The sequence below is a fragment of the Orcinus orca genome, chromosome 2 (genome assembly GCF_937001465.1).
Source record: "Orcinus orca chromosome 2, mOrcOrc1.1, whole genome shotgun sequence".
NCBI classification, from domain to species: Eukaryota; Metazoa; Chordata; class Mammalia; order Artiodactyla; family Delphinidae; genus Orcinus; species Orcinus orca.
The window spans coordinates 93,522,189-93,593,607 of record NC_064560.1 but is presented as its reverse complement, the minus strand read 5'-3'; the positions used below and the strand labels follow the sequence as shown (position 1 = coordinate 93,593,607).

The 71,419-nt window shown below is 45.5% G+C and overlaps 1 protein-coding gene and 2 non-coding genes across 13 annotated transcripts; 2 read left to right on the top strand and 1 right to left on the bottom strand.

Annotated features, from left to right (window-relative positions):
• Positions 1-16,319: 16,319 nt before the first annotated feature.
• On the bottom strand, positions 16,320-65,426 carry PARP16 (poly(ADP-ribose) polymerase family member 16). 11 transcript variants are annotated; one of them, XM_033437158.2, is made up of 7 exons: positions 65,303-65,426; positions 47,167-47,445; positions 35,467-35,604; positions 32,966-33,172; positions 30,037-30,208; positions 28,494-28,635; positions 16,320-19,962 (listed from the first exon to the last, which is right to left on the bottom strand). In XM_033437158.2, exons 2-7 carry the CDS (start codon positions 47,338-47,340, stop codon positions 19,773-19,775), a joined length of 1,023 nt encoding a protein of 340 aa, XP_033293049.1. In that variant the 5' UTR covers positions 47,341-47,445; positions 65,303-65,426; the 3' UTR covers positions 16,320-19,772. The 11 variants fall into 11 exon arrangements, with proteins under 11 accessions (XP_033293049.1, XP_049561867.1, XP_049561869.1 ...); XM_049705910.1 differs by lacking the exon at positions 65,303-65,426 and adding an exon at positions 47,938-47,981; XM_049705912.1 differs by lacking the exon at positions 65,303-65,426 and adding an exon at positions 47,684-47,931.
• On the top strand, positions 59,598-59,712 carry LOC117203184 (U5 spliceosomal RNA). Its single transcript, XR_004485845.1, has one exon. It is a non-coding gene; the product is annotated as a U5 spliceosomal RNA (small nuclear RNA).
• A 301-nt stretch (positions 65,427-65,727) lies between the features above and the next one.
• Positions 65,728-65,843, top strand: LOC117203183 (U5 spliceosomal RNA). Its single transcript, XR_004485844.1, has one exon. It is a non-coding gene; the product is annotated as a U5 spliceosomal RNA (small nuclear RNA).
• Positions 65,844-71,419: the final 5,576 nt, after the last annotated feature.

Here is a 71,419-nt window from a genome sequence, read left to right as displayed (position 1 = left end):
TGCCTGAGAGCCACTGTCGGGGTGGAGGGAGAGCACTCTGAAAAGGCAGGTGAGGGGTCCTGCAGGTGCGCCATGACTTTCCGAGCCGGCCCTGCCCACAGACAGACGCCTCTGAGCCACGGGCCCGTCCCGGCCACAGGCCGGGGCCCGGCAAACCTGCCCCGGTGTCCCCGCTGCTGGGCGGCCAGGTCCTCCCTAGGGGGACCCAGCCTCCCCTCCCCAGACACAGGCCCTGACCCTGGAGAGTGAGGCTAGGGGTGGAGGGCACCCTGCTCCCGTCACCTGTCACTGCGGAGAAGGGCCGCGGCCACGGGAGAATGAAGCGAGCAGAGAGCCAGGTGCCTGCTGGGAGAGGCGGGAAGACCCTTGGGGGCCTTGGCGGGGAGAGCCATCTGCTTTCCTCATCCTGAGGAGAGGAGATCTGCAGAAGGTCCCACAGCCCAGAAGAGGAAAACAGCTGGAGAGCCGGGCGCCTGGGGAGGGGGTGGCGGAGTGGAGAACAGCTTGCTTCTCCCGGGGGCGCCTTCACCCCCAGAGCCGGCCTTGGACACAGGCAGGAGGACAGCTTCTCTCCGGGGCAGCGCAGCCCCTGCCTGGGGGCTTCAGCCAGAGTCCAGTTTCCCCAGCGGAGACCGGAGCCCTCGGCCTCCCCGGACCCCAGGTTCTCAAAGGGGCAGCGATCAGGCGGGGGGTTAGAGAGCTAGAGCCCCCGTGGGCGACTTCGGCCATGGGAAGAAGAGGCTGGACACCCTGTTCTGGGGTTGACTCACAGCCGGGGTCCCAGGCTCCTGGCCAGAGGGAGGGAAGGAGAGGGAGGGAGGTACAGGAGCGTGGTACGAGGGCCCAGCACAAAAGTCAGGAAGGAGGAGGGGACAGCTTAGTTACCAGACTGGGGCCACCAGAGGGGCCTCAGGGAGTGCTCTCCTGCCCAGGTTTGTTTTCCAGCTGAAGGCACATTAAGTGTGGGCACAGGGAGGCTCTAGGATGCTTGGGCTGGGCTGTGGCCTCTAGCGCAGCATCAACAGCCTCAGCAAGGCCATGGGGAACAGGGCACTACCGAGCTGGAAAAAACTTTAATCCCAAACAAGCCTGCCCCCAGCTCCTGGCATCTACGGTGGAAAATGCAGAGGCTTCGAAGCCAGAAAAACTGGTTTAAGCCCTGTCTCCACCACAAATTACCGGTATTCATTCATTCATCCCACAAATATTTTTAGTTTCTACTGTGTACCAGGCCCTGAAATAGGTGCTGGGGGTACACAAAAGAATGACGCACAGTTCTTAACTTTGAGGAACTTACCCCATAGATAGGGAGATGAACCCGTAAACATAGCCCCATAAAACTAGATCACTGCATGTGTCGTGTGGACCACCTGTCTTGGGATCCCTCTGGGGCATCCTCCCAAGAGTGACTCTCGGGGAAGTCTTCCTGGAGGAGGTGGTGTCAGAGCTGAGTATAAAAATGAATGGCCATTGGACTAAAAGGAAGAGGAAGGGCACTCTGGGCAGAGAAGATAGCATTAGTAAAACCCGTATGGTGTGCTGGGGACAATGAAGAGTCAGGAGATGCTGGAACATGCAGCATGCGGCAGTGTCTCTATCAAGGTTCTTAGTTGAGGGAATTCCCCTGGCGCTCCAGTGGTTAGGACTCCGCACTCCCACTACCAAGGGCCCAGGTTCAATCCCTGGTCGGGGAACTAAAAATCCCGCAAGCTGTGTGGTGTGGAAAAAAAAAATGTTTTTTTAGTTGAGAGCAACAGAAACTCTCAACTAAGAATCTGACAGAAAAGAAATCCACTAAAGCGATGTTGGATCCCACGCTCCTGAAAGCCTCAATTCAGAAACTCTCACCTAAGAATCTGACAGAAAAGAAATCCACTAAAGGGATGTTGGATCCCACACTCCTGAAAGCCTCAATTCAGAAACTCAAAGCTAAGCTCCTCAAACCCACCCAGAGACAAAGAAAAGTTAGCTATGGAGGGGCCCCAAAGATCATTTTATCCAGAGTTCTTAATCTTGGGTCCATGGATGACTTTGGGGGAGCAAAAAGGCGTAACATTTTGAATGTGTGTATGTGTACTTTTCTGGGGACAAGGTCCATAACTTTCATCAGATTCTTAAAGTAATCCATGCTATAGGTCAGGTTCTCCCAGAAGCAAATTCTGAGATGAAGATTCAGTAAAGATGATTTAGTAAAGAAATGTTCCCAGGAGAAACCAGTTAGGGAGAAGGGGAAGCACAGGATAATAGGGGAAGAGAAAGAAGCCAGGAAAGAGTGCAATTTTGTGTGAAAACCCCTCCTGGCTGGCAATGAAGTAAGGAATACTCAGGCCAGAAAGAAACGAAAGCTAGAATTGAGAGGGCAGTGGATTCTAAGCAATGAAATCAGCTTCTACCCTGAAGACACTGTTTGAACTTAGTGACCCTGAGCCTCAGTGTTTCAGCCTCATGGAAATGGGACATTTAGAAGAAGTCCATGCTTAAAACAATCACTAGCTGGGGGGCCTGAGACTACTTCGATGACAAGAGACTAATGGTGACTCTCCCCTTGGGGCTAGGCCTGGGACTGCTTTCCCTAAAGTAGGTACCTGAATAAGGTCAGGGGCTGTTAGGCAAAAGGAAGGGGGAATAGCCATTGAGTAGCCAAGCAGCAGGGCCTGCTTCACTGAGGGAAGAACTCAAGTGTATGAACTTGACCCAGAGGAAACACCTTAGTGCTTAGGGCAAGCAGGGCGAGTGGGAGGATGAAGAATTTGAACTCACTTCTGAGTCTGCATTCAGATTCAACACCTAATTTGGCCCACTGGACTCGTCTGAGTCCTACCAAGGGAAATAGTGTAAAGAAAAAAATGTAGGATTTCAAGGAGCAAACAAATCTGCTTTGGGAACTCATAAAGCAAAGAGAAGCATTTTCCCCTCCACAGGGCTCTTTGCCTCAACCAAAGCAGGAAAACGTAGGGCCACGGACATGCCCTACTGAATCAGGCTATTTGTGAGTCAATAGGAGCAATGGCCTGTGGACTCTCAGAAATACGTGGGTGGACCAGACGGTCTCCTCGCCTACCTCAGCAGGTAGATGCAAAGAATGTGTGAAATTTGGTGCTTATTGTTTCATTTTTAGTCATGTAGGTCCATTTGTATCCTAAGGCTATTGAGGCCTGGGGAGCCCAGGTTCTAACAAGAATGAAAAATATCTCTTGGACTTGGTAATTAGTAGATTCTTGGTAGTTTTAAAAAGAGAAGTTTCAGTGGGGTGATGGGGGATGAAGCCAGCTTACAAAGAATGAGGAAGTGGACACACAGTTAATTACTCTTTGGAGAAACTTGGATGTGGAGAGGAGCAAAATGGTTACATGGTGGCCGGAAAGGGGAGGAGAGGATCCTTTTTAGAATGGAAGAGACTTGAGCAAGTTGTTAGGCTAAGGAGAAAGAGCAAAGAGAATGAGGTCTTATAGATATGGGGGCGAGTAAAGCTGATGGAGCAAGATCCCAGAATTAGTGGGGAGACTGGGATCCAGGAACTGGGAGAATTCGTAGAGATGGGCATCTTTCTCCAGCAGGGCTCAGCAAGCTAGCCAGTCTCAGGAGCACAGAAGGTGGGCTCCAGGCATGAAACAAGGATGGGCTGAGCCCAAGAGGATAGGGATGCAAGGGAATCAGGGATATTGAGGAGGGAGGGATTCAAATGACCCTCCAGAGGTTCAGGCTGGGAAAGAAAGAAGAGTGATGAGAGGGGCTAAAAAGACTGGACCAGAGGTCTCCAGGAAATTAAAGTCCAAGAGGAGATATAAGGGGATTAAGGTTGTCCACAAGTAGGAAGGTCAAAGGCTGTGTAAGGCAGTAGGATTTGACATTTAAGATTTCTGAGGAAGAGCATCTTACCCAAGTTATTTAACTTCTCCATGTCTCTCAGCCTCCCAATTTATAAAATGGGACTAAAATTCTCACTCATAAAAGTACTAAAAGCATTTTTTCTTTCTGGCAAAGCATATAATTGTGGGATCTGGGACATCCAGGCACTCAGTGTTTGTGCAAGGATGAAGGAACATCTGTCACTTCCGCTCTATGGACCCCACTTTCCTAATTCTCACTGATTGTTTGCTTGATCTATCAGTTACTGAGAGAGGTGTGTTAACATCTCCCACTGCATTGTGAATTTGTTTTTATTTTGCTTTCCTTGATTTTTCTTTTTGCTTTATTTTGAAGTTATGTTATTAAGTGCATATAAATGTAAGATTATTCCATCTTACTGATGAATTGGACTTTTTAATCATTATGAAGTGACCCTTTTGTCTCTCATAATGCTTTTTTTGTCAAAGTCTATTTTGACTAAAATTAATATAGATATGTCAATCTTCCTTTGCTTAGTATTTGGCAGATTTTTTTTCATCCTTTTTACTTTCAATCTTTCTGTATTATGTTTTAGATACGCCTCTATGAACAGCTGATAGGTGGATTCATTTGCTTTGTCTAGTTTGGCAATCTTTTTCTTCTAACTGAAGCATTTAGTCCATGTACATTTATTGAAATACTGATACATACACACACATACATTTATATATATGTTTATGTGTGTACGTATAGGTACTTTACCTTATTAATTTGTATTTTTCCTGCCTTTTCTCGATTTCTTTTTCTATTCTTTCTTGTTTTCTTGATTAGTTTTTCTTATTCCATTTTTCTCCTTTACTAGTTTGCAAATTATACTTTTTTTTTTTGCTACTCTTAGGGGTTATACTGGAAACTTTAATATGCTTATTTTGCCTGTCTGAAGTTAACCAGTATCTTCTATTTTTTCTTAAATAAAGCAAGGACGTTAGAACTAATTCTAATCACCCCTCTTTTAGCTTATATATTACTTTCATGTATTTGAATTTTATCTTTTTTTAAGCTTACAAGACATTGTTAGTATTGTTTATACAATCTTTGGTTTTACTCATATAGATACCACTTTCTTTGCTCTGCAATCCTTCTTGTCTTTAATTCCTTCCATTTGGAATCACTTTCTTTCTGCCTGCTGGTGGCAAATATGTTTTTGTTCATCTCATCATGTCATTATTTTTTCTTATTCTCAAAATATCTTTTCACTAGTTTTAGAATTCTTGGTTGACAGTCATTTTTTCTCAGCACATTGAAAATATAATTCTACTATCTTCCAGCTATTAAGAAATCAGCTGTTTTAGTCTAATTGTCACTACTTTGAACATAATCTGACCTTAAGACTTTCTCTGTCTTTGGTAATCTGCTTCACTATGATATGACTACTTGTGGATTTCTTTTTATTTATTCTTTTGAGGATTTCAAGATTCTTGACTGCATGAATTGATGGATTTCTGGATGAGTCTCAGCCACTAACTATTCAAATATTACTTCTGTCCCATAATCTCTCTCCTCTCCTTCTGAAACCTCTGATTATATGTATTTTGGACCATCTCACTCTATCCTCCATGTCTTTTAACTATTCTTTCATATATTCCATCTTTTTATTTTTCTGTGCTGCCTTTTAGAGAATTTCTTCAGGTCTATATTCCACTTATAATTTTATTGTGTCTGATATATTCAATTGTATCTAATCTTCTATTAAATACAACCATTAAATTTGTAGATTTACTTACAATATCTTAAATTTCTAGAGGGACATTCTATTTCTTGTTCAAATATACTTGGTCCTTCTTCAGAGTATCTTGTTCCCTGTTCAAGTTTTTAAGTTTCTCTTCTACTCTTTCAGCATTTTAAACATAGTTATTTTATACTATTTGATAATTCCAATATCTTAAGTCAGCGTAGACTTGTTTCCATCATCTGTTGTTCCCTTGCGTGTTTCCTGATCTTCAACTAGGAGCTACTATTTCTTTGGAGATTTCTCTGTGGGAATTCTTGAGGCCTGGGGTGAAGGTGGGTTTTTCCAAGAGGGTTTGCGTTTGATTTGCCAGATGCTTATGGTGTTAACCAGATTGGGCCCAATTTAAGTTAAATGCTGGACTGAAATTTTTCAGACCACCTAAGTAGTGTGAATTTGGGCTTCAAATGACATAGGTATGGCTTATATTGTGAATTTGCAGGGGCTATTTTATTTTCTCCTGAGAAAAGGGAAATTAAGATGGGCATTTTTCTTTTCAGTCTGTTGGGATGTGGTGGTGCTTCTATCTGGTTCATTCATTCACTGAAGTCCCAATCTTATGTGAGGAAGGTCTTATCAGACTTCCAACCTTAGAGGAGGCTTGAGTTTCTTGCAGTAGTGTGCTGGAACTGGCTCCTACCAGCTCAGAAGAACCAATATTTAGGAATTTCGCAGTTCCTAGTACCATTGAGAGCTTGAAATTGGCTATGGTGAGAGTATTTACACTGTGGAAATCAGCAAACACTAAAAACAGGGTACTTTGTTTTGTTGGAGAGCCAGTTACTAATATAACACTGGTTTCTCTCATATCACCCCAGCCCATACGACCAAGTTCAAGTTTACTGAGTTAAAAAATAAAAATGATAAAGTTTCAGTTGTTCAAGATGAAAAAGTTCTAGGAATCTGCTGTACAACATTGTGCTTATAGTTAACAATACTGTACTGTACAGTTAAAAATTTGCTGAGGGTAGATCTCACTATATATATATATATATATATATATATATGGAGAGAGAGAGAGAGAGAGAGAGAGAAAGGGTGGGTGGGGGAGGGAGGGAGGGAGAGAGATCTCCACAATATAAACAAACAAATAAAATAGCTCAACTTACCTCTTTGGATTCTTGAGTTTTTTGGCCTGAGTATTCCTCACTTTCTTGCCAGCTCATCAGTGCATTAAAAAAAGTTGGGTTTTTTTTCTTTTATCCAGAATTGTTTGCAGAATGAAGCTTATTTACGGTACCTCGTCCACCTTTTTACGAGAAAATGAAGCGTTCTCAGTTTCTTAACCAGAAATTGAGATCGTTGTGCTAAATCAGTAGCTCTTAACACCTTGGAGACACAGGCTTTTAAAAATTTTGATAAAAATTAGAGCCTAGAGACCCTTTCCCCAGGAAAATACACACACAGAGGAAATGTGTTTTTGCTCCCCTGAAACCATGCATGGGCCCAAGATTAAGAATGCCCAATGACATGAATGCTCTCTGAGGTTCTTGCCAGAGCTAATTTTTGATGGCCCCGCCATGTTCTCAGCCTTGAGCAGAGTTTCTGCGAGTCTCCTCTTGGCTAAGTACAGGGAGTACAGACTTCTGGACTGGGGCTTCCAGGATCTCCAGGGCCTCTTGGGGAAGGAAAAACTGAGAGCTGTCGACCAAAACTTACACCGAGCTAAAGCACAGGCAATATTCCTTCAACCAGACCTCTCCACATTTACTCATTCAATGAGTACTTATTGGACCCTGTTCTAATCTACTGCTATGTAACATATCATCCCCAAACTTAGTGACATAATAATAACAACAATCATTTACTTTTTCATCTCTCACCGTTCTAGGAGTAACTGGGCTCAGCTAGGGTTGCAGGGGCTCTCAGGTGGTTGCAGTGAGATGGCAGCTGAGGCTGGAATCACCTCAAAGCCTCCCTCAGCACATGTCTGCCAGTTGATACTGGCTGTTGGCTAAGTTCTCAGTGGGGTTTTTAACTGAAACACCTACATGTGCCCTCTCTATGTGGCCTAGGCATACTCACAGCATGGCAGCTTGTTCTGAAACGGAGCATTCAAAAAGAAATCAGGCCAGGAGGAAACCATATTACCTTTTATAGCCTAGCCTTAGATGTCATACTGCATTGCTTCTGCCACATTCTGTTAACTAGATGCAAGTCATTAGACCAGCCCATATTTAAAGGGAGGTCAATTAGACTCTATCCCTTGCTGGGAAGGGTGTCAAAAAATTTGCAGACATGTTTTAAAACCACCACACACTCCTTCTGTGTGCCAAGCAGTGGACAAGGCACTTGTGATAGAGTGGTGAGTTATACAAACCCTCCCTTATGATCTAAACACTAATAAAATAATATTACAAATATGTACATAACTGTAAACTTTGACAGTGCTATGGAAGATGAGTACAAGGAGCCATGAGAAATTGTATTACACATTAGTAAGACCTGGACCAGGGGCCCAAGGATGAATTCCCTGAAGAAGAGACATCTGGGTTGAGATCTGAAGCATTAGTGGATGCGAACTTCATGAAGTGATTTGGAGAAGAGGAAACCATAGGCCATGGCCCTACGACAGGAGGCAAGGTGACCGAGAGGCAGCCAGCGTGTCTGGAGGCAGATAGCAGGGGAGGAAGGTGTGAGACAAGGCTGCAGAGGCGGGCTGGGGCCAGACCCCTGGACTTTGTAGGCAGGTAAGAATACTTGTCTTTGGCCTAAAGCTGCAGGAAACTGTTGAAGGGTCACTCACTGGAGCGTGATATCAACAGATTTGTAATCTAACAGTCACGTTGGCTCCCGCGTGGATGGCCCCTGCCAGATGCTGAGTCAGGTCTGGAAGGGTTGGGAAATTCTTTTTTTTTTTTTTAATTAATTTATTCATTTTAATTTTTTTTTTTTGGTTGCGTTGGGTCTTTGTTGCTGCGCATGGGCTTTTCTCTAGTTGCAGCGAGCAGGGGCTACTCCTCATTGCAGTGCGTGGGCTTCTCATTGGGTGGCTTCTCTTGTTGTGGAGCATGGGCTCTAGGCATGCAGGCTTCCGTAGTTGTGGCACTCAGGCTCAGTAGTTGTGGCTCGCAGTCTCTAGAGCGCAGGCTCAGTAGTTGTGGTGCACAGGCTTAGTTGCTCCACAGCATGTGGGATCTTTACGGACCAGTGCTCAAACCCATGTCCCCTGCATTGGCAGGCGGATTCTTAACCCCTGTGCCACCAGGGAAGCCCAGGTTGGGAAATTCTTGTGTGCAGTACTTCCCCTCTCCATGACACACTCCCACACACATGATCAAGCTAACAGCAGCCTCAGTCCTAAATCTCTAGCTTAGGCTTCTGCGCCCTATACTTGACTTCCTTGGTCCCTCTTCCAGGCACAGGAAGTTCTGCCATCTTGCATTACTCAATTAGTCACTCCTTTAGTCTGTCAGCCTGTTGGTACAGTGGGTTGAATAATGGCTCCCAAAAGATATGTCCACCTGCTAATCCCCAGAACCTAAGAATGTCACTTATTTGGGGGGGAAAAAAAAGATCCTTATGAATATAGTTAAGTTAAAGATCTCAAGATGAGGAGATCTTCCTTTTTTTTTCAATTTGTGGTTGTGCTGGGTCTTAGTTGCGGCAGGCAGGCTCCTTAGTTGCGGCATACATGTGGGATCTAGTTCCCTGACCAGGGATCGAACCCGGGTCCCCTGCATTGGGAGCACGGAGTCTTAACCACTGTGCCACCAGGGAAGTCCCCTGGGGAGATCATCCTTGATTTTCTGGGTGGATGCTAAATCCTATGACAAACGTCCTTAGAAGAGTGAGGCAGAGGGAGATTTGAAGTGGACAAGAGAGGAGAAAGTAAGTGACCACAGAGACAGAGATTGGAGTGATGAGGCCTCAGGTCAGGGAATGCCAACAGCTGCCAGAAGCCGAAAGAGTCACAAAATGCATCGTCCCCTGGAGCCTCCAGAAGGAGTACGGCCCTGCCGATGCCTTGATTTCAGCCCAGTGATCTGATTTTGAACTTCTGGCCTCCAGAACTGAGATAACAATCTTCTGGTTGTTTTAAGCCACCGGTTTGTGGTAATTTGTCACAGCAGCGATAGGAAATTAATATGGTTGGGTCCTGCTGTAGCTGTTCCTTCCTGATGAGCTTTACTGGCTCCTTCAGGGAATCTCCAAGTGTTGGAATGCCCAAAGTCTCAGTTTTCAGCCTTCTTCTTTGTCTATTCTCTCTTCCTATGTGATCTCATCCATTCACGTGGCTTTAAAAGACCATTTATTGGACTTGCCTGGCGGTCCAGCGGTTAAGACGTCCAATGCAGGGGGTGTGGGTTCGATCCCTGGTCGGGGAGCTAAGATCCCACATGCCTCATGGCCAAAAAACCAAAACATAGGGCTTCCCTGGTGGCGCAGTGGTTGAGAGTCCGCCTGCCGATGCAGGGGACAAGGGTTCGTGCCCCGGTCCAGGAAGATCCCACGTGCCGCAGAGCGGCTGGGCCCGTGAGCCATGGTCGCTGAGCCTGCGCGTCCTGAGCCTATGCTCCGCAACGGGAGAGGCCACAACAGTGAGAGGCCCACGTACCGCAAAAAAAAAAAAAAAAAAAAAAAAAAAAAAAAAAACCATTTATTTGCTAATACCCTCCAAATTTTATCTCCACCCAGACCCTTTTCATGAAGCCTAGCCATCTTCACAGGTAGACGAAAAGAGGACTTTGGTTCCACTCCCATCTCCACCCCCAAATCTCCCTGGCCAGGCATCTCCAGCCACTCAATACTTAGGCTGGAAATGTGGTAGCCATCCTAGATTTCTCCCCTTCTCTCATATCTTATGTGTTAGTAAGTCTTGTTATTTAGGTCTCAAAATGTTTCTCAAATATGTCTACTCCTCTTCATTTCCACGGTCACCAGCATCTCTTACCAGGATGACTGTAACAGCCTCCTAACCACCGCCAGTTTCTACTCTTACCCCACCTCGCCCAAGTCCCTTCTCCTCACAGCAGCCAGAATGAGTTTAAAAAATTAGATCAGGTTGCAGTTTTTTGAACTTTATTGCAGTATAGTTGACATACAATTAACTGTACACTTGAAGTATACAATTAGATAAGTTTTGACATATGTATACACCTGTGAAATCATCAGTAATCTTTATAACCTTGAGTTGGGCAGAGTTCTCAGATATGACACAAAAAGTGCTAACAATAAAAGAAAAAGGCAATAAACTAGACTTCATTAAAATTTAAAACTTTTGCTCTCTAAAAGAAACCACAAGGAAAATAAAAAGATGGCCACCATTTGGAGAAAATATTTGTAAAACATATATCCAACAGAGGGCTTGTATCTAGAACGTATTTTTAAAAAACCTCTTTACAGACCTAGAATACATGGAGAAAGAATAGGCCTGGAATACATGAAGAAAGAATTTGTATTTAGAATATATTTTAAAATATATGCAGCTCAATAGGAAGACAGAAAAAAAATTTTTTTTTAATGAGCAAAAAACTTTAAACAGACACTTCTCCAAAGATATACAAATAGCAAATAAGAACATGAAAAGAGGCTCCTTGGCTATCAGGGAAATGTAAATTAAAATTCAATGATACCACTACACATCCACTTTTAGGAAAGCTAAAATTAAAAGACTGACCTTACCAAGTGTTAGAAAGCATGTGGCACATGCTATAACACTGTAATTCTCCTACACTGCTGGTGGGAATGTAAAATAGTGTAAACACTTTGGAAAACATTTTGGCAATTTCTCAAAAAGTTAAACATATACCTCCCATATGACCCAGTTATTCTTCTCCTGTTTTTTTTAAATTTATTTATTTTATTTATTTATTTTTGGCTGCATTGGGTCGTCGTTGCTGCGCGTGGACTTTCTCTAGTTGCGGCGAGCGGGGGCTACTCTTCGTTGTGGTGCGTGGGCTTCTCATTGCGGTGGCTTCTCTTGTTGAGGAGCACAGCCTCTAGGCACGTGGGCTTCAGTAGCTGTGGCACGCAGGCTCAGTAGTTGTGGCTCGCGGGCTCTAGAGAGCAGGCTCAGTAGTTGTGGTGCACGGGCTTAGTTGCTCCGCGGCATGTGGGATCTTCCCACACCAGGGATCGAACCTGTGTCCCCTGCACTGGCAGGCGGATTCCTAACCACTGTACCACCAGGGAAGTCCCTCTTCTCCTTTTATTAATTTTTCTTGCTATATTGCACTGGCTAGGACCTCTGGTACAATGTTGAACAGAAGTAGTAAGAACAGACATTCTTGCCTCATTACTAATTGTAGAGGCAAAGTATTCAGTCTTTAACCATTAACTATTATGTGTTAGCCTTCGGTTTTTCATAGATGCCAGGTTGGGGGACTTCCCTTCTTCTCCTACTTTGCTGAGGGTTTTTACCAAAAATGAATGTTGGATTTTGTTAAATCATTTTCCTGCACCTACTGAGGTGATTTTTTTTTTTCTTTTTCAGTTTGTTAATATTGTGAATTACATTAATTGATTTTCAAACATTTCTCCAAGCTGGCATTTCTGAGTAAACCCCACTTGGTCATGATGAACTACCCTTTTATGTATTGTTGTGTTTACTTTGCTAGAATTTTGATTAAATTTTTGCATTTATGTTTATGACACATGTTGGTCTGTAGTTTGCTTTCTTGGCATGTCTTTGTCTCGTTTTGGTATCAGAGTAATGCTAGTCTCACAGAATGAGTTGGGAAGTATTCCTTCCTTTGCAATTTCCTGGAGGATTTTATATAAAATTGGTAATTTTTCTTCCTTTAATGTTTGGGAGAATTCACCAGTAAAGGCATCTGGGTCTGAAGTTTTCTTTGTGGGAAGATTTGAAACTATAAATTCAATCTCTATAGTAGATAAGAGTGTTATCCAGGTTATCTATTTCTTCTTGAGTAAGTGTCATGCTTTTGCTTAAAGTCCTCAGGGCCTTCCCCTCACACCTACCTAAATCCTTACGGAGGCTTACAAGGCCCTGTCTGGTCTGCTCTGGCCTCCTCTTCAACCTCATCTACATGCTGCCCTCTGTTTGCTCACCATGTTCCAGTCAAATTGGTCTTCTGGTTATTCCAAGATAACACCAAGCTCTTCCTCATCTCAAGGCCTCGGCACTGCTTTTCATTCTATCTGGAAAGCTCTTCCACAGGCTCTTTTTGTGTTTTTTTCTCATTCTCATCCCCCAGTTCTCAGATTATGTGTCAGGGAGGTCTTCCCTGACCATTATATGCAGGGTAGGGCCTGATGGATACTCTCCCCCACAGAATCCTGTTTACTTCCTTCATAATATATATACCACACTCTGTCATTGTTTTGTTTACTCACTGTCAGCTCCCTAAGAGCAGGAACCTTTTCTGTCTTGTTCACTATATCCCCTGCACCCAGCGTAACTGGGCACAAACAAGGTGTTCAATTATTACTTGTTGAATAAGTAGACTTATTCGTCAGTCAAGCTGCACATCAGGCAGGCAGTGAGTCTTCTGTGAGCTTGCTGGTCAATCTGAGGGTTTTATTGCTTGTTTTGGGGTTTGTTTATTTATTTATTTTTGGCTGTGTCAGGTTTTAGTTGCAGCGCACGGGCGTCTCTCTAGTTGTGGTGCGCGGGCTCCAGAGTGCACGGGCTCAGTAGTTGCAGCGCGTGGGCTTAGTTGCCCCGCTGCATGTGGGATCTTAGTTCTCCAACCAGGGATCAAACCTGCGTCCCCTGCATTGGAAGGCAGATTCTTAACCACTTGACCACCAGGGAAGTCCCAGTCTGAGGTTTTCAGTCAGCCTGAGGTAGGTCAGGTAGGCTTTGAGTGGACTGGTTGCTCTGTGGGGTGGGTCTGTGTGACTGATAAGTCCCTTGTAAAGTCAGGATTCTGGGGGACACAAAGAAATGAAAAGCTGTGGCCCACCCCCAAGAAGCTTCTCGCCACCTGTCTACTAAGAGGCTTACTGCTCCCCACTGCCCAGCCAGGAGGTAAAGTGAGGGTGGTACAGGGTGAATAGGGGGAAAGCTACAGAGCATGACCCAACCTCTGGCAGCTAGTCCTCAGCAACTCTGCTGCAGGGCTTCCAAACCCCATAAAAGCCTTACCTGGCAACTGCTGTGCTTAGGAAGAGCCTGTGCAGGAAACACAGAGAGAGCTTTGTGGCTTCTTCCCCACCCCACTTCCCAGCCTCCCCTGACCTGGGCCCTCGCTCATGGAAACTCCCCCAATGGACCTGGCTGTCTGGCCCCAGGAGACAGGTGGTGGTGCATTTTGCCACTGCCAGCTCACCACGGGGTCAGGACATGGGCCTGTAATTCCAGAGGCCACTCCTTGCAACTGAACCCAACCTAGGTACTCCTCTCCATAGACCAGAGGAGGCCCAGCTCTGGTTGAAGAAGAGGCCTTGCATGAAAGCTGGGGACTTCACAGTTAATCCCGAGTTTCCCCAGGAACACCCCCAGCTGTGGGGTCATAGTTATGGCTGGAGTCCTGTCACAGATGAGTATGTGTAGGAGGGTGTCAGAACGGCTTGTATGGGAAGCAGCTGTTTGCAGTAATTGGGAAGCAGCAGCTAGCCAGCCGGCAATAACTGGGCCTCCATCCTGCTCACCAACAAACTCCATGACCAGGAGGCCCTGCTCCAATGACATCAGCCTCCTCACACACTGCTGAGGGAAATGAGCTCAGGGGGGCCATCGGAGGCGGTCTGTTTACTTACAGAGACCCTGGCTGTCAGCAGCTCTTTGACCAGACATTTCCTGTCCTAGCCAGCATGAAGCAGAAATTTCCTTAAACACATTACTTTGGACTCAACCCACTTGCGCCCTTGTTTTCAATTTTTTCTTAAAGAGGAAAATTCCCAATTCTGGCCCCAAATAGAGCAGCCCAGTGATGATAGGGGGATATCAAAATAACCCCCATAAGGACTTTTGCAGGTTAAGTTGCTCCCACCTCCCAGTCATCCCTGGATCTGGGAGATCATCAAACCAATTCTCCAACACCCATTGTGTGGGGAGTCAGAGGGATGGCCAGCATGACCTCTAGGGCAGACCCTCTGTGAAGGCCTCCCTCAGGGCCTTAGCCACCTGAGCTCATACTCAGAGCATTTCTCAACTCAGCAACCCTGGCTAGGCCCTAAACCCCTCCCTCATTCCCTTCAGGTCAGGGATATTTCAGGAGAGCCCAAGAGCTGCCAGTTTTCACAGGCTGCAGGGGATTCCCAAGATGGTCACCCCCACCTGCCCTGGCTGACAGATGCTATCACCTGCCCTCCCCCCACCCTCTCCGTGTTATTCCTGCTGGAACTCACCATTCTAGAAGACTTGAGGGGACAGGGGTTTTGGAGGTCTCCCCAGTGCTCCAGGATCCTAAGGCCACTTGCGCCAGGAGCACAGTGATACCCTCCCAGGAGTATCAATCATGGAAGACAGGTGCCCTCCGCCTAGAGGGGTCTGCCCACTACTGGGGCTGGTCAGACAGGCCCAGACATGTCAGGCAGCCTGAGGCCTTACCTGACCCAGCTCTTCCCTGTGTCCTGACACCAGGGATGGGCTCAGGGAAGAATCAGGTCAGAAGAGGGCATTGAATCTGTGTTTCATAGTGCTTTTCGTAAGACTGAGAAAATGTCAAGGGTCCACATCAGAGAATGGGGTGGAGGGAGCGTCTCACACACAGATCTGAGTTAGCGGCTTCTTAGAAGGCACTTAAGAAAGGGCCAGACTTTCTCACCCAACTGTCTTCCCCTCACCCCAACCAACATAGCACCAGAAATCCCTAAACATGTGGTTCCAATTATCTCAGTTAGTCAACATGTCTACTAACGCAGAATCTGTAAGGTAAGAAAGCTGGAAAGACCCTATATCAGGACAGAAGCTAATGTTTTTTGAACAACTACTGTGAGCCTGGCATGGTGCTCAACGCTTTACACACATTTATCTTATTCAATCCTCACAACAACCCTGAGGGAGATCAAGTAACTCTAAAGGAGGCACAACTCATGTGGCAAAGCTGGTATTCAAACCTGGTTCTGTCTGAACATAGACCATCTACAATTAGGCATTCCCAATTTGAACTTCTAGAAAGTAAGTAACTCAGGAAATCAATCCTACTCCTTCCGTAAAGCAAGCAAGCCTGTAAATTAAAGACATGGTCATCCAACCTCTCCATTCTAACAGATGAGGAAACTGAGGCCAGATCACAGAGTCTGAGCTGAGCATAGGACAGTGGCTCAGACTTAGGTCAGTGTTCCTCCCACCACCCCAGCCTGTCTCACAGCCCTAAGTCTTCACTAAGTCAGGTGAGGGAACGGTGGGAGAAAAGCTGTGGGCTCTGCCCTCTAGAAGACAAGACAAAGAGAAACACATATATAGCCACACACAGACAACCACACAGGCAGACATGCAGAGACACAGCTCCATGAGGAAACAGGCAAGAAGGGTCCTTACTCCAGGTCTACCCTTTTTTATTTTATTTTATTTTTATTTTATTTAATTTTATTTATTTTATTTTTAGGCCACACCACTTGGCATGCAGGATTGTAGTTCCCTGACCAGGGATGGAACCTGTGCCCCTTGCATTGGGAGTGTGGAGTCTTAACCACTGGATCGCCAGGGAAGTCCCCAGGTCTACCCTTTAGATGGCCACACTCTGGCTCTGTTCTGGCCCTTTCCATCCCACACAGTGAGAAGTTCATGGGGTCAAGAGGATGGGCCAACTGGGAGCCCATGCCCCACTCCTAGACTACAAATCAGGTACATGGGACCCTATTATCTCCTGCTCAGAGCCATATGGGCAGACTTTGCCAATGGTGTGGGCACCCCTAGGCCCAAAGGGTGGCCAGGGGGTGGGGTGTATGCATGGAGTTTGCAATGTGTGAGGAGTCACGCATGCATGCGAGGCCCCTCGAGGTACAGGATGGAGCTGGGATGGGGAAGGAGAGGCTGGGGCCACTTGCTCTGTGTTGCTGTGTTCCAGCACAAAACTCAGAGGAGCTAGGAATTCAAAATCAAACCCAGCTCTCCAGTTATTAGGATTGAGTCTTTCATTTAGCCGTTTGTTGTTTTGACTTATTTAAATATTTAGACATGAACATAAGCCTTCATTTGTGCTCTTGCTCTGGGTCTTTCAAATGTTAGGAGCCACCCTAGACACCTCTCTAACTTCCCTGTGCCAGTGTGGGCCCAGTCACAGCACAAGCACTTTAAAGATGTCTGTTAGTAAATGAGCAAATCACTTTATGAATGAATTGAAGATTGAGTGAATGAATGCTTCTGCACAAATATAAGTAGACAGACATACATGCTTTCAGAGACTCACCAACATATTAGTGACAAATATATGCCCACGCTCTCAAAGACACATATGCCTAAACTTACATCTACAAAGACAAGTCCATGTTTGTACCAAAATAACCTAAATGCTCACATGTGCACTTCCACCTGTAGGTAGGCGTAAACCTACTCATCTATGCAAAGACACAGAGGCCCACACTTTCCCGTGATGATACCCACACACACAAGCTTACACAGAGAGGTGGATATATACACATGCAGAAAAACATATAAGTATACACTTCCCCACTGAGGAATCTAACTCCAACCAGAAATGTAGCCACCTACACATACAAACATGGAACAGTCACATGAATCCACACTGATACACGCAGCTAGATGAAGACAAAGCCATAGGCCCAAGGAAGACTGAGTAAGACACCTGTCCACAGAGACCCTCAGGCTGCCCTGGGCTCCCACACTGTCTGCCTCCCTCCTCCTCCTGTCTGCCTCCCTCCTCCTCCTGTCTGCCTCCCTCCTCCTCCTGTCTGCGGCCAGAGGGGGATCCTAGAGGAATTCCTTCTGCAGACAGGAATGCTGTTCTCTCTCCTCCCCGACAGTTCAGGCCAGAGCCCTAGGGCAGAGAAGCAGATGCTGTGTGCAGGGGGGCTCCCCCTTCCCAAGTAATCTGCCCTCTGGCCCTGGCTGCTTCCCACACCCTGGCCAAGCCTCCACTGGACGCTGGACTGTGGACAGTGGCAGAGCCCCACTCAGGTCCTGCTGTCCCAGCTCCACTCCCAGCAGGATGATTTAGGAGGGGCTGGTGAACAGTGCTTTTCCAGAGGCCTTGCTTTCTCAGGAAATGGCTCGGCCGCAAGCCTGATCTCCAAAACAGGCATAGGGTGAAAACACCTCTGCTCCTCTCCAATAACATGGGCCGTGCCTCTCACTCAGAGCCCCTCACGTCATTCTAGCCACAACATCCCAAGGTAGTAGATAGCAAGAAAGGCCCGGAGTCTCATCCTGCTTCTGCACTGACTCGCTATGTCCACCTCTGTAAAACAAGCCATGTGGGTGTGATGCCTTCAGATCTAGCTAGAACGATGTATGAGTTTCAAATTCACCAGGCAGCCTCTGCACAAGGGTGAAGGCGCTCCAAACCCAGGGACAGTGGCCTGGTGTTGACCTCTTCTGAAGTCAGAGTCATTGTTACAAACACAGAGCTTGTGCCAGGAGGGGCTGAGGGCTGAGATGCTTGGCAGTGGGGCGAAATGGGGACTCGGGCACAGGAATGTCCTGTGCAGTCTGAAGACAGAAGGCCACCTCCCCTCTCCCTTCCAGCCACTCACCAGGTCCCCCAGGCCTCTGCTGGAGGTAGACGCAGGGCTGCAGCCCCACCCAGCCGAGCAGGCTGAGAGACAGGAATGCGGCTCAGCACAGCTGTTTGGACAAGGGAGGCTGTTTATTCTCTGATGTCGGGAACATCTCAATCAGGGGGATTTGGCTGCTGGCAGCCCCTGGATGCAAGGTTTAGAAGAAGTCAACTTAATCAGAGAAGGCTGATGGCCCAAGCTCTGAGCAGGCAGTGGGGGGTGGAAGGAAGAGGCCACCCCTCCCTGCCCCACATTCAGTGCCATGTGCACCTCAGAGCTCACCTCCTGGGTCTGCAGTGACAGAGCTGGAAGGGTGAATGGAGCTGAGCCTGAAGCGCTCATTAATAGTGTGGCCATTGAGGGGGGCGGGGGGGGCGGGGATGGAGACTTCCCGAGGTCCCACCTCCAGCATCCAGGTGCCCCCTGCTTATGAGACACGGCAGACCTAACAGTCTTCACCTGGGGAGGGAGCTCATTTGGCATGCCTTGAGCTGGCGCTGCCCACCCCAGTCTCCCTACACCACCAGCCCAGATCCCTTTTGCTCAGGCAGCCCCTCTAGCTGCGGCCTTGCAGCTAGTCAGCTCTGGCTCTGCCTCTTTCGGGCTTTCTCACCTTGGATAGTCACCTCTCCAAGCCTCTTTCTTCTCCTATAAAACAAAGGTAATAGTATCTGCCTTGAAAGGGTATTGTGAGGATTAAATAATTCTTTCAATATGCTCATCATGCAGGAGGCACTTAATAAATGGTAGTGCCTTTCTCCCTCATTCCTTCTATTGCTACAGACCCAAGCTCTGGTTTTCCTGTGGGCCAGGACCCTCCAGTATAGTTTATAACCCCGGACCCTGGTCACATCTACCTACTGCTGCTCGCAGACCTCAGAGTGCTCTGGGGTTCCCTAGGCCAGAAGACTTTCTGGAGGAGTCCAAGTGACCCAAGGAAGCACCTTGATGCTCAGGCTGCAGAATAACCCAGAACATGGTGTTTTTTTGTGTGATTTGCCCAATTCTCATTTTGCACAGGTTTGAATGCCTTGTGGGTAGAGTCCAGGGGTGAGGAGAGTCAAAATTCATCAATCCTGGGCTTCCCTGGTGGCGCAGTGGTTGAGAGTCTGCCTGCCAATGCAGGGGACACGGGTTCGTGCCCCAGTCTGGGAAGATCCCACGTGCCATGGAGCGGCTGGGCCCGTGAGCCATGGCCACTGAGCCTGCGCATCCAGAGCCTGTGCTCCGCAATGGGAGAGGCCACAACAGTGAGAGGCCCGCGTACAGCAAAAAAAAAAAAAAATTCATCAATCCTGACTCACACATCTGAAAACCACATCTTTCTATATTCAATAAAAGTTTACACCAAAAACAATGGAGCACTGGGGATGATAATGGGTATAAGTCATGGACTCCCCCCTCCTTTTATTCCCAAGATCCCATTTAAATTCTGTTAAAAAGCGGAATTCATTGGTCACTTAAGTGAAAGGCCTAGCTTTAGGCATGACTGCATTCAGTACTCAAACATCATCATGACTCTTTTCCTCTTCCTCTCTTGGCTCTACTTTCCACGGTGTTGGCGTCAGTCTGAAGCTTCACAAGGCAGCAAGACGGCATCAGGAGGAAGGCAAGTCTCTTTCCCAGCAGCCCCCGAAAACAAACCTCCTGTGGACTCTGACTGGGTCACATGCCCATGTCTGAACCAATCACTGAGGCGGAAGTAGGGCGGTGCAACTTGCTGACTGGCTAGGGCCTCAGCCACTGGTCCACCCCTAGAGTGTGTGGGTGAGAGGGGCAGTCAGCTTTACCAAGATCCAGTGAGAGTGAAAAGAGGTTGGTTCCCCACAGAGAAGCTGCGGTAGGTACCAGTAGAGTGATACGGACCACAGGGGACAAGAACAACAGATGTCAAACAACGGAAATCAGTGGGTCAAAAACTAAGATGACAAATGCTTTTCGAGCACCTTCAAGCCCTCTAAAAATATTATTGATGTGCTAGTTTTAAATCCCTAGACACCTCTGATAGACAATGTGTTATGGACCCATTTGGGATAGCCTGGACTTGCTTAAGAACAGTAAAAAAAAAAAAAAACTACACCTTTCAACTGGTCTGCAATCCATACTTCCCAGGAATTCAGACTGGCCTTGTCTCCTTCTTGTCCCACTAGCAGGCAGTTTGACTGAAGTGACCAGTGTTGCCAGGGCTGGAAGGGCCTGTCAGCACCGCAAGCTTATTTCACTGAGCCAAAGGGGTATCGGGTATCAAGCAAACTCTGACTCCAGTGGCCCCAGACCTCTCCGCCTACCTCCTCACATGGTCAAAGCTCCTCTCACCCTTGAATCTCCAGTGATTTCTTCCTCTCTCACCTCTCCCCCACCCTCTCCACCACCCTCAGCTCCACAAGTCTTACTAAAACCTGTTCTTAAGAAAGGATTCCTGGGCTTCCCTGGTGGCGCAGTGGTTGAGAATCTGCCTACCAATGTAGGGGACACGGGTTCAAGCCCTGGTCTGGGAAGATCCCACATGCCGCGGAGCAACTGGGCCCGTGAGCCACAGCTACTGAGCCTGCGCGTCTGGAGCTTGTGTTCTGCAACACGAGAGGCCGCGACAATGAGAGGCCCACGCACCGCGATGAAGAGTGGCCCCCGCTCGCCGCAACTAGAGAAAGCCCTCACACGAAATGAAGACCCAACACAGCCTAAATAAATAAATAAACTTATAAAAAAGAAAGGCTTCCTCATCAGTCCTTTACACGTGTGTATGAATAAGCATCAAATCAACAGTTTAATCTCTCAGGACCATTTGCATTTTAAGTCTGAGCCTTTCAAATGAAACTTTTAAAAGACTCTGTTCTGCCCACCCCACTCTACTCCCAAAAGGTACTTTTGGTGACAGAGAGCAAATGGGACTCCCTGAAATCAAGCAATAAATGTCCACAAAATTCTCTGAAACCCTCACCCATCCGCATTGGCTTGCCAGTGAATTTTTCCTCGTCTGTCTTCAGTCACCTTTGCTGACATTACCCTCTACTATGGCAAAGAAGTTTCTTGTATCCTTTCTTCCATTTATTCAGTCAACAAACTTTTCTTGAACTTCCACCATGTCTTAGATACTTGGGTTTACAAAGATGACCTAGGCCCTGACCTCAAGCAGCTTGCAGTTAAATTTTAGTGCAGGAAACATCACCTTCACCACCAGATTTTTAACACAAGCAAAGTCTAGCCCAGTGGCTGGTATAAAGTAGGTATTCAGTAAATGCTGCTTCTCCTTCTCAGGGCTACACTATGTGGGCACTACAGTGAATACTGGAAATTTTCTAAAAACTCTATCCAGGTGGTAAGAGTGCCAGCAGGAGTGGGTGGAAATGGTGGTTTCCATCTCGCTTCAGAATGTCACGATTTATTTTGGATGCTCCAAATGTCAGGCTGGAGATTCACACAAAGGAGAGGGTCTTATTCTAACCAGATCAGGGCTAGAGGCGGCCCAGGACACTGTCTGCACGGTGCACAGCCCCAGACAGTTTGGAAACAAACAGTAACTCATCCAGAGGAAAGAGACTGACAAAAGCCAAAACAAACAAAGGCCAAGAGATGGAAAACTCACGAGGTGGGGCAGGGTGGAGAGGAGGAGAGTGGAGGGCTGTGGAAGGGGCTTAGGGAGGGGTGTGGTCCTGGATTTTTTCTGGGGAGCTGAATCCAGCTCCTGCCCCACTCCCTACTAAGAATCACCATGGCAACGGGGAGGGTGAGTATGGCTGATTCCAAGCCAGTACAAACCTCCTGGGCTTAGCAGCAGGAATGGGCTCAGATGCATAGGGCCATGTTCTAAAGAAAAATATCTGAATTGGGCTTTTAAAATCACAACCTCCCCCCCCCCACTACTGGTTCTGCAGACAATCAGTGTTTAACAAAATGAAAAGAAACAATAGTGAACCACATCCCTACTCTCACATACACATATACACTAATCCAAAGCCTACAGAGTAAAATCCTTCCTTTCGTGGTGGAAACTGACAGCTCATTGGATTCTTAGCTCTTCTCAGAAGCAGGGACCTAGCCTGTGAGAGGTCCATTTGCCACCTCCCAAAACTACTCCCCCTGACAGTGGCATCAGTGACAGAAGGCTGATGAGGTTGCTTTGACAAGACAAGGCAGCTGGGGCTCTGATGGGAGGTGGCTCCAGCTGAACCACCATCTGGTCTCGTCTGCCATCAGCCGCCTGGGGAAGCTCTTGGCCCATAGCAGGTTTGTCAGCAAGGAGACTGGTGCTTCCTCCTCCATGAAAGTGTTTGCAGCATGAGCCCCCTGAGCTCTCAACCCTCAGAACCCAATTTTGCCCTTTCCTGAGCTGGTTGGCCTAGGGGGTCTGCCTTAGATGTGGGGTCAGTGCTAAACAGAACTGAGTCTTCAGGGTTTGTCTCCTTCCTGCCTCTCCATTCCCAGGTACCCATGGATCTAATACTATCCCCCATGACCCTAGTCCATGACTCATGGTAGGCACAGGGCCTAGAGTCCCCGTTACGAAAAGGATTTAATTCCCTTTAAAATTAGAAGTGGGGGACCTTCCTGGTAGCGCAGTGGTTAAAAATCCACCCGCCAATGCAGGGGACATGGGTTCAATCCCTGGTCGGGGAAGATCCCACATGCTGCGGAACAACTAAGCCCAACGCACCACAACTACTGAGCCTGCGCTCTAGAGCCCGCAAGCCACAACTACTGAAGCCCGTGTGCCTAGAGCCCGTGCCTAGAGAAGCCACTGCAATGAGAAGCCCACGCATGGCAACAAAGAGTAGCCCCCCTTGCCGCAACTAGAGAAAGCCCACACACACAACAAAGACCCAACGCAGCCAAAAATAAATAAAATTAAAAACAATAAAATTAGAAGGGGAAAATGAGCTTTTAAGTGGTAGAAAACATTTTAGTACATAAGAGTAATACATTCATCTTTATACCAACACAGTCCTACGGTATAATTTTATTTATTTATTTATTTTAATTTATGTATTTTATTTACTTATTTTTGTGTCTTCATTGCTGCATGCAGGCTTTCTCTAGTTGCGGCAAGTGGGGGCTACTCTTTGTTGCGGTGCACGGGATTCTCATTGTGGTGACTTCTCTTGTTGCAGAGCACGGGCTCTAGGCACACGGGCTTCAGTGGTTGTGGCGCACAGGCTTAGTTGCTCTGCGGCACGTGGGATCTTCCCGAACCAGGGCTCGAACCCGTGTCCCCTGCATTGGCTGGCGGATTCTTAACCACTGTGCCACCAGGGAAGCCCCCTACAGTATAATTTTAGATTTTTTTTTTTTTTTTTAGAGGAAGGGGCCCATGAAGGCAAAAGCGCCCAGGGCTCATGAAAGTCATAGTGTGGCCCTGTCCTAGTCTTCCCTCCCGTCCATTCCAACCCTCTAGGCTCCAGGAATTTCCTTCCCTCATATCAAAATGTACGTGTCCCATGGAGCCCACTGGCTTGGAAGTTCCTGGAGGACAGGACCGTTCTTCATCCATCCTCATGTCCCCATCGTAAGCCCAGTGCCTGCCCCACAGTCACATCAGGTATTATACAACCTCTTTTTTGGGGGGGGTTGGGAGGGGACAGAAAACTCAGAAAAAGGGGATTAGGTTTTAAATAAATATTGCCTGAGAACACCAGGAAACTGTGCACATTTCACATCTGTGCAGTCGGACTTTGTTCACATCCCCTATGCTGAACTCTATGGAAAGTGCTCCGGCCAAGTTCACCAATGATCTCCAACTCAGTAAATCCAATAGAATTTCTCAGGTATCATCTCGATTGCTTGGCAGCATTTGACAGTGCTCACCAAGCCTTCGTTTTTCGCTTCTGTGACACTGCACCGTTCCAGGGTCCCTGGGCATTACTGCTCTGTCTCCTTTGCATGCTTATCTCCTCTGCTGAGCCATTAGAAACAAATAATAACGATAATAATAATAGCAGCTGAAACAAATCAGCTACTTGCTCTGTGCTGAGCTATTGTAACTGTCAGTTCTTTTAATCCTCAAAATAATCCTAAATCCATTCTCCAACCACCAGCCAGAGCAATTTTTCTGCAAACCAAATCTGATATCACTTCCTTGGTTAAAATCTAATGGCTCTCCCCAGCCCACCACTTTTAAGGTCTTTCATGATCTGTTCCCTGCCCACCTTTCCAGCCTCATTTCTCACCACAGCCTCTTCCTGTAGGACCCTCCTGCTTTCACCTTCTCCAGAAGGAACTCTAGGTCTTTGCGCTGTTCGCACTGCCTGAAACGCTTTTCCTCCACCTCTTAGCCTGACACCGATGTCTTTCAGGTTTCAGTTGAACGTCAACTTTCCCGGGTGCCCAGTGGGGCTGAAGAGCAGGATGCTTACGAGACTGACACTGAGCCAGGTTCAACCCCCAGCTCTGCCACTTCCCAGCCATGTAACCTTGGGCAACCTATTCAACTCTCTGGGCCTTCACTTTCTTATCTGTTGTGAGGATTAAAGAAATCAGTACATGTAAGGTGACTTGCAGGCTCCAGGGTGTCACCTCCATATTTCCTGACCCCAGACCATGTTAAGATTCCTTGCCAAGTAGCTTCCAAAACTCCTTTATGATACCATATAATGCCAACTTCACTTCTGAGAATGTTTGTCCATCTGCCTACCTTGCTAGACTGTCAGCTCTGTGAGGGCAGGGGCAGTCTGACCTGATTCTGCTCCTACTTCTAGTCCCTGGCACACAGTAGGGTCTCATATTTGCTAAATCAATAACTATAAATCCAATGCCTACAGATATCCTGGAGATATATACTCTCCAGCAAACGGCCACCTCGAACAAGGATGGATAAAATTTTTCCCAACAATGAATACACAGCAGCCTCGTGCTGAGGCTGAAAGCAGTCACAAAGGCAACTTGGAAATTAGGAAAATACCTTTATTATCTCTGAAATGCTCCAATATTCAATGTAAAAACCAGGATAGTGGCTTTTTCACAACCTCACAAATTATAGAAAAGTGAATTTCCACATTCTTTACAGAAATCTCCCCCCTAAATCAGATAGGGCTCCGTGACAGCTGACGGGGCAGGAAGGAGGGGCAGAGAATACAGCAGGTAGAACCAGGGCTCTCTGAGCAGCCTGAGGCTTTCCCTGAACATTTAAAGCCCAGGCTGAGTCCCAGAGACTTGCGGGCCCTGTGAGGGAGGCTCAGCCCACACACATCCGTGGCACACCGAGGCAGGCCTCTATCTCAAAGGCCAGCTGCCCACAGAAGGCCTGCAGTGTGGCACCTGTGGCTAACAGGCCACAATCAAGGCAGGTTCGTGAGAAGGAGAGCAGGAGGCAGGCCTACAGCTCAAATCCTTCTCTCTAAAATACGGCCAGGAAAGAGGCTGTGGACACTGGCCAAATGGTGCTCTAGGTTTAGAAATTTCCCCTTTTACTCAGCTCACAAAGACTAATTTGTCAAACAGCTACTTAAAAAAAAAAAAAATTAGAAAACAAACATTTGGTTCCATTTCAGCTGTAATCAGCAGTTGGTAATTTTTAGAAAAAGATGACTTGATTTGCTCTTTGTTTTCTATCGGTTCTCTGACTCCTTCCTTTCTCATCCATGGTTGGGGCAGAGGGGTTACAGCTGTAGCAGAAGGCTCTCTGTTAATGTGAGAAAACTGTGAAAGTGTTTTGCACTCACATACAAAGGCTGATGGAATTCAAAACAATCCCACCGATTTTTATGGGAAACATGACTGTTCCTCTCGGGTATCTCAAGTCAAAACAAGGCAACCGCCTAGTGATTTATAGTCCCCACTACACATTTCTGCCTTCCAGAAGGCATTAGAGAAGGGCCAATGTCCGCCAGAAGCAATTGTAAACACCCCACTGACAGCCTGGACACTTTGTTTTTAAATGCAGCAGGACTTTCTCCTTTGGCCCTGGCAAAAAAGACAACTCCCTAAGACTATTTAGGAAGGCGCAGACAGGAAATCTCCCCCAAAACCTAAGAGTGAGGGGCCAGTAGCCTCCGTTGACTAGAGTGTGGCTGAGAGCATCATCAAAGGCAATTGATACATTTATGGCATATAAAAATTGTCCTGTGGTCCCCAACTGGCCCCCAGGCTTGACCTAGCTGGATGTGAGGCCCGGGAGGGACAGAACAAGTTATCATAAGGCACGTGGTTGCGGTGGTCCCCACACCAGGCCCAGAAAGATCATCTCTTCACGCGATTCCAAAAGTGTTGGAAAGCTGAGGAGTTGATGACACTCACTATGAGCAGCAGCAGCAGATACAGGGTTATCATGACCGTGAACCAATGGCTGGAAACCCAGGAGAGCTGGCTTGAAGCCCTGCTTCAGGGGGAAAAAAGAGTTGATGTTGGAACAAAGAGAAAAACATTTTTTTAAAGTGTATGCAACAACATCTCAAAGAAGATGAAATGATCAATTTCATCCTCTGAATGAGCCATGAAAAGAAGCTTTGTGCATGCTCCTTTGCTCACAGAATCTGGGGCTGGGCTTCCCTGGTGGCGCAGTGGTTAAGAATCCACCTGCCAATGCAGGGGACACGGGTTCGAGCCCTAGTCCGGGAAGATCCCACATGCCGCGGAGCAACTAAGCCCGTGGGCCACAACTACTGAGCCTGCGCTCTAGAATCCGTGAGCCACAACTACTGAAGCCCGCGTGCCTAGAGCCCGAGCTCTGCAACAAGAGAAGCCACCGCAATGAGAAGCCCGCACACCACAGTGAAGAGTAGCCCCTGCTCGCCGCAACTAGAGAAAGCCGCGCACAGCAACAAAGACCCGATGCAGCCAAAAATAAATAATAAATTAATTAATTAATTTTTAAAAAATCTGGGGCTATTTGCCCTGGCGCTGACACGCCTTTCGCCAGAATTTCTCAACCTGGTTACCTATTCCAAAAGTTCTTTCCCTTCATTGGTAGGAATAATAGAATGAGTAAAATTAAGCAACTGAAAACTAAATCATGCTCACAGCTGGGCTAAAGAAACCAGAAAGAACAGAGATACGGGCAGATTTAGATGAAAAGTAGAATTCTATTAGATGAAGAGGGAACTTGAGTCACCATGGGACCCAAGTAGAAGAGCATAAAGGTGGTTGGTGGGCCTCACTGGAGCACGCGGACAAATTACAGCTAACACGTCTGTCGCTGACCAACACCACGAAGATCTTTTCTAGATGTACAAAGACAGCTATGCAATGAGCTCATCCTGATCTTTTCTTTTATAGCTCCTCTTGTACCTTTTATAACCTGTCTTTTCCTAAACAAGACTTTGGTATCTAGAAGGATGACCTCACTAAGGGTGTCTGACCAGATGACAGCAGGTGGCAGGGTATTCAGCAAGTCTTTTCACTCTCAGACATGCACAAGTATTATTCTGAGCAGGGGAAATCCTCTTTTGCCCGCTGGGAGATGATCTAAACCATCCAAGTGTGCACTAGAGAGACACTCCAGGAAGAAGTGGGAAAGGAATGGAATTTTCAACTTGAAAAAGCCGGATGATTTTAAACCAAAGGATAATGTCCCCCACACTTAGGAACCCGGTACGTATTTCCCAGATTTAAGGAGGGAGGATTTTACTAGATACTGCATTCTGAAGCATAGAAGCCACTGGTGTGTACGAGTAGGAGTCAAGAGTATTAACAATCACCCTTTCCCTGTCTTGCCTGTTCACCTGCTGCTCATCCCCATGAGAAACTCTACCACGGACCCCCAACAGTGTGACAAAATCTCAAAGTGACCTGCAACCCTGGAGAGCCCTGCCATACCCTCGAAAACACAATGCTGAGACGGCATGAGGAATCCACCGCTCTCAGGTTCTTAGGAGCTGGAAGGCCTCATCTGCTGTTGGACTCAACACTCTCATTTTAGAGATAAAGATGAAGCATCTCAGGTCCAGAGAGGAGCAGGTGGTGGTTCGACAGCCAGCTTGGGAAGTGACCAAGCTGGACGGCACATAATCCCAGCCAGATCCTGGCACCACCCTGCCTCTCAGCGCAAGCCAGTGAGGGGGTTTCAGACTGTGATCAGGAGCCCAGGTGGCAAAGGGGCTTCACAGTTGGGCTTCATTCAGTCCCTCAAGTTATTTATGTTAACAAAGCTCTTCTTCACTAGAATATACAGTCCCTTAGGGCCAGGACCAGATTCTATTCGACCTGTATTCCTCACTTCTTACCCCTTACATAAAGCAGAGATAGCTGAGGTGTAAGGCTGGGGGAGAGGAGCTGCTGATAACTAAGAACCCAGTACTATGAATGCAGCCTTTAGCTGTTCTCCTGGACCTCACGCAGGGACCATCCTTCTCACCTCTTGGGCTGCTTCTGTGAGTACACCAGCAGGTACTTCACTCGCAGGAGCTGGTTATTGGTGACCACAAAGTACTTTGGAGGGATGTCTCCCCCTTCACTGTGCTTGATCCTCGCTCTCCTGCGATCTATCTCCCTGGAATCTAAATAAGGAGATAAAGCACAACTTTACAGGGGGAAGATACAATAATAACAGAAGCAAACTATGAAAAGAAATGGGTCAAGCACCCTGGTCCTGAGGGTGGAGAAGCCCCGAGAGGCAGAGGAATGGGCTGTGTGTGTACGTGAAGCAGGACTTAAAAATAGGAGAGTCCGACAAGCAGACAACCGGGAGGAGGAAAAGGAATAGGAAACTAAAAGGGATACAAGAGGGGAAAAAAAAAAAACTGAGTTGGGAAAGCAGAGGGAAGAAGCAGATTGATGGCCATAACAAAAAAATAATCTGGGACTAGAAATAAGACTTGATCTGAAACAAACTTTTTAACAGCATTTTAAATTAACGGTTCTGGATTCGAGTTTCTTAGAACACTTATCTTCCACCTTTTGTACCAAGACTTGTTTCAAAAAACAAAACAAAACCTTTACTTTTAGTAACATGAAAAAGCTTTACCAGAAAGAACCAAAACAAAAAAACCCACAAAAGGTCAAAGCTTCGTGACAGCAGACGTTGCAAGGTTTTGTCCTAATGTTTAATGTCACGGTTTGCAGACTTCCTAAGAATTACAAAAGCGAATATTCGTGCTGTCTGGTTTGGGAGAGTGGCGTCAGACCTGGGCCCATTCCTCAGGATTCCAATTGTTTTACATTAGAGGCCAGGAACAGACAGTTTTCTCAATTCTCCTTTTCTCAGTGGAACCAACAGGCCAGCTCTGGAGACTAGAATGACAGTTCTATGACCTCTGCCTTTGAGGGCAAAACAGCAGGGGGCAGGGGGCAAAGATCTAAGGCACATATCAGGAGAGCAGACTGAGGTGGCCACTCCCTAGAGAGCCCAGGATTCACCCCCATGGCCTCAGGTGCCCCTCACATCCTCTGGGGGCTCCAGCACACAGCAGAGCAGCCTGGAGGAATAGCGTGTGGACGCAAGTCTTTAGCTTCAGTTTAGCAAATGTTTATTGAATGTCAAGTATGTACCAGACTCCCTGCTGACCCCAGGTGCCCAAGAGTGAATCAGATCCAGTCTCTACCTTCAGTGAGGCTGTGCTCTGGCCTCACACACTCATTTTCATCTTCTCCACCCCAAAGCTTTCCTTGAGCACTTGGACCCACCATGATTGCCCCTTCCTCTGAGCTGCCGCTGTGGACCTCATCAGCACCCTCAGCTGGCACTCCCTACCCACTGCCCTGTAGTCAGTGATACCTTTTCCACTGTGCATTCAGTCCAGAAGGAGACTGCTCACTGCCTGAAGGCAGGCCCTGTCCTACACTGTTAACCCAGCCCATCCCTTGGCATGCAATGGGTGCTCCACCCAGCAGCTGGGCCAAAGGCAAAAGCCTGACACCCAGAGGCCTGCAGCACAGGTCTGGGCCAAGTGCTCACTCACCCTTCTTCTTCGTTTGGCACTTGACGTCTGGATGGTCGATGACCTCGCACACGGCCACACAGCTAAGGATGGGGCCCAGGAGGCTGCGCTGCCACCCATGGCCATGGGGGCTGTAAATGAGAGCCAGGCTCAAGTCACTGGTGAGGTAGGTCCCTTCCCCGAACAAGGATGTCTGAAATGGCAGAGATCAACAGAAAAGAAACAGGGCTGGGTGAATGCAGAGTTGGCACAGCAAGATGACACAGGTCTTTCTTCAACAAGGTTGTTAACACAATCTTCAAGCCTCTTTTTTTTCCCCAGCAAAAGGCATAAGATCAAATAATCCTATGACATCGTCACAGGGTTATTACGAAACACGTTCCTATCTGACGACAGTTTAACTGATTGTGGGTGTGGCTAACTAACCTGGCAAACTAGTAGTTCCAGTGCTTAAGGCTGAGTGAGAAAACCACAGGGATAAGAGTCAAACGGACCCAAGTTTGAATCCTGCCTATCCCTCTAACAAGCTAGCAAGTTATATAAACTCTCTGGGTCTCAGTTTCTACATCTGCAAAGCGGTGACAACACTGTCTCCTCAAGGATTCAATGAGATGATGCACATAGAGCACCGCACAGGACACCTGGCACAAGACAGGGGTGGGTATGCCGTCACAGGTTCTGATGTCGTAGGGTATCAGGCATTCCTGCTACATGAATGTGTTAAGCATGGCTACACTGACAGGCTTGCAGAAGCAAAGTCATGCCCTTATGTACAGGGAGGGGGTAACACCTGAGTGACTAAGGGAAGTAATCGGAGTCATTACTTGGAACAGAAACGCATCTCTCAGGCCAGAAACTGTAACCAAATGAGGCAGGCCTATATGAGGGGCAGGGTAAGTTTTGCTCTTTGTGTTGGTGTCGACCAAGAAAATGTCCAAAATTCTAGGAGGCAGGTCCCTGGTGGTGATGCTAATTTGGTGTCCTCCACGAGGAAGCATGCCAGGTGAAAGAGAAGGATCTCAGGTGAAATACCTACAAGCTGAGGCTACAGCAGGCATAGCAAACACATCCTTTGCCCATGGTAGACATCAATAATCAACCGTGACGCCGACATAAAAATATCAATCGTGGCACTCATTCATACTGACTCAGAATCCTTCTCAGCACAACATTCTAGGTAACTGCTACCAGTGGATGGAATTTGACATGAGCTGTAATCCAGATGCTATTCTTGGGCCACAGTGTCAGTACCTTAAGATGATGAGTGGCCTCAAACAGCTCACTGATTGTCCTCTACTTGCTAACTGAGAAACATCCTAGTCAGTGGCACCAGGCTTCCACAACTCTAAGCCGATTAAGGGAAGCGTAGGGGAAATGAAACAAGCCTTTCCTTGGCCTTGTCAGTGTCCCCACGTCTCAAAAGTTGACACAGACCTTTTCCAAGGACACGGATGTCCTCTGATCTGACCCCACATCCATTTCTGCTTATGCCTGCCATGTATACACCATTCCCTAGACTCAAGAACCATGAGCAGGAGAGCACAACAGCAGGAAACTTGGGGCATCCCTACGAGAAAAACAATCTCAGAGCTTCAACTGGCAGGGAGGCTCCCCCAAGCAAGCCCCTCACTGAAAACCCAGACAGAGGAGCCAGAAGAGCATCCACGTCACCAAAGGACTATGATGAGATGCTTCTAAGCAGCAAACTCCCTCAGGCACTGAAGTGAAGGTTTGGTTACAAGACTGGAATCTGCAGGCAACTTCTCCAGGTGGGCTCTGGTGTGAAGCAGAGGCCCCCTGGATTCCAGTAGCCTGGCCATAATAATAAGCTGAGAGCCAGCTGTAAACAAGCCCATCATTCTCGCAAAACCCAACTGTGCTGATCAGCGGCAGCCGTGCTGGAAAAGTCTCTCCAGCCTCGGGGCTGCATCAGCCACGACTGAGCCCACAGCTCGTGGAGCCAGTCCCCCAGACAAGGCAGATGCTGGGACGACTGGCGGAAAGGCTGCAGCCCTCCAGACACCCCAGAGTCGCTCTCCATCAGCCTCTAAAAGCAGCCACTGCTCCCTTGGTACTTAAGTACAGGAAGAGCCCTTTGCATACATGAACTGTTTCAATCCTATCAAGGCACCAGCACGTGGGTCATGGAATCCTATTTTACAGATGAGGACACCGGGGCTCCGAGAGGTTAAGTAAACTTCCCCAGGATTGCAGAGCTGCAAAGGTGGTCTTTCTGGCTCCTGTCTGTATTCTTCCTCCTTCGCCTCACTGAGGGACAAAATAAGTGCTGACAAAGAAGGGGTGGTTGACACTCCTGACAAAGGAAGGAAAGGTGCTCAAGGAGGGAGCTCCTCTCCTGTTTCCCCAAGGGCTGACTCTGTTGGCGGGTCCCCTAGGCAGGTGTTTCTCAAACTTCAACATGCATATGAATCACCTAGGAGTTTGTTAAATTGTGATTTCTGATCAGGCAGTCTGCGGTGGGCCCGAGATTCCACATGTTCAACAAGCTCCCAGGTGATGTGGACGCCACTGGTCCAGGGATCATGCTGAGGAGTGAGGGCTGGCCACCCACTGGGATCGCCTGGGGAGCTCTGAAAGCACACTGGTGCCCGGGCCCCACATTGGTCGGGGATGCGGCCAGGCATTGGGATTTTTAATAGCTCCCCAAGTGATTCTAAATGTGCAGCCAAGGCTGGGAACCATCTTTAAACCGATGCTTCTCAAACATTAATCAGTATAGGAGTCACCTGGAGATCTTGTTAAAATGCAGGTTCTGACTCAGAAGGTCAGGGGGGCCCAGGATTCTGCCTTTTCACAGGCTCCCGAGCAACGCTGCTGTTGCTGGTCTGCAGACCACACTTTGAGTGGCAAGGCCTTAGTGAGCCTACCCACCCTCACCCCTACCAGCCCTGACACACAGCCCCCCCATGTCAGCAGCCTTGGGCCCCACCTTGTTCAGGTGGCAGTGCAGGCCATTGTGGATGATGGAATGGAAGTTTTCTAGGCGGCTCCCATGGAAGGCGTAGATTAGGTCTCGTTCTCCTTTGGTCTCATAAAATTTGGCGTTGGCTGGGTCGGAGTACTCAATTTCAAACAGGAAGTCCGGCACGGGGACAGGCGTGTGAGGGGCACCAGTCAGCTTTTGGATCTTTTCAAACTTGAAAACATGCAAGAAGTTGAAGTTTTATTTGGGAAGTTGGTTAAATGTGCTGCCAAAATGGCCTCCTAAAGCCTTGGGCTTAACGCCTATGGGCTCTGCTCATGAGAAGAACTGGCTTCACAGGAATAAAAACATCAGTTTGTACACAAGCTCAGAGCTTATAGCTCAAGGCTGCTTTCCTCTAACAATATTTTTCCCTGAGAAGCATGAATTGCTCCTTCTAACTAAAGATCACTTCAAAGTTTCATTACACTTTCACATCTATTTCCTGCATTCCATCTTGACAATAATCTTAGGAGGTGGAAAGATGTGATGATGAATTACAGAAATGGCCACAAAATTTTTTTCTCCCATCCCTGTCCACTCACCCCTCTGCAATGCGAGTTTGCAGGTGGAATTCCACCAAGATTTCATCAGGAGATGGAATCTATTTCTCCACCCCTTAAATCTGGGCTTGGCCATGTCACTTCCCTTGGTAAACATATGGCAAATAGAGACTTGAAAAGAGCTTGCCCTTCCTTGTCTGCTGCTGGGAACCCTTCACAAGCCCTGCTAACCTTCTATAGGATGACAGCCTCGTAGAGGAAGGCCCCAACCACAGCAGCCATCCCCGCTGAAGCCCCCCACACACAAGTGAGGCTACCCTGGATCAGCCCCAGGCGAGCCGGCCCCACTAATAAGAACCACCCAGCCAACCCACAGAATCACGAGAAGCAATCAGTGTTGTTTTAAGCCAGTAGATTTGGGGGATGGTTTGTTATGCAATGAAAGTTAACTGATACAGAAGGGTAAGCTCCTTCCTAAAGGGTAATAATCCTCTTCAGGGCAGAGACCACACCATTTCCAAGATTTCCAAACAGTACGTCACAGACCAAAGCCAGTCTGTGTTAAAGTTTTCTCTGGGTTGTGATTACATGACAAAAATAAGGGCAATTTAACAGATATATTTACATTGATGTAAGGTTGCCATGATCCCTTCTTTGGAAGAACTGTCCTTTATTCTGAAGTCAGGGCTATCCTTTTTTTTTGTATTAAAATATCCTTTTATAAAATGATACATGGTAGACAATATCCTTACTTGGGCACAATAAAAAGTTAATAATCCTGGGTCCCAACACTCCGTATTTTAATGGAACTTAGCAGATGGGATTGGGATTTGAACCCAGAGCCTGAGGATTTCCACTACTATAATCAAAAATCAAGGAGCAGCCGCCTTATCTACTTTACAAATAGCACCCAACTCCAGTAGGCGCTTGATGCCCTTATGAGGAATGACTAAATGAATGAATAAATCTAAATTTAACAGATGACAAAAGTGAAACCCAGAGATCATCTAGGAGTTAGCAGCCCAGCCCGACCTGAATACAGGTCTCCTGACTCCCACTCCAGGGCTGTTTATGTTATCTTACCATCCAACATGGATGGAGGATGTCCCTAGATACCACAAACGAGATGCCAAATTCTATGCCACTTAAGGAGGATTTCTGTCTTTAGCAGGAACTTATAAAACTGAATGCTCTTAAATTAAAACTGATTAAGTGAGGAATACTACAAACTCTTGCTGCCGCTTACAGGAAAGAACACCTGATCAGGGATGTGCCTGTCCTACACCCTGATCCTTGTCATCCCAGCCCGTCCCCGCGAGATCGCAGCCAAGCAAGGGAAGCCAAATTATGGAATATCTGGCCTGTGCCAGAGACTGTACTGTGGGTGACACACATTCTATTATAGCTCCCTTCTGAGGTAACTATTAATATTCTCAATTTACAAATGGGGAAAAGAAGACTCAATAATAGATGGGAATGGGATTTGAACCCAGAGCCTGAGGATTTCCACCACTTCGGGTTCTGCCTCTTTGCTTCCTGACAGCTGGAATGTTTGGTCCACCCTTGCCAGAAGTACCTGGGGTGCTTCTGATACCCAACTTTTACTGAGCCCCTAGCATGTGCCCTTAGGCATTGTTCTAAGTGAGAAAATTCATTTAATTCTCACAGCCAGTTCCCTGATGGAAGTATACTATTATTATCCCCATTTTACAGATGAGGAAACTGAGGTACTGAAATGCACCCAGTAACCTGCTCAAGGTCCCGCTGGTAAGAGGGAGAACACAGCTTTGTAGTGCCAGTGTACAAGTTCCTGGGCCCCACTCTAGACGCAGAATCAGAATTTCTGGGGACACAAGGTCCAGGAATCTGCATTTTCAATAAGCTTCCCAGGTCATGCTGGTGCACAAAGAGGTCCCAGAGCCCTCCAGGCCCAGGAATCTGTGATCCTATAGACCAAAGTCTCACCTCTGACTTTCCTGCACTGTGGATTGTCAGGACCTTTGAGGATAAAATCCAGCTCACCAGGTCCCAGGCCCATGTGTCTTTGTCTCCTGAGGACTGGAGAAGTTCTTTCAGGTTGGGTAACTTAGTGGCATCTGCAAGCTGAAGTGAGGAAAACCTCCGTTAGCAAGGATCCTGGACAAAATGATCGTAACCCCAGGTGCCCTCTAGTGGTAAGGCAGGCGACCTGCACTTCTTTCAGGTTCCAAGGAATTTCTTCAGAGGGAAATGCAACAGGTCTACGATCCCTTTCCAAATACTGCCCAACTCCAAATGTTCTGAACACTGGAAGGTTATCTGTAACTCAACTGGTACAAAACCTAACCTGAGCTGATGTGAGGTTCGTTTAATCTTAATTATCCCACTTTGTGTTACTAGTGATGAGATGCATTTTGCTGCAGGACTATTAATACTTGATTATGGGACGCACCCCGCTGGAGGTGTTACCAAATACATGGTATATACACATGTCGGTAAAAGGTTACAAAGCCTTCTCCCTTCAGCATGAGTTAATTTTCTGTTAACCTGTTCCCCTGGAGACCAGACAAAGGTAATATAGCAACTACATACAGAACCAGGCAACGCTGCTTTTGGTAAAGATGACCCAGAACGGTAACTGCATCTGGACTGGAGGAAACTGAGTGGGGAATCCACGGTTTTGGGTTTCCCTGAGTGTGGTGACTTTTTGTGAGGACACTGGCAGCTATGTCTATGCTGTTCTTACTAGAGGGACCAGCCTCCATGGAACATGGGGCTTCATTAGACCAGTGCAGTTCCTGCAGCCACCCAACATGAATCTCATCTCCTTACACCCGAACTGTCCCTCTCGGGGGCAAGACTAGCTCCTGGACCTCTATGTGGACTATAGCAAGGACTTCTGCAGAAATGGAATGCCCTCCTGTGAGCTGTGATCCATCCCAGAGCCTTCTGATTTAGGCTGGTACCCGGTGTGGCCTGTGACAGGTGTCTTGAGGGGGACAATATTGCCTTTGTAAAATCAGGCAGAATCAATTCCGAAACAGATCTGGTGCCGGGATTTCTGATAAGGGACTGTGGACCTGGACTAGCAGAGAGCTACAAGGTATCTGTAGCTTTTGCTCAGAAATTAAAACTGACTAGAAGCCAGATCTCTCCAGCATGGCATTTAAAACACCACTGCAGACTGGTGCCATCTGTGAACATACCTCCTCCAAGCTTTGCTCACTCAGTCCCCTGGAGCGCCCCTTCCCCACCTCTACCAACCCAGGTATCCCCTCTCCTCCAAAACCCTAAAGCACTCAGCCCCAATACTCTCTCCCCAGAATGGCCAGGACTCGCGGAGACCAAGGACTGTCTTGTGTTTTTCTAGCTCTCCTGTTTCCTGGATGTAGAGGAAAGAGCAGACAGATCTCAGATTGATTCCCTGCTCCTCAGGCAAAGCACCAGACCTGGCTGAGCCTCGATCTCTCTAACACGGGAACCCCACTATCTCCATGTGGATTGTCAGGAAGATTAAAGAAGGTAACAGAATCTCAGGGTCTGGTCTATACAGTGTATGTCCATTTCTGTTCTTTGTATTTCTCCCTGGACAACACATACCTTTCCTAGGGATGTAGTTGGTACTTCATGAATACCAGTAGCTTTTTCCCCCGTTTCTAGATAGTTCACTGTTGCCAACCTTGGGGGATTCATTTCTTAACCCTGTAGTTGAAAATCAGAAACCTTTCAGGGCTGCTTTATTCCTGTCTCTATTTCTAAAGATTCAATCAATAGCCTCAGGCTTCTGAAAAAACTATCTCTACATGCCTTGCAGGCCATCCGTGAGGATCCAATTTAAAGACATGGGGCTTCCCTGGTGGCACAGTGGTTGAGAGTCCGCCTGCCGATGCAAGAGATACGGGTTCGTGCCCCGGTCAGGGAAGATCCCACATGCCGCAGAGCTGCTGGGCCCGTGAGCCGTGGCCACTGAGCCTACGCGTCCGGAGCCTGTGCTCCGCAAGGGGAGAGGCCACAACAGTGAGAGGCCCACGTACCGGAAAAAAACAAGAACAACAACAACAAAAAAAAAAACAACAAAGACATGGATGTGAAAAATGGGCAGAAGAATGAAATAGACATTTCTCCAAAGAAGATATACAAACAGCCAACAAACACATGAAAGAATGCTCAACATCACTAATCATTAGAGAAATGCAAATCAAAACTACAATGAGATATCATCTCATACCAGTCAGAATGGCCATCATCAAAAAATCTACAAACAATAAATGCTGGAGAGGGTGTGAAGAAAAGGGAACCCTCCTGCACTGCTGGTGGGAATATAAATTGATACAGCCACTATGGAGAACAGTATGGAGGTTCCTTAAAAAACTAAAAATAGAACTACCATACGACCCAGCAATCCCACTACTGGGCATATACCCTGAGAAAACCAAAATTCAAAAATAGTCATGTACCACAATGTTCATTGCAGCTCTATTTACAATAGCCAGGACGTGGAAGCAACCTAAGTGTCCAGCGACAGATGAATGGATAAAGAAGATGTGGCACATATATACAATGGAATATTACTCAGCCATAAAAAGAAATGAAATTGAGTTATTTGTAGTGAGGTGGATGGACCTAGAGTCTGTCATACAGAGTGAAGTAAGTCAGAAAGAGAAGAACAAATACCGTATGCTAACACATATATATAGAATCTAAAAAAAAAAAAAAGTTCTGAAGAACCTAGGGGCAGGACAGGAATAAAGACGTGGACGTAGAGAATGGACTTGAGGATAAGGGAAGGAGGAAGGGTAAGCTGGGACGAAGTGAGAGAGTGGCACGGACATATATACACTACCAAATGTAAAATAGCTAGCTAGTGGGAAGCAGCTGCATAGCACAGGGAGATCAGCTCGGTGCTTTGTGACCACCTAGAGGGGTGGGATAGGGAGGGTGGGAGGGAGACGCAAGAGGGAGGAGACATGGGGATATATGCATATGTATACCTGATTCACTTTGTTATAAAGCAGAAACTAACACACCACTGTAAAGCAATTATACTCCAATAAAGATGTTATAAATAAATAAATAAAAACATGGATGTGTGGATGCTCCACAAGTGTTGATGCTACACAGCAGGGAGGCAGAAAGGTAAATAATTATGACTTAAAACTATTCACTGTCATAACAAAGACGGATACAAACTACAAAAGGGGCCAGGCGGGACTCCTGTTGGGTAGGCGCTTTGAGAAAAGGGAGTGGTCAGGCAAGTCTTCAAAGGGGAGGTGCTGTGTGATCGGGTTGGACGGGCAAAGGCACAGAAGCACGGAAGTGCAGCATGTAGTCAGGGATGTGGATGGCAACGAGGGAGGTTAACTGTGCAAGCTCTCCCCCTGGGCGGCCCAGGTCCAAACCTGGGCTCTTACACCCCTTACTAGCTGTGTGACCTGGGTGAGTTAAGCTGTGTCTCAGTTTCCTCAAACATATAATTGGGACAAGGTGAGCCACTTCACAGGATGCCAGTGAAGGTTAACCAAGTTAAACTAGTGCAGTGCTTAGAGCAACAGGAAGGTATTAAGTTAGTGGGACTGCCATGATTGTTATCATTAACTGCAAATAGTTCAGTATGCCTTGGAGCCTAGAGTATGGGGGAGGGGTCGCCAGGAGGAACAGGAGTGAGGTGACTTGAGATCAGCCAGTGAAGGGCCTTGTATCCCCCTTTGGGACTCTGGCCTTTGTTCTGTAGGCAACATGGAGCCACTGAGGGTACCTGAAGATGCATTCCGAAGGACATACCCTCAGGGACACCTTGGCCTCCCCTGTCCCTCTTCTCTACTCCTGGTCCACACCTGTTACGCCAGAGCCAGAGCAGTCTTCTCTCCCACTGGGATTACCACTCCCATCACTGCTCTCCAATCCCACCTGTGAGCCGCAGCCTTTGCCAACAGTCCAGATCAAGGCACAGGGGGCCTCACAAAGGGACCGTCAGTTAACCCAGGCTCCTTTCAGGGGTTCAGTCTGTGGAAGTGGGAGAGAACTCTCCCAACTCTGAGCTGGGCCCAGGCCTCTTCCAGGGCTCAGGCCCTCAGACACACTGCTGCCTGCCCACTGCTGCCTGTGTGTCCTGCAGGGCTGCCCTCGTCCCCACTCTTAACCCCTCGGCTGACCTCCCTAATGTCCTGTTTCACTTTTCAAGCTACTCTGAAAAATCAATCTGCTACAAAAAGTTAACAGGCTTCTTCCTCTTGTGACGAAACCTGTCTGTATTTGAGCAGGGCTTTCTGAGGACCAGGTAGAGACTGTATTTTATCTGGCAACCAGCGTGTAGTCAGGGACGTGGATGGCAACGAGGGAGGTTAACTGTACGAGCTCTCCTCCCAGGCAGCCAGATAACATACAATCTGCTCAGTTAAATTTGAATTTCAGATAAACAACAATATTTTTTTAAATATATAACCCATGCAATATTTGGGGCATACCTGTGCTAAAAAAATTATTTGTTGTTTCTCTGAAGTTCAAATTTGTATTTCGGTCTATATTTTTTAATCTGCTAAAACCAGCAACCCTCCCCTTAACAAGGCCCTTCAGAATCTGGGCTGGCCTCTGCCTAAGAGAACCTTCTGCCATAGGCTTCCCACCTGCTCCCCCCATGTTGTTCCTCAGCTGCCCTATGTCTCTCCTCCCCTGTGCTTCTGCAGCTGCCCAGCATGACATTCAGTCTTCAAAGCCAGCCTAAAGTCACCTGCCCTGTCCCTGACCCCCCATGACCTCTGTGCTCCCCTTGTGCTCAGTGCAGAATCCCAGGTTCGTCCTTGACTCTCTGGGACCATCTCAAATCTGCTTAAGACAAACGCTTCCCGAGGGCCAATCACATCTTACGTATCCTGGAGTCTCAGAGGCCAGCCTGCAGCCTGACATCAAGTTCAGAATGAGATAGTAATAGCTACGATTTGTTGAGGCCTTATCACGTGCCAGGCACTGGGCTAAATGCTGTGCATGTCTCGTCTCATTTTATCCTCACAACAGCCCAGCTTAAAGATGATCATCAGAGACATGCAAATCAAAACCACAATGAGGTATCACCTCACACGTGTCAGAATGGCCATCTACCCACCTACCCACCTACCACTGCTCGGTATATATCTGAAGAAAAGGAAAACACTAATTTGAGAAGACACATGCGCCCCAACGTTCATAGCAGCTCTATTTACAATAGCCAAGATATGGAAGCAACCTAAGTGTCCATCAGCAGATGAATGGATAAATAAGATAGGTGTTTGTGTGTGTATACATACACACACACACACACACACACACACACACACACACACACACACTATGGAATACTACTCAGCCATAAAAAAGAATGAAAATTTGCCATTTGCAACAACATGGATGGACTTGGAGGGTATTATGCTAAGTGAAATAAGTCCAACAGAGAAAGACAAATGATATCACTTATATGTGGAATCTAAAAAATAAAACTAGTGAATATAACAAAACAGCAACAGACTCACAGATATAAAGAACTAGTGGTTATCAGTGGGAAGAAGGAAGGGGGGAGGGGCAGGAGAGAGGTACGGGATTAGGAGGTACAAACTACTATGTACAAACTAGACAAGCTACAAGGATATGTTGTACAGTGCAGGGAAATAGCCAATATTTTTTAATAATTATAAATGGAGTATAACCTTTAAAAATTGTGAATCACTGTTATACACCTGAAACCTATATAATACTGTAAATCAACTAAACCTCAATAAAAGAATTTTTTTTAATTTTAAAACATAAATACATACATACAAGTGAGGAAACTGAGGGTTAGAAAGGTTAAGTACCTTGCCTAGGGTCACACAGCTATTCATTGGCAAGGAAGAGACATGAAGCCAGGTGGTCTGACTCCAGAGTCCATTCTCTGTGATGCTCTCCTACCAAATCAATGGAGAAATTTAGTAATAGACTGAATATTTTAGCCCAAAAGAGTCAATCCAAGTAGGACTTTAAGAGGCTACTTGGGAAGCTTTAGGTATGTTTCCTGAATAACACAACCAAGACTGCTACTGGGTATGCTTAACCCCTGTCAAAGGTAGGAAGAAAGATGTATGTCACGTGTAGTATGGGGCAGGGGCAGGAGACAGAAAACCCTCCATCTAGACAAGAGTTATGAACCACAGCTGGTGACAGTGGAAGGCATTTATCAACAACTGGCTTGAGGAGAAAGTGTGCAGGAGGAAGGCAGCTGTTTCTGGGGGCTGAGGGGCAGGCAAAGGGAAAGGTTTTCAAAGCAAGTAGGATGGGAGTGGGGCCTGGAGTGAGGGGGAGGAATCTGAGAGAGAGCATTCCCAGTGGGAAAGAACATGGTGAGGAGGCAGAGAAGGAAACAGTGCCTGTCCCAAAAGGTGGTCAGGGCTCAAATGTCCCTAGGGCCAGAGAGGTGATGAAAATGAGTAAGGGGGGGCTTCCCTGGTGGCGCAGTGGTTGAGAGTCCGCCTGGCGATGCAGGGGACACAGGTTTGTGCCCTGGTCCGGGAAGATCCCACATGCCGCGGAGCGACTGGGCCCGTGAGCCATGGCCGCTGAGCCTGCGCGTCCGGAGCCTGTGCTCCGCAACGAGAGAGGCCACAACAGTGAGTGGCCCGCGTACCGAAAAAAATATATATATATATATGAGTAAGGGGTTATCCAGGAAAGAATAGTAAGGACTGTGTTGAACTGGAGACCCCTGGCCTAGCAAAGGGACCAGGCACCAACCCCCCCCAGCTCCAGCTGCTTTCTGCCCAAGGGCGACCTCTACCCAGGCTATGGGGCCTCAGATTTTTTTTCTTTTTAAAAGAAATCAGTAAGCTGCTTTTTTTTTTTTTTTTGGCCACACCTGAAAGCTTGCAGGATCTTAGTTTCCTGATGGACCCGGGATGGAACCCATGCCCCCTGCAGAGGAAGGGTGCAGTCCTAAACACTGGACCACCAGGGAATGCACACACACACACTTTTTTTTTAATTTCCGAATTTCTAAAAGACCAGAGGACAAACAAAATCTGTCATCTCACAGGCCACATGTTCGCAGCCTCTGCTCTGAGGAATAAGGGAGGATTCAGTTGGAGAAGTGGCTGAGGGAGCCTGGGCCAGTCCTGAATGTTGGGCAGTGCTGGGCAGTCACAGGGGTTTGAGAAAGGAAGTCTCAGGAAAGAGGTGGTCTGGGTGACTGAGAAGCCAAGGACAGGGAACCAGCAGGGGGTGAGCAGAGGAGAGAGAGGACCAGTGACCTTAGAAGGAGACAATTCAATCTCTTTGCTTTGAGTCAGGAGGCGGCAGGACAGCCCAGTGGACACTTTGCAACCATGCAGATCACAATCTCCTGGGGAGGCAGCCCAAGAATCTGTGTTTACAGAAGTTGCCACAAGTGATTCTTACTACCAGGAAAAGGTGGGGATACTCAGGTTTAGGTGTTAAGCAATGTTGTCCTAGAAGGGCTGGCGGCAGGAAAGAACATCTGAAAAAAATCCTTGTCTAGGAAGATGCCAAAGGCCATAGTTACTAGTTGTGGGTGGAGGTGCTGGAAGGAAATGAACCAAAGGTATAGCCAAGGTCACCAGCCTTGGGGACCTGACAAACAGAGTGACACCTGGAAGTGGGGTGGGCAGGATGCGTGGAGGTGGTGGGCCCCTGAGATGAAGGTGGGAAAGATGGACTGCACAGTTACATACAGGTACACCTTGCTTTGCATAAACCTAAGGTATGAAAATCCAGATTTACTAAAACAGATTGGGGGTGAAAGTCTACAAGAGTCCGCTTCATAAAAAGAGTCATCAGGGGGCTTCCCTGGTGGCGCAGTGGTTGAGAATCTGCCTGCTAATGCAGGGGACACGGGTTCGAGCCCTGGTCTGGGAGGATCCCACATGCCGTGGAGCAGCTAGGCCCGTGCACCACAACTACTGAGCCTGCGCGTCTGGAGCCTGTGCTCCGCAACAAGAGAGGCCGCGATAGTCAGAGGCCCGCGCACCGCGATGAAGAGTGGCCCCCGCTTGCCACAACTAGAGAAAGCCCTCGCACAGAAACGAAGACCTAACACAGCAAAAATAAATAAATAAATTACTAAATTCCTACCCCCGACATCTTCTTTAAAAAAAAAAAAAAGGAGTCATCAGGGGAACCTTTTGGTTTTTTTTTTTGGTTTTTTTTTTTTTGCGGTACGCGGGTCTCTCACTATTGTGGCCTCTCCCGTTGCGGAGCACAGGCTCCGGACGCGCAGGCTCAGCGGCCATGGCTCACGGGCCCAGCCGCTCCGCGGCATGTGGGATCTTCCCGGACCGGGGCACGAACCCGCGTCCCCTACATCGGCAGGCGGACTCCCAACCACTACGCCACCAGGGAAGCCCAGGGGAACCTTTTAAAGGGGTGGTTCTCTACCCTGACTACACACCGGCATCACCTGGAGCTGGAGGATGTCTGCCACCAGCACATATACTGATTAGCTGATGGGACAGAGATGATAATAGAACCTACATCGCTGAGTTGTTAGGAAGGTTAAACAAGTTACACATAGTTCTCCTGAGAACAGAAATAAAAAGGTAATCTGAGAGGGACTTCCCTGGTAGCACAGTGGTTAAGAATACTGCCAGGGCTTCCCTGGTGGCGCAGTGGTTGAGAGTCCGCCCGCCGATGCAGGGGACGCGGGTTTGTGCCCCGGTCCGGGAAGATCCCACATGCCGCGGAGCGGCTGGGCTCGTGAGCCATGGCCGCTGAGCCTGCGCGTCTGTAGCCTGTGCTCCGCAACGGGAGAGGCCACAACAGTGAGAGGCCCGCGTACAGGAAAAAGAAAAAAAAAAAAGAATACTGCCAATGCAGGGGACACGAGTTCCAGCCCTGGTCCAGGAAGATCCCACATGCCGCGGAGCAACTAAGCCCGCGCACCACAACTACTGAGCCTGCGCTCTAGAGCCCGCGAGCCACAACTATTGAGCCCATGTGCCACAACTACTGAAGCCTGCACACCTAGAGCCCGTGCTCCGCAACAAAAGAAGCCACCGCAATGCGAAGCCCGCGCGCCGCAACGAAGAGTAGCCACCGCTCGCCACAACTAAAAATAAAGCCCGCGCGCAGCAATGAAGACCCAACGCAGCCATAAATAAATAAATAAATAAATAAATAATAAATTTATTTTTTTAAAAAGTTAACCTTTGAGTCAGAGAGACACAGGTTAGATGCTAAGTTCTGGGCAGCTTTTCTTTAACTCATGTAACATGTGACAAAACGAAACCTAAAGCGTGTTTATCTAAGAATGTGCATGCCCCCAGAGGTCGCGCCGGGTCCTGCCTGGTGGGGGGGCCTCTCCTCAGAAAGAGCTCCGGAAAGCCATGCCTAACAGAAAGCCAGGAATCTGCATGGCCTGGGCTAATTTCCCTAACACCAGTGCCCAATAAGGAATACAGCAACAGGGTGGGATGGTAAGAATCTGTCTGTGTTTCTCCAGTGACCCCCAAGAGAAAGAGTGCATTGTCTAAAACTGTCCCCAAAGGGAGACCCACGTGCAGGACAGTCTGTCTCTACCGAGGAGGAGGCTATTTGGGGCTACCCATATTGCCAATGCTCTCCTAAGAAATTAACGGGTATGGGAGGAAGGGTATGCCTCAAACAGAGGGGAGGGATATGGGACAGGGTGAGCTCTATCAGGGGAGCTTACACTTTATCACTTGCTTTTTTTAAAACAAGAATATAATCAAACATTACTTGTGTAATTAAAACGAAATTTTTTAAAAGGCATGAATAAATCAAAGCAATTCCAAAGATCCCTTTGTATTTATCCCATATTCATCAAAGTAACCCGATTCTGTTCCAGCAGAAAGAGAACACACTGAGCATTCTAATCCATTTGGATGTTTCTTGGCAAAAATTAATAAAGCGCATTGTGAGGCATCATCTCTGGTGAGTTTGGTCCCTCTGACCCTCAATCTCTCCTCCTCCCTCTACTCCTCCTGAACAGATCTCTCTGTCCCCCTGCCACCACAAGGGTCTTTCAGAAATGCATCCTGGATGTCACCAATGACCTCCCAGCCCAAGGATAAAGTCTACACATCTGGGCAGGACATGCCCAGTCCTGCTTGCTCTGGTTGGCCTCATCTCTTTCTGTTCCCCATGAAAGCCACACTAAAGTACAGACTTATCCTTCCTGGTGAGGTCCTGGCTTTCTGCTCATCCTGCTACTCCTCCTGGAATACCCCTTTCCTCCTCTCTGCTCCTTGAAATCCTCCATGTCCCTGGGGACTCAGCAGGGCATCATAACCGCCCCTGGTTAGTGCTCCCTGATTCCAGCCTACTGCCAAGGCCTGGAGTCCTGCTCTGGGCTTCCATGTTGTATATATAGGGCTTACCCCATAGTATAGCTGAGCAGGCTGTTAACCTCTCCTTGAGTCTTTAATTCTGTATTCTCAGCACCTGGCTCACAACAGGAGCTCCATAAATATCCACTGACAAAACTGAAGAAAGTTTCATCTCCAACACTCTGATATCACAAACTCACAAAATTAAATATCTGAATTTGCAGAACAAACCATGGGGGAAGTCAATCTGCTTGCCTCTTTCTCCAACCTCCCACTCCCTGTACCCGAAACCCCTGTGCACTGTGGTCAAGACCTGAGGTGCCCTCAACACATCCCCAGCCTAAGCTGCAATGGACCCGGTAGGGGACAGGAGGCTGGGCCTTTGTCCCTTGACCACCTGGGAGCAATAGCAAAGAGGGTCACCCAATACAGACCACCTCATCGGAGATAATTTTAAACATCTGTTGATTCTAAACATGATCAACATTCTGTTAATGTGATTCATAACATTAAGAGATTTTCTAATGTTGAACTAATTTCGTATTCCTGGGATAAACCCAACCTATTAATAAGGAATTATTCTTCTTATATATTGCTAGTTTCAGGATCCTTTTATAGAGGATTTCTATATTTATACTCTTGAGTGACACTGGCCTATAATTTTCTTTTCTTGTATCATTCTTATTAGATTTAGTATCAAGATTACACTACCCTATTTTTCAATACGCTGGAAGAACTGTGTAAAACTGGAATTACTTATTCCCTCAGTGATTGGTAGAACTCACCAATGAAACTGGGTAGGCCTGGAGTTTTCTCTGAGGGAAAATCTTTGACTACTAATTCAATGTCTTTAATGATTATAGGCTTTTGACTTTGTATTTCTTACAGAATCAATTTTGGCAAGTTATATTTTTCTAGGTAATTTCAAACATTTGGATTACAAAGATAACTAATATCTGGAACGCTGACCCTGAGGTGAACTCTGCAAGAAATTAAGTGCCTCCTGAATCATCAGAGAAATAACAGCTCACATGTGTACTGTACATATGTTATAATTTATAAAAGTACTGGCCATATATTACCTCATCTGAAGATGAGGTCCGGGTGGCTTTGGTGACTTATGGTGTCTCATTATTTGCAAAGGGATAGATAACTTCCTATTTAGCAGAACCAGCTGATTCAGATCAACACCCTAAGCCACACTAGGAAATGTTGCGGAGGCCTATGCAACTGTTGAATTCCTCAGTTCACCCCTGGGAGTCACTTGGGAGTGTGAAGGTTGTTGGGAGTGTGAAGTCCGGGGGCTGGCACCATCACTAACAGGAGTTCCACAGACAACGTGCCCTGCGAAGCAGTGGACAGCACAGGGGAAAAGTACACTCACCAGGGCCTCAAAATCCTTGCAGTCGTGGCGGGCATAGGATGCGGGGAAGGGCCGCAGTACAGAGTCGCGCTTGTAGCTCTGCAGGGCCGAGGCGAAGAAGCTGCAGCGGAGGTCGGCAGCCAGCACGTCACGGCCCGCCGCCTCCCTGACGGTCGCCCAGCTTGTGGGCTGCATCCCGGGTCGCGGCGTGTTGCCGGAGACGCGCCGGGCGGGGGCTAGGGCCGAGCCTGCGTTCAGCGAGGGGCTGGGTCCGGGGACAATGGGCCGGAGTCCCTAGGCCTGGGGTGAGTTATGCAGAGGGATGAGATGACAGGGGTGAGAACGTGCTGACGAGTGTCTTCTGCGGGGGCCGGGCCGCTCGCCGCCCAGGGAGACGGGCCAGGGAGGAGAGGGATCCGGCCGGGACCGCGCGCGGGTCAGCGGGGGGTTGGGCCTGGGGATAACGGAGCCTGACGGACGGGGGATCCCAGACCTGGGGGAGGGGCTATGACATGGGGTGAGACGACAAAGTACTGACACGTGTCCTCTGAAGAGGCCTGGGGTGGGGGGGCCACCCTCAGCGGGAACCGCGGGCCGAGCCCTCTCCCCACGCCCGGCGAGGTTAAGGCGCTGCACGGGCCTTCCTGCCCCGCCTCCGACAGGCGCCGCCGAAGCCCCAGCGTTCGCCTGGCTGCCCTCGGCGCTGCCTGCGTTCCGCCAGCCGTGCGCGTCCACTCGCCGCGCGCCGCCCGCCGGATGGACTCCCCCGCCCCATCGCGCGCCCAGGCCTACCTGACCTCCCGACCGCGGCTGCCGCCCCGCCCAGCCCAGCGAGGGCCCTCCCCTTTCCACGCCCGCCCCCACCCGCTCCCCGGTGCAGGGTGTGTACGCCCGACCGAGTGAGTGTCCCCCAGTTGCCAGGTGTGCGGACCCGGCTGAGTCGCCCACGCTGCTGCGGGCCATCCTCACTGAAGCCCCGAGTAGAAAGTGACCCAGGCCCCCTTTTGACCCACCCTTGGACTTGCCTTTGTCCCAGCTCCGCGGGCTCAGCCTGCTCGTCTCTCCTGGGGAATTGCTACTACCTACTGCCTCCCTCTTGAATCATTTCCCTCCAAGATGGGCCGTGCAGAAGGAGCCATTTAACACCCAGGGCAGCTGAGTCTCAGACTGCTGGCATGATTGCCCAAGGTTGCACAGCCAGACGGGGTAAATCTGGGATTCTGAAAACTAAAAGACCTTTCCTCTGCCTTTCAGCCTCCAGAATTCTCTGCATTGCTAAAGTCTCTGGCCTCTCACAAGACATGCCAAGATCCTCCTTTGGGGCCCTGCATGAAAGGGAGCCTGAGGAGACAAGTAATGGGGGAGGGCAGAGGGGAGATTGATCCAACTCTGCAGGAGGGAAGGGACAAGACTCCCATGCCCTCTGCCCATTAGAGAAAACCCCACATTTTGGCCTCATGCTCACATGGATATCTAAGCACAGGTCATCACTAATTCCTACACCAAGAAGCCCCTCAGCACCCTACCCACACCTCCACACTCCAGCATCCTCTAAGGGAGGAACTTCTCCACCTTCTGCATCCAGGCTGAGCAGGACCCTGAGCTCAGAGCAGAGGTCCTTGCTGTTGGATTGTATGTATGACTCTGGGAGCAAGAGCGAGACCAGACCCCAGCCACCACAGGGCTTCCCAGGCCGGGGAATGAGTGCTGGCTGCTTCCAGGAGTCTGCATCAAACCTCTGGTTGCTGTGAGGCCTGTACTGCTCCAGAAGCACCAAAAAGTTCTGAGAGCCTTACGGCCTCAGAAAAGGCCCTTAGTGCCCCCAAAGTCCTGGGAGCCTCATGGGACCCAGGAGTTCTAACACGGCTGCTGAAGCTCAGGCCCAGAAAGGCAGAGCCTGCAGCAGGAGGGCAGGTGACCTGGGAACCATCCCTCCTTCCTCCTCTTCTTCACTGTGGGCCCTTAGGCAAGGCTGATGCCAAAAACTCAGCTTCTCTGTACACCAGGGCTGAATTGAATCTCGGAGACGGAGTTTTGGGTGAAGTGGAAAAGAATAGCTTTATTGGTTTCCCAGACAAAGGGGGCCACAACGGGCTAATGCCTTCAAAACCGTGCATCCCCCCACTTGGAGAAGATAGTGAGAAGTTTTATAGTAATTGTTCAAAGAGGGCGTGATCAGCTTGTGGACATTCTTCTGATGGGTTGCTGGTGAGGTAAGTAGGAGTGATCTCGGAGAGGCAGCAGTGAGTGGTGGCGTGAAGCAAGATGTTAATTCCCTGTCCAGGAATTGAACCTGGGTAGCCTGGATAAAAACCAGGAATCCTAGCTACCATACCCCCTGGCTTTTGCCCCCAGTGAAAAATGCATTTCTCATGGAGGCAAAAACTGTAAAAACAGGTACAATGTTTATTATTAGAGACATAGCACAACAACAAGTGGGAGAGCACACAGAGAAACAGTTTGTTTAGTTAAGATAGAAGCAAGGCAGAAGAGGGGAAAGTGGCAGAGGTGGTGGAGTGGTGGTGGGATGAATTGGGAGATTGGGACTGACATGTATACACTAATATGTATAAAATAGATAACTAATAAGAACCTGCTGTATAAAAATAAATAAAATTAAATTAAAAAAAAAAGAAGCAAGGCAGAGATGCACACCCAGAAAGTAAGGGTGTGGGCATCCTCCCTAATGAGGAGGAGTGCAGTAAAGAGGAGGTTAAGTCATTTATATAGGGCAGTTCTTCCAGGTCTTTGATTACCTTTGGCCAATTATCTGGTTTCTGTTTCCACACCTGACCTGCCCTAGGACCCTCCCCAACATGCGTGCGCAACTTTTTTCCAATATGGATTACAGCCCAGAGGCCTACGGTATGGCCTTAATATCACATGTTATGGGGTGGTGCCCCCTCCTTTTTGACCCCAAGGAGCCTTTCAGCGCACGTGCAATGTCTCCCTTGCCCCAAGGATGGGAAATGTATGACCTCTTGATCTTTTAACAGGGTTTAGCCCGTCTCTGTCCCTGCCATAAAAGTGTCCAATGTCTGGTTATTTACCCTATTCCTGTTGCTGGTTTTTATATTGAGGTGCAGATATCAAAATATGACAGGAGTCTGGTCATAAATATGTACTCCTAGAGCCTGTTTGTCTCTTGCTTCAGGAAATGTAAACGGGCTGGTAAGGAATGTCCGGCCTGCAGCTCATCTTCTTCTCATGTAGGAGCTGTGAATAGGAGGCCAGTTATAAATGCCTAGCCTGGAGCCCATCCATCTCCTGCCTCAGAAGTCAGCATCATCAACCCTCAGGTCCAACTGGTCTGGGGTCTGCATGCTTGTGGGCAGCATACCATCCTTAATCGTTAACTTTTCCCACCTGGAGGGGTTTCAGTATCTGCAAAATAGCTCAAAGATATTATTTTGTGTATCCGTTGATGGGGAAACAGGTCTTGCATCCCCTCCCTTCCTTAATTAACAACTGCTTGAATCTGCCCATTGGAACTCAGGGAAGGTCATCGAGGCTGAATGAAGGCTGTTTCCTGTGATCAAAGAAATGGGGGACACAGAAAGGCTTTGTGCCCAGGAGCCCCACGAGGCCCTGCTCAGTATCAGGGCCACCTCACTGGCCTCAAGGATTGTTTGTTGGATTGTTTGTCTTCCCGGACCAGGGCTCAAACCCATGTCCCCTGCATTGGCAGGCAGATTCTTAACCACTGCACCACCAGGGAAGTCCCCTCTAGTGAATTTTTCATTTCAATTATTGTACTTTTCAACTCCAGCATTTCCATTTGTTTTCTTTTTAAATAATTTGTATCTTATTTCTATCAATAAGATATTCTCTACTTGATATAACATTGTCCTGATTCCTTCCTTTACTTCTTTAATCACTTCCTTTCATTCCTTGAACATATTTATAATGCCTACTTTGAAGGCTTTGCCTGTTAAATCAACATCTGGTTGCTTTCACAGACAGTTTTTGTTGACTTTTTTTTTTTCCCAGTGTATGGGTCACACTTTCCTCTATCTTTGCATGTCTCACAATTTTTTGCTGCAATCTCAAGTCCAGGTTGTCACCTGTGCTTCTGACCAACTGGCTATAAATAAGAGGTTCCCATGTCCCCCTCCTTGGATTTGATTAGTTTTCTTCAGTGGCTCATGGAATTCAGAAAAAAAGTTAACTTACTGTCTAAAAAGATAGAACGCAGGAAGAGCCAGATGAAAGAGATGACAGGGCAAGTATGTGGGAAGGGGCACAGAACTTCCATGCTCTTTCTGGGCACACCATTCTCCCTGCATCACCACATATTCCCCAACCCCAAAGCTCTCTCAACCCCACCCTTTTTGGATTTTTATGGAGGCCTTATTACTTAGGCATGGTTGATTAAATCATTGGCCACTGGTGATTTATTCAACCTCCATCCACTCTCCCCTCTCTGGAGGTGATTAATGTCATCATATCAACAGTGATAAGTCATGTTGATGTATGTACCTTTGAAATGAGATGATGAAAATGACAATATACCTATGTGGTCTTCCTCTCAAAAACACATTACCCCAGTCTAATCATGAGAAAAACATCGGACAAATTCCAACAGAGGAGGATTCTGTAAAATATCAAAATATCAAAACTGTCAAAGTCTTCAAAACAAGGAAAGTCTAAGAAACTCACAGCCCAGAGGAACCTAATGAGACAACGAAATACAGTGTAGTATCCTGGGTAGGATCCTTCAACAGAAAAAGGACATTAGATAAAAACCAAGGAAATCTGAATAAACTACAGACTATTGATTCATTAATTATAACAAATGTACCATATTAACAATAACATGTTAATGATTGGGGTAACTGGGTGTGGGGTATACAGAAACTCCACATTATCTTCATAATTTTTCTTTAAATTTTTAAAATAAGTTCGAAACTTTTCTTAAAAAATTAAGTCTACTGGGCTTCCCTGGTGGCGCAGTGGTTGACAGTCCGCCTGCTGATGCAGGGGACATGGGTTTGTGCCCCAGTCCAGGAGGATCCCACATGCCGCAGAGCGGCTGGGCCCATGAGCTGTGGCCGCTGAGCCTGCATGTCCGGAGCCTGTGCTCCGTGACTGGAGGGGCCACAACAGTGAGAGCCCCACGTACCGCAAAAAAAAATAAATAAATAAATAATGTCTACTTAAAAATCCATTATTGTTAAGTTGAGTTTAGGATATAAATGCAGAGATAATTTATGATGAAAAATTTCCCACATTCATATATTAAAAGGGAAAACTTATGATTATCTCAATAGCCACCTACACTGCAAGAAGAAAAAAAAATGCAATATACTAGGAACAGAATGCTATTAGTTTAATCAAAACAATTTTTACCAGATACATTTTGAGGCCCAGTACAAAATGAAGATGCAGGACCTTTGCTCAAAAATTATTAAGAATTTCATGAAGGAAGAGGGCAGACAGCAGAAGCAAGAAGAACTACAATTTTGCAGCCTGTGGAAGGAAAACCACATCCACAGAAAGATAGACAAAATGAAAAGGCAGAGGACTTTGTACCAGATGAAGGAACAAGATAAAACCCCAGAAAACAAACTAAATGAAGTGGAGATAGGCAACCTTCCAGAAAAAGAATTCAGAATAATGATAGTGAAGATGATCCAGGACCTCGGGAAAAAAATGGAGGTAAAGATTGAGAAGATGCAAGAAATGTTTAACAAAGACCTAGAATAATTAAAGAACAAACACATAGAAGAATTAAAGAACAAACAAACAGAGATGAACAATACAATAACTGAAATGAAAAATACACTAGAAGGAATCAATAGCAGAATAACTGAGGCAGAAGAACGGATAAGTGACCTGGAAGACAGTATGGTGGAATTCACTGCCATGAAACAGAATAAAGAAAAAAGAATGAAAAGAAATGAAGACAGCCTAAGACACCTCTGGGGCAACATTAAACGCAACAACATTCACCTTATAGTGGTCCCAGAAGGAGAAGAGAGAGAGAAAGGACCCAAGAAAATATCTGAAGACATTATAGTCAAAAACTTCCATAATATGGGAAAGGAAATAGTCACCCAAGTCCAGGAAGCACAGAGAGTCCCAGGCAGGATAAACCCAAGGAGAAACACACCAAGACACATAGTAATCAAATTAACAAAAATTAAAGACAAAGAAAAATTATTGAAAGCAACAAGGGAAAAACAACAAATAACATACAAGGGAACTCCCATAAGGTTAACAGGTGATTTCTCAGCAGAAACTCTACAAGCCAGAAGGGAGTGGCATGATATAGTTAAAGTGATGAAAGGGAAGAACCTACAACCAAGATTACTCTACCTGGCAAGGATCTCATTCAGATTCAACAGAGAAATCAAAAACTTTACAGACAAGCAAAAGCTAAGAGAATTTAGCACCACCAAACCAGCTCTACAACAAATGCTAAAGGAACTTCTCTAAGTGGGAAAGACAAGAGAAGAAAAGGACCTACAAAAACAAACCCGTAGCAATTAAGAAAATGGTAATAGGAACATACACATCAATAATCACCTTAAACGTGAATGGATTAAATGCTCCAGCCAAAAGACACAGGCTTGCTGAATGGATACAAAAATAAGACCCGTGTATATGCTGTCTACAAGAGACCCACTTCAGACCTAAGGACACATACAGACTGAAAGTGAGAGGATGGAAAAAGATATTCCATGTAAATCAAAAGAAAGCTGGAGTAGCAATTCTCATATCAGACAAAATAGATTTTAAAATAAAGACTATTACAAGAGACAAAGAAGGACATTACATAATGATCAAGTGTTCAACCCAAGAAGATGATATAACAATTATAAATATATATGCACCCAACATAGGAGCACCTCAATACATAGGGCAACTGCTAGCTATAAAAGAGGAAATCGACAGTAACACAATAATAGTGGGGGACTTTAACACTTCACTTACACCAATGGATAGATCATCCAAACAGAAAATTAACAAGGAAACACAATCTTTAAATGACACAATAGACCAGATAGATTTAATTGATATTTATAGGACATTCCCTCCAAATACAGCAGATTACACTTTCATCTCAAGTGCACACGGAACGTTCTCCAGGATAGATCACATCTTGGGTCACAAATCAAGGCTTGGTAAATTTAAGAAAATTGAAATCATATCAAGCATCTTTTCTGACCACAACGCTATGATATTAGAAAGCAATTACAGGGAAAAAACGTAAAAAACACAAACACATGGAGGCTAAACAATACGCTACTAAATAACCAAAAGATCACTGAAGAAATCAAAGAGGAAATCAAAAAAATACCTAGAAACAAATTACAATGAAAACATGATGATCCAAAACCTATGGGATGCAGCAAAAGCAGTTCTAGGAGGGAAGTTTATAGCAGTACAAGCCTACCTCAAGAAATAAGAAAAATCTCAAATAAACAATCTAACCTTACACCTAAAGGAACTAGAAAAAGAAGAACAAACAAAACCCAGAGTTAGCAGAAGGAAAGAAATCATAAAGACCAAAGCAGAAATACATGATATAGAAACAAAGAAAACAATAGCAAAGATCAATAAAACTAAAAGCTGGTTCTCTGAGAAGATAAACAAAATTGATAAGCCATTAGCCAGACTCATCAGGAAAAAGAGGGAAAGGACTCAAATCAATAAAATTAGAAATGAAAAAGGAGAAGTTACAACAGACACCACAAAAATACAAAGCATCCTAAGAGACTACTACAGGCAAATCTATGCCAATAAAATGGACAACCTGGAAGAAATGGTCAAATTCTTAGAAAGGTATAACTTTCCAAGACTGAACCAGGAAGAAAGAGAAAATATGAACAGACCAATCACAAGTAATGAAATTGAAACTGTGATTAAAAATCTTCCAACAAACAAAAGTCCAGGACCAGATGGCTTCACAGGTGAATTCTATCAAACATTTAGAGAAGAGCTAACACCATCCTTCTCAAACTCTTCCAAAAAATTGCAGAGGAAGGAACAGTCCCAAACTCATTCTATGAGGCCACCATCACCCTGATACCAAATCCAGACAAAGATACTACAAAAAAAGAAAATTACAGACCTATATCACTGATGAATATAGATGCAAAAATCCTCAAGAAAATACTAGCAAACAGAATCCAACAACATATTAAAAGGATCATACACCATGATCAAGTGGGATTTATCCCAGGGATGCAAGGATTCTTCAGTATACGCAAATCAATCAATGTGATACACCATACTAACAAATTGAAGAATAAAAACCATATGATCATCTCAGTAGATGCAGAAAAAGCTCTTGACAAAATTGAACACCGATTTATGATAAAAACTCTCCAGAAAGCGGGCATAGAGGGAACCTACCTCAACATAATAAAGGCCATATATGACAAACCCACAGCAAACATCATTCTCAATGGTGAAAAACTGAAAGCATTTCCTCTAAGATCAGGGGCAAGACAAGGATGTCCACTCTCATCACTATTATTCAACATAGTACTGGAAGTCCTAGCCACGGCAATCAGAGAAGAAAAAGAAATAAAAGGAATCCAAATCGGGAAAGAAGAAGTAAAACTGTCACTTTTTGCAGATGACATGATACTATACTTAGAGAATCCTAAAGATGCCACCAGAAAACTACTAGAGCTAATCAATGAATTTGGTAAAGTTGCAGGATACAAAATTAATGCACAGAAATCTCTTGCATTCCTATATACTAATGATGAAAAATCTGAAAGAGAAATTAAGGAAACACTCCCATTTACCATTGCAACAAAAAGAATAAAATACCTAGGAATAAACCTACCTAAGGAGACAAAAGACCTGTATGCCGAAAACTATAAGACACTGATGAAAGAAATTAAAGATGATACAAACAGATGGAGAGATATACCATGTTCTTGGATTGGAAGAATCAATATTGTGAAAATGACTATACTACCCAAAGCAATCTACAGATTCAATGCAATCCCTATCAAATTACCATTGGCATTTTTTACAGAACTAGAAAAAAAATCTTAATATTTGTATGGAGACACAAAAGACCCCAAATAACGAAAGTAGTCTTGAGGGAAAAAAACGGAGTTGGAGGAATCAGACTCCCTGACTTCAGACTATACTACAAAGCTACAGTCATCAAGACAATATGGCACTGGCACAAAAACAGAAATATTGATCAATGGAACAAGATAGAAAACCCAGAGATAAACCCACGCACCTATGGTCAACTAGTCTATGACAAAGGAGGCAAGGATATACAATGGAGAAAGACAATCTCCTCAATAAGTGGTGCTGGGAAAACTGGACAGCTACATGTAAAAGAATTAAATTAGAACACTCCCTAACACCATACACAAAAATAAACTCAAAATGGATTAGAAACCTAAATGTAAGATCGGACACTATAAACCCTTAGAGGAAAACACAGGAAGAACACTCTTTGACATAAGTCACAGCAAGATCTTTTTTGATCCACCTCCTAGAGTAATGGAAATAAAAACAAAAATAAACAAATGGGACTTAATGAAACTTAAAAGCTTTTGCACAGCAAAAGAAACCATAAAGAAAACGAAAAGACAACTCTCAGAATGGGAGAAAATATTTGCAAATGAATCAACGGACAAAGGATTGATCTCCAAAATATATAAACAGCTCATGCAGCTCAATATTAAAAAAACAAACAACTCAATCCAATAATGGGTAGAAGACCTAAATAGACATTTCTCCAAAGAAGACATACAGATGGCCAAGAAACACATGAAAAGCCGCTCAACATCACAAATTATTAGAGAAATGCAAATCAAAACTACAATGAGGTATCACCTCTCACCAGTTAGAATGGGTATCATCAGAAAATCTACAAACAACAAATGCTGGAGAGGGTGTGGAGAAAAGGGAACCCTCTTGCACTGTTGGTGGGAATGTAAATTGATACAGACACTATGGAGAACAGTATGGAGGTTCCTTAAAAAACTAAAAGTAGAACTACCATACAACCCAGCAATCCCACTACTAGTTATATACCCAGAGAAAACCATAATTCAAAAAGACATATGCACCCCAATATTCATTGCAGCACTATTTACAATAGCCAGGTAATGGAAGCAATCTAAATGCCCATCAACAGACAACTGGGTAAAGAAGATGTGGTACATATACACAGTGGAATATTACTCAGCCATAAAAAGGAATGAAATTGGGTCATTTGTAGAGACGTGGATGGATCTAGAGACTGTCATACAGAGTGAAGTAAGTCAGAAAGAGAAAAACAAATATCATATATTAACACATATATGTGGAACCTAGAAAAATAGTTCAGATGAACTGGTTTGCAGGGCAGAAATTGAGACAGAGATGTAGAGGACAAACGTATGGACACCAAAGGGGGAAAGCGGCGGGGGGTGGGGGTGGGGTGGTGTGATGAATTGGGAGACTGGGATTGACATGTATGCACTGATGTGTATAAAATGGATGACTAATAAGAACCTGCTGTATAAAAAAATAAAATTCAAAAAAAAGTCATCCTTCACCAAAAAAATTGATTAATTAATTAATTAATTAAAATAAATTATAAATAAAAAGTTAGGGAAGGGCTTCCCTGGTGGTGCAGTGGTTGAGAGTCTGCCTGCCGATGCAGGGAATGCGGGTTCGTGCCCCGGTCTGGGAAGATCCCGCGTACCGCGGAGCGGTTAGGCCCGTGAGCCATGGCCACTGAGCCTGTGCTCCACAACGGGAGAGGCCACAGCAGTGAGAGGCCTGTGTACCGCAAAAAAAAAAAAAAAGGGGGGGTGGGAAAGAACTACCATACAACCCAGCAATCCCACTACTGGGCATAAACCCTGAGGAAACCATAATTCAAAAGGAGTCATGTACCACAATGTTCATTGCAGCACTATTTACAATCGCCAGGACATAGAAGCAACCTAAGTGTCCATCGACAGATGAACGGATAAAGAAGATGTGGCACATATATACAATGGAATATTACTCAGCCATAAAAAGAAATGAAATTGAGTTATTTGTAGTGAGGTGGATGGACCTAGAGTCTCATACAGAGTGAAGTAAGTCAGAAAGAAAAAAACAAAGACCGTATTGTCACATATATATGGAATCTAAAAAAAAAAAAAAAGGTTCTGAAGAACCTAGGGGCAGGACAGGAATAAAGACACAGACATAGAGAATGGACTTGAGGACACAGGGAGGGAAGGGTAAGCTGGGACGAAGTGAGAGAGTGTCATGGAATTATATATGCTACCAAATGTAAAATAGATAGCTAGTGGGAAGCAGCCATATAGCACAGTGAGATCAGCTCCGTGTTTTGTGACCACCTAGAAGGGTGGGATAGGGAGGGTGGGACGGAGATGCAAGAGGGAAGAGATATGGGGATATATGTATATGTATAGCTGATCCACTTTGTTATAAAGCAGAAACTAACACACTATTGTAAAGCAACTATACTCCAATAAAGATGTTAAAAAATTTAAAAGAAAAAAAAAGAGTGAAGTAAATCTAACCAAAATAATCTTTATGGTAAAATTATAAAACTGTATGAAATGACATAAAAAGTAGACCTCAATGATGGGAAAGATTCATAATGTTCATGAATATGATATACAATGTTATATGATATATAAATAACATTTTTAAAGTAATAAAATGAATACTTGATGCCTCCCTCCCAGTTTACAAAAAACGATATTGCCAACACCTTTGAAACCTCTGTGGTCCTTTCCACAATCTTACCCCTCACTCCACACTGCAGGTAACCAGTATCCTGGATTTCATATTAACCATTACTTTGCTATTCTCATGGCTCACCCCCGCCCCAACTATCAGAAAATTATTTTATTTAAAAGATATCATAGGGCTTCCCTGGTGGCGCAGTGGTTGAGAGTCCGCCTGCCGATGCAGGGGACACGGGTTCGTGCCCCGGTCCGGGAGGATCCCACGTGCCGCGGAGCGGCTGGGCCCATGGGCCATGGCCGCTGAGCCTGCGCGTCAGGAGCCTGTGCTCTGCAACGGGAGAGGCCACGAGGCCCGCGTACCGCAAAAAAAAAAAAAAAAAAAAAGATATCATAGTCCCAGTGTACAAATAGATAAAATCATAACGTCTCTAGTAGACAAGGATGGAGTTAAGATCCCAGGCAGCCAAGCCACCGCTTTGCCTCTTAAAGGTGGCCCCAGAGCAATGGTTGAATACAGTACTAAAATATTTCCGGAGTGTAAAGGGAGATTATTCAGGTTCATTTGCATACCCATAATACACTGCAAATAGTTTAATTGTTTTCAAGTTAATAAAAATTTCTTTCTTACTCAACTTTTCTAAGTATGAAAATATTATTTTCAGAATTCCTTGAATAAATTTATTCCGGCAGTAACTCTGGGAATTAAATAGCCACCATCAGTGAACTAGGAGTTGTAGTTACTGGAAAAATGAGTTACGCAAATTGTTCGGTATACTCTGGTTTCTCTTCATATCGAATAAATCTTTCGCCTTTTACTAAAGATTTCCGTGGAGAGAAACAACTGAGTCTTGACAATAATTTTTTGAGGCCTTGCTTTGGTAAGGCTGCCTAACTGTGGTGAAAACAGAAAAAGTAATACTTTTTTGCTTTTAAGAGCAAAATTACTTGCAAGTTTTTGTCTGGCGATATATGCGGGTGTGTTGATGTGAAATTAATTTTCTAGATACTTGTGTTCCACGAGGTGTAGCTTTAGGTGTTTGTAGTTTTTTTCTGTTCTTTAATCTCTGGGGGTGGGGGGGTGGTTACAGAGTTACATATTTTGCAGATGATATGCAAATAAAAGCTAGATTGGGGCTTTCCTGGTGTTCCAGTGGGTAAGACTTCCTGGTCCCCGTACAGAATACCGAGTTTCAATCCAGCTAGATCCTGTATGCATACGTGCCACAACTAAGAATCCCTAAAAAGCCCACATTCTGCAACTAAAACCCAGTACAGCCTAAATAAATACTGAAGTAAAAGGGAAAATTATCATTTTTTAAAAAAGAAGCTTGATAAAAGAGAAACAGGTGAAATTGATATTAATAACAGTTTACTTAATCAAATAGGTTTTTCTAAAACGTTGTATGTTCTGTGTCTGGATAATATAAGTAATCATTGAGTGGGACTTCTCTGGTGGTCTAGTGGTAAAAAATCCATTTTCCAGTGTAGGAGCCTGCAGGCTGCCACTTCGACCCCATGCAACCAAAATAAACAAATAAAACAAAAATAAAAGAATTCCAAATCTTTTCGTTCAACAGAGTGTAGGGAAGACTTACTTCAGTTGTCACCTGAAAATTCATTATATGGTAGTATAACCAAGCAGGACACTATGGGGTCTTCCCAAGTCAGAACCCCCCACACACACACACAGTGTCCTCTGCCTGCTTCCTGTTTGTAAAAAAAACTTTAGCCTCCTAGGCCTTCCGGAAGTTCCAAATAATAAACTTAAGCAGAGAAGTGAGAAAATGCAGAAACAAGGGAAAACGGTCAAGCAAAACAAAAAAATTGTTCAGCTATTAAACAAAGTCAAGGACTTTTAGTTCCCCCTCAAGGTCTACAGATAATATTCTGAGCTATATTCTTTGAGCTGTTTTGCAGAGACTGAAATCCCCATCAGAAAAAAGAAGTTAACTGTATGCTGACCACAAGTACATAGACCCCAGCTGTGTTGGAACCGCCTGAAGATTGATGATGTTGATTCCCTATTAATTCACCACCAACCAATCAGAAGAATGTCCACAGCTGATTACTCACACCACAACCCTCTCCTGCACCCTGTCTTCAGAAACATTTTCCTGAAAACCATCAGGCCTTAACTACCTGGATTCCTTGCTTGGCGCCCTGCAATGAATGCTGCACTTTCCTTCACCAGAACCGAGCGTCAGGGGAATTACTGGAGGCGTGGGCGAGCAGACCCAAGTTCTATTTGGTCACAGTAGTGAGTGACACTGTTGAAACCCCTTCCATCTACTGATTCATGGGGAAAAGCTTTCTCAGGTTACAGCTATAAAAACGGGGGTGGGGGGAAGCATTGAAACTGAACTCTGTCTTCTCTAGCAATAAGTATTGGGTTGGCCAAAAAGTTCATTCGGCTTTTTCCGTTAAGATGTTAAAACCCCGAACTAACTCTTTTACCAACCCAATACTACGCATCCATCTAATTAACAAATGCTGTTCCAACACAATGACTTTTTTTTAAATTTTTTTTTGTTGTTGTTGTTCTCTGCCAATGTAAGAGGTGGAAAGTATCTCTTGGAAACTTTATTTATTTATTTAAATATTTATTCATTTTGGCTGCTCTGGGTGTTAGTTGCAGCATGTGGGAACTTCGTTGCAGTGTGCGGGATCTTTAGTGTGGCACACATGCGGGATCTAGTTCTCTGACAAGGGATTGAACCTGGGCCCCCTGCATTGGGAGTGCAGAGTCTTACCCACTGGACCACCAGGGAAGTTCCGACACTTTTATGTTTAATAATTATCAAAAGTTGTAATATATTTATGTTGTATTGATCAAGCATGTACTAATAACTGTAATAAGTCAATCCAGAAGAAAAACATTAGTGCATAAAATTTTAAGTTCAGGGACTTCCCTGATGGTCCAGTGGGTAAGAATCCACACTCCCGAAGCAGGGGGCCCAGGTTCGATCACTGGGTGGGGAACTGGATCCTGCATGCATGCCACAATTAAGAGTCTGCATGCCACAACTAAGAGTCCACATGCCGCAACTAAACATGCCACAACGAAAATCCCACGTGCTGCAACTAAGACCCAGAGAGCCTAAATAATAAATATTTTTAAAAATTTTTAAGGATTTGAAAGGATTAAAGGATGTGAAAAAAGTTTTAAAATTCAATTAATGTACTTGTTTTGTCATAGAAGAATATGATTGGGTGATCAATAAAATACTTTCAGGTATAAAAATGTAATTGTATTAAATTCTTGGGGAAATGGAAGCGGGAAAAAAAGTTCAAGAATCAAAAGGAATTATGCAAAAGCTTAAAAAAAAACCCAAAACATTACAGGGACTTCACTGGTGGTGCAGTGGTTAAGAATCCGCCTGCCAATGCAGGGGACATAGGTTCAAGCCCTGGTCTGGGAAGATCCCACATGCCGCGGAGCAACTAAGCCCGTGTGCCACAACTACTGAGCTTGCGCTCTAGAGCCCACGAGCCACAATTACTGAAGCCCGCGTGCTTAGCGCCTGTGCTCCGAAACAAGAGAAGCCACCGCAATGTGAAGCCCGCGCACCACAACGAAGAGTAGCCCCCGCTCTCTGTAACTAGAGAAAGCCCGTGTGCAGCAACGAAGACCCAACGCAGCCAATAAATAAATTTATTTATTAAAAAATAATTACAAACGGTAGGTATCAAATTTCTTGGGTATTTATCTTCCACTGGTTACAATTTAAAGTGATGTAACAGGGGCAGAACAGGAATAAAGACACAGATGTAGAGAATGGACTTGAGGACACAGGGAGGGAGAAGGTTAAGCTGGGACGAAGTGAGAGATCAGCATTGACATATATACATTACCAAAAGTAAAACAGATAGCTAGTGGGAAGCAGCCGCATAGCACAGGGAGATCAGCTCGGTGCTTTGTGTCCACCTAGAGGCGTGGGATAGGGTGGGTGGGAGGGAGACGCAAGAGGGAGGAGATATGGGGATATATGTATATGTATAGCTGATTCACTTTGTTATACAGCAGAAACTAATACAACATTGTAAAGCAATTATGCTCCAATAATGATGTAAAAAAAAATTAAGTGATGTAACAATTTAGAGTATCAATATTTACAATGTACAATATTCATCTTTTGCATCTATTTAAACATATCATGTTGTAAGTTATCTTACGAAAACGGTACATATGATCTTTAAAATGTGCAAGAGAAACATAGTTTCAAAATTCTTTCAGTGAGGCCTGAGAGAAAACGTTGGAATCCCTGTCCTTAAGAGGTGGGCCTTGTGGCAGGAATTGAACACTAAAAGGGAAGCAGCACCTCCCTGTGGCAAATAGACGTTGCAGCAGAAATGAGCAAGGGACAAGAGCTGAGACCTAGAGGCTCAGTTCACCTTCCACAGAAGCGTGCTTCTCCACTGCAGAATCTGAAAGGGTTAGGTGTCGTTCCAACTCTCAGACCTGCCACTTGTAGCTGTGGCCTCTGGAATCCAGCCACAACAAATAGGAACCAGAGAACAATCCACAAGAACAGGAAAGGCTAGGGACTTCCCTGGCGGCGCAGCGGTTAAGAATCTGCCTGCCAATGCAGGGGACACAGGTTCGAGCCCTGGTCCGCGAAGATCCCACATGCCGCAGAGCAACTAAGCCCGTGCACCACAAGTGCTGAGCCTGTTCTCTAGAGCCCGCAAGCCACAACTACTGTGCCACAACTACTGTGCCCGCGTGCCACGACTACTGAAGCGCGTGTGCCTAGAGCCCGTGCTCTGCAACAAGAGAAGCCACCGCAATGAGAAGCCCATGCACCACAAGAGAGTAGCCCCAACTCGTCGCAACTAGAGAAAGCCAGCGCGCAGCAATAAAGACCTAACGCAGCCAAAAATAAATAAAACTTTAATTAATAAATAAATAAAAGTAAGGAGTCCTATTAATTGAATATCCACTGTGAAAAGTAGCTCTTTCCTTTACTTAAAAAAAAAAAAGTTAACCTTCCTTGTGGTCCTCTAACCAGTGAAAGCTGCCCAGGACCTTCTAGAATGGAGGAGACCAAAGGTCCCCTACAATCTCGGAGCAGGGAAACACTCTTCAGAGAGTTGCTCCTTTCCTGTCCCCTCAGTGCCTTAGCCCCAGGCCAAGCCCTGTGAGGTAAATAGCTATCATTGTAGTGCTGGACCTCTGCATCTCCATGGGTCTTTAACTCCCCATTACTCTGTGAAATACAGCAAGAATGCAAAAGAGTATCAAAACAAATGTAGGTGTGAATGAATCTCACAAACATTATGCTAAGTGAAAGAAGCCAGTCACAAAAAGCCACAGGTTTTATGCTTCCATTTATATGAAATGTCCAGAATCGGTGCAGACAGAAAGCAGGTTAGTGTTTGGTAGAGGCTGGGGAATGGGGAAGATGGGGAATAACTGCTAATGGGTACAGTTTCTTTTTGGGTTGATGATGATGTTCTAAAACTACACTGTGGGGACTTCCCTGGTGGTCCAGTGGTTAAGACTCTGAGCTTCCACTGCAGGAGGGGCAGGTTCCATCCCTGTTGGGGGAACTAAGATCCCACATGCCCCGCGGGGAAGGCCAAAAAAACCTAAAAAGAAACCTAAAAAAACCCCACTAGACTTTGATGATCGCACAATTCTGTGAATATGCTAAAAACCACTGAATTGTACACGTTAAATTGGTGAACTTTATGGTAAGTGGATTATATCCCCCCAAAAGCTGTTTTTAAAATGTATTAGACAAATTTAAATCAAATATATGTCAAATGTGATCGACTTGTTAGCAAAAGAACCAGCAAAAAGAAATGCAAACAAACATGACAGCTCAGAGAAGGTGTCAAAGTTGGGAAGTGGAACACTGACACAAGATGCCAGAAAAAAAAAAAAAAAAGGAGCTTCAGTTTCCTTTCCCAAGATGGTTCAGTTACTACAATAGTTAAGAAGGAGTCTGTGTAGGCCGGGCGACCCAGCAGCTGAGCACCGCTGAGGAGAGTACAGCTCATTTTAAAAACACAGGATGAGACTCGAGGTCTGAAACTGAAATACAAGATTTCATCGCCATAAGTAGCATCAGATGAGGAGGCAGGAAACCTGAAACCGAACGGAGGGCGCAATCTCCATTTTTTTTTTTTTTTTTTTTTTTTTTTTTTTTTTGCCGCTTAGCTTAAGGGATCTTAGTTCCCCCACCAGGGATGGAACCCCGCCCAGGAAGTGAAAGCTCCGAGTCCTAACCACTGGACCGCCAGGGAATTCCGCAAGCTGCAATTTTAAAGAGGACACCGCTACGAATTTTTCACAAACGGCATAATATTCTGAGTGTACATCCCAGACGTGCACGGTGCAAAACAGACAAAACACCTGTGCGCCTACCACTCACTTTAAGAAAAAGGAAATTGTCAAATTTTAAAACTCCCGAATGCCCTCACTCCACCAAAGGGAGAAAACCACGGTCCTGAATTTTGTGCCGATTACTTACTTGCTATTTTTTTCTTTTCCAATTTAACTGCAAAGTCTTTAACAGAAATCAAACTCAGACGTACAAATGTACAAAACATAAAACCTGGGTCTCTGATCAGTCCGGCGTGTGGATGCCAGCCTGCCAATCCTCCGCTTCGCCGCCTAGTGGTGACGCAGGGGCACTGTGTGAATACTAGTATCTTTCCCGAACGGAAAGGACGCAGGCTTGCCTTATTTGCATACCCACAGTGCACTGCACATAGTACAAGTTTAAAATGGCAAAATTTTAAATTATCTTCTACTTATATTTTCTAAAATTAGACCCTTTATTTACAGACTAGTCTAGAAATTTTTGTTCAGGCACTGGATCTTGGTGTTAACTAGCCACTATCAGTGGTCTAGGAGTTTCTCTTACCCCAGGTGTGAGTTACAAAAATGTTTGTTATACTCTGGTTTCTCTTCAGATCGTATAAATCTTTCGCCTTTTACTAAAGATTTCCGTGGAGAGGAACAACTCTGAGTTTTAAACTAATTTTTTGAGGCCTTGTTTCGGCAAGGCTACTTAAAGCTGTCAAAAAATGAGACTCATTGTGGGGGGGAGCGTCTGTTAAGCCATATTTCCGGGTTTTGTTTTCTTGTTTTGTGTGAGAGTTATCGCTAACAGTAATGTTCCATAAAGAGACTGCTACCAAGCAATCAATGTAGTTTTGATCGTAGTTTGATCACTGTGGATTTAGAATATTTTTGTTTGCGTTCTACGTTTTCTGGAACTGTCATTGTTCCGAAGAAAATTCAAACTTAAATGGGGATATTCCGAATCTTTACCGGTAGAAAGTGGTTATAGCCCTGGAGACACTTACTGGTTTTTTTTTGATGTTGTTGTTAAGTGATATCAGGTGTTCATAGACTCACTTTCCATTTCTTTAGAGGTGGATTTAAAAGAGAAGCATGTTTTGTTTTAATCCAGTAAATCTGTTTACCGTTGACACGTGTAATCAACGTGAAAAAATGGGAAGCAGTTTTCTTTTTAATTGGCGTATAATTGATTTACAATGGTGTGTTAGTTTCTGGTTTATAACAAAGTGAATCAGTTATACATATACATATGTCCCCATATCTCTTCTCTCTTGCGTCTGCCTCCCTCCCACCTTCCCTATCTCACTTCTCCAGGCGGTCACAAAGCACAGAGCTGATCCCCCCGGGAAGCAGTTTCTTGGTTCTTTGTTTTACGAGGACTCTGGAATGCGTTGCGTGTGTTATGCTCAGTACACTTAAATTACGACTAGTCACCTTCTTAAGAGCGCAAGAGGTATTTGTGGCTGGTGGTAGTACTGGACAGCTCAGCTCTGTGGAATTACAGTGTACTTACAAGACACAGTCCGTAGATCTTGTTTTTCCTTCATGGATTTAGAATTGCTTAGTTTGTTTTGCTGCTTCCAAGTTTTGGTTATTAGAAGAATGTTATCTCTGGGACTGAAACTGGTGGTCCAGTGAAATCTGCCTTGCAATGCAAGGGAAACAGGTTTGATCGGTGGAGACGGAAGTAAGATCCTATATGCCGTCTGCAACAACGAAAGATCCCGCACCCTTAAACGAAGATTCTGCGTGTCACGACGGAGACGCGACGGACGCAGTCAAAAGAAGTTTTAAAAAGGGAATCTTTAGAAGAATAAAGACTGCTTTAAAAATAATAATAATGTTACTCCTGGTGCGTTCCTAGAGTGTGGAAAGGAGTTGCAGGTTCTCAGGGCAGGCAGGTGTAATAATTTTTCCCCATAGTGCTTACACTTCCTCCAATGGTCTATGCATATTCTCATTGCCTCTCGGCCGTACTGGCCGTTGGTATGCTCAGACTTTAAGTTTTGTTCATCTGGTAATCATGAAATTGTTTTACAGTAGTGTTCTTTTTTTTATTAATTTATATATTTTTGGCTGCGTTGGGTCTGCGTTGCTGCGCGCGGGCTTTCTCTAGTTGCAGCGAGTGAGGGCTACTCTTTGTTGCGGTGTGCTTCCTTGTCCTTGCGGGGGCTTCTCTTGTGGCGGACCACGGGCTCCAGGTGCGTGAGCTTTAGTAGTTTGTGCCACGTGGGCTCAGTAGTTGTAGCTTGCGGGCTCTAGACCACAGGCTCAGTAGTTGTGGCGCACGGGTCTAATTGCTCCCTGGCAGGTAGGATCTTCCCGGACCAGGGCTGGAACCCGTGCCCCCTACAGTAGCAAGAGGATTCTTAACCACTATGCCACCAAGGAAGCCTCCTGTCCATTTTTCTTATAGTGTCTCCTGGTGAGCTGGTCTAAATTTTAATGTCAGATTGATCTCTTTAAAATTTTTTTATTGTGATTTGTGCTTTTTCAGTGTGTTTTATTTAATAAATATCTCAAATTATTAAAGCGATTCTATATCTTTTAAAGTTATGTCTTTCATATTTAAGTCCTTGATTCACCAGGAACTGAATTTTTGTATAGAATGTGAAGTGTGGATCATTTTTATCTCCCCCCCAAAATGATAACAATTGCCCAGCACTATTGATTTTTTTTAAAGGTTATTTTCATATCAGAGTAATGGTTTTTATTTTTTTAATATTTATTTATTTATTTGGCTGCTTTAGTCTTATTGCAGGACGCGGGCTCTCTAATTGTGCGTGCTCTCTAGTTGTGGTGCACGAGCTCCAGAGCACATGGGCTGTGTAGTTGCGGCGCCTGGGCTTAGTTGTCCCACGGCACCAGCACCACTTTTTTTTTTTTTTTTTTGGTGTTGTCACTGAATGTTTATTGAATGAATCACTAGTACCATCCACCAGCACTATTTTATTGATTGATGTCTTTTTCCCCACTGATCTGCAGTGACAGCTCTGACATACATCAGCTTTCCTTACATGCATGGGAATGTTTCTACACTATTTTTTCTTTTCACATCACTCTGTTGAGGTCTGATTGACATACAAAGAGCTGCATATGTTTAATGTGTGCAACTTGAGTTTGGAGTTAAGTACAGACCCATGAAAATGTTACCACAATCAATGCCATAAACATTCTGGGCTCTCTATTCTATTCCATGGGTCTAATTTATCTATCCCTGAGCTAACATCACATATCCTAATTCCTGTGGGTTTATAACAATACTTGAAACTGGTAGGCATAATCCCCCTCTTTGGTTTTCTTTCCAGAACTAACTTGGCTATCCTTTGTCCTTCCAAAAATGTTTAGAATTGCCTTGTTGATTTTCATGAAAATCCCTATTGGATCTGAATTTAATACATAAATTATTGAGGGAGAATTGAAGTTTCATCTTACTCATGGACATGATTTGTCTATGTTTAGGTCTTCTTTATTATTTTTCAATTAAGTGTTACATTTTTCTACTAAAGATGTATCTTTTGTTAATTTTTAAAATTGCATGTCCTAATTGTGCATTCACGTTTTATACAAATGCAACTGACTCTTCTCATTAACTCTAATAATTGTGTGTAGATTATTTTGAATTTTCTACCTACACAATTTTTTTTAACTTTTTTTTTTTTTTTTTTTTTGGCCATACCATGCAGCATGCAAAATCTTAGTTCCCCTACCAGGGATCGAACCCGGGCCCTTAGCAGTGAGAGCTCAGAGTCCTGATTCACTGGAATTCACTGGATTGTCAGGGAATTCCCTCTACACATTTTTTTTTAACATCTTTATTGGAGTATAACTGCTTTACAGTGTTGTGTTTCTGCTGTATAACAAAGTGAATCAGCTATATGCATACGTCTATCCCCATATTCCCTCGCTCTTGCATCTCCTTCCCACCCTCCTTATCCCACCCCACTAGGTGGTCGCAAAGCACCTAGCTGATCTCCCTGTGCCATGCAGCTGCTGCCCACTAGCTAGCTATTTTACATTTGGCAGTGTATATATGTCAATCCCACTCTCTCACTTCGTCCCAGCTTACCCTTTCCCTCCCCTTGTCCTCAAGTCCATTCTCTATGTCTGTGTCTTTATTCATGTCCTGCCCCTAAGTTAAGAAACTTTTTTTTTTTTTAAGATTCCATATATATGTGTTAGCATACGGTATTTGTTTTTCTCTTTCTGACTTACTTCACTCTGTATGACAGACTGTAAGTCCATCCACCTCACTACAAATAACTCAATTTCATTTCTTTTTCTAGCTGAGTAACATTCCATTGTATACATGTGCCACATCTTCTTTATCCATTCGTCTGTCGATGGACATTTAGATTGCTTCCATGTCCTGGCTATTGTAAATAGTGCTGCAATGAACATTGTGGTACATGACTCTTTTTGAATTATGGTTTCCTCAGGGTTTATGCCCAGTAGTGGGATTGCTGGGTCATATGGTAGTTCTATTTTCAGTTTTTAAGGAACTTCCATACTGTTCTCCATAGTGGCTGTATCAATTTACATTCCCACCAACAGTATGAGAGGGTTCCCTTTTCTCCACACCCTCTCCAGCATTTACTGTTTGTAGATTTTTTGATGATGGCCATTCTGACCGGTGTGAGGTGATACCTCATTGTAGTTTTGATTTGCATTTCTCTAATGATTAGTTATATTGAGCATCTTTTCATGTGTTTGTTGGCAATCTGTATATATTCTTTGGAGAAATGTCTATTTAGGTCTTTTGCCCATTTTTGGATTGGGTTGTTTGTTTTTTTGATATTGAGCTGCATAAGCTGCTTGTATATTTTGGAGATTAATCCTTTGTCAGTTGCTTCGTTTGCAAATATGTTCTCTCATTCTGAGGGTTGTCTTTTCATCTTGTTTATGGTTTCCTTTGCTTTGCAAAAGCTTTTAAGTTTCATTAGGTCCCATTTGTTTATTTTTGTTTTTATTTCCATTTCTCTAGGAGGTGGGTCAAAAAGGATCTTGCTGTGATTTATGTCATAGAGTGTTCTGCCTATGTTTTCCTCTAAGAGTTTGATAGTGTCTGGCCTTACATTTAGGTCTTTAATCCATTTTGAGTTTATTTTTGTGTATGGTGTTAGGAAGTGTTCTTTTTTGTTTTTTTAAAACAGGATTTATTTATTTATTAAATCTTATTTATTTATTTTGGGGTGCATTGGGTCTTCGTTTCTGTGCGCAGGCTTTCTCTAGTTGCGGAGAACGGGGGCTACTCTTCGTTGCAGTGCGCAGGCTACTCATTGCAGTGGCTTCTCTTGTTGTGGAGCATGGGCTCTAGGTGCATGGACTTCAATAGTTGCAGCACGCAGGTTCAGTAGTTGTGGCTCACGAGCTCTAGAGCACAGGCTCAGTAGTTGTAGTGCACGGGCTTAGTTGCTCCGCGGCATGTGGGATCTTCCTGGACCAGGACTCAAACCTGTGTCCCCTGCATTGGCAGGCGGATTCCTAACCACTGTGCCACCAGGGAATTCCCAGAAGTGTTCTAATTTCATTCTTTTACATGTAGCTGTCCAGTTTTCCCAGCACCACTTATTGAAGAGGCTGTCTTTTCTTCACTGTATACTCTTGCCTCCTTTATCAAAGATAAGGTGACCATATGTGCATGGGTTTATCTCTGGACTTTCTATCCTGTTCCATTGATCTATATTTCTGTTTTTGTGGCACTACCATACTGTCTTGATTACTGTAGTTTTAGTATAGTCTGAAGTCCGGGAGCCTGATTCCTCCAGCTCCATTTTTCTTTCTCAAGATTGTTTTGGCTATTTGGGGTCTTTTGTGTTTCCATACAAATTGTGCAATTTTTTGTTCTAGTTCTGTGAAAAATGCCATTGGTAGTTTGATAGGGATTGCACAGAATTTGTAGAGTGCTTTGGGTAGTATAGTCATTTTCACAATGTTGATTCTTCCAATCCAAGAACATAGTATATCTCTCCATCTGTTTGTATCATCTTTAATTTCTTTCATCAGTGTCTTATAATTTTCTTCATACAGGTCTTTTGTCTCCTTAGGTAGGTTTATTCCTAGGTATTTCATTCTTTTTGTTGCAGTGGTAAATGGGAGTGTTTCCTTAATTTCTCTTTCAGATTTTTTCATCATTAGTATATAGGAATGCAAGAGATTTCTGTGCATTAATTTTGTATCCTGCTACTCTACCAAATTCATTGATTAGATCTAGTAGTTTTCTGGTAGCATCTTAGGATTCTCTATGTATAGTATCATGTCATCTGCAAAAAGTGACAGT

What these genes read in the sequence shown, in the direction of transcription:
- PARP16 (XM_033437158.2), bottom strand. Translation starts at nt 47,340, where the DNA reads ATGCAGCCCACAAGCTGGGCGACCGTCAGGGAGGCGGCGGGCCGTGAC. An exon ending in TGCACTGCCACCTGAACAAG is followed by an intron (nt 30,209 to 32,965) that starts GTGGGGCCCAAG and finishes CTGCCATTTCAG; the next exon opens with ACATCCTTGTTCGGGGAAGG. An exon ending in GTGCCAAACGAAGAAGAAGG is followed by an intron (nt 28,636 to 30,036) that starts GTGAGTGAGCAC and finishes CTCCTTATTTAG; the next exon opens with ATTCCAGGGAGATAGATCGC.